Source organism: Musca autumnalis, unplaced genomic scaffold (assembly GCF_047663935.1).
Source record: "Musca autumnalis isolate F117 unplaced genomic scaffold, ASM4766393v1 scaffold_3, whole genome shotgun sequence".
NCBI classification, from domain to species: Eukaryota; Metazoa; Arthropoda; class Insecta; order Diptera; family Muscidae; genus Musca; species Musca autumnalis.
The window spans coordinates 220,360,853-220,432,941 of NW_027411866.1; positions in this window are offsets into that span (position 1 = coordinate 220,360,853).

A 72,089-nucleotide genomic window follows, 5' to 3' on the forward strand; every position below is an offset into this window, starting at 1 on the left:
CATCTATTCCTTGGCCTGCCAATTCTGCGTGCACCGCCATGTGGCATGTATTCATACGCCTTTTTAGTGGGTTCATCATCGCTCATTCTTTTGATATGGCCTAGCCAACGCAATCGCTGCATCTCGATACGTTTAACAATATTGATGTCGTTGTATAGCAGATACAGCTCGTGGTTCATGCGACGTCGATATTCACCGTCAACGCAGATTGGTCCGTAGATCTTTCGAAGAATTTTTCTCTCAAACACACCAAGCACTGCCATGTCTGCTTGCGCAAATACCCAGGCTTCGGAGCCATACATCAGCACGGGTAGTATCAGTGTTTTGTAGAGCGTTATTTTTGTTTGACGAGATGTGGCTTTGTTTTTAAACTGCTTACTTAATCCAAAGTAGCATCTGTTGGCCAATACAATTCTTCTTTTTATTTCACAACTGATGTCGTTTGTTGTGTTGACGGAGGTGCCGAGGTAGACGAAGTCTTTTACTACCTCAATATTATAGGAACCAACTTCCACAGTCGGTCCGAGCTCAATGGACGCATTGCGCGTCGACACCATCAACTTGGTCTTCTCACCGTTTACCGCCAGACCCACTTTAGCAGATTCTCCTTCGACTTTTATAAAGGTATCAGTTACTTCTTTTACTGATCGACCCATGATGTCTATATCATCAGCATAAGCAAGTAACATGTGACTATTGGTGTAGATTGTGCCACTTCTTTTGACGTTTGCCTCTCGTATAACCTTTTCTAGCAGGATGTTGAAGAGGTCACACGAAAGGCTGTCTCCTTGTCTGAAACCTCTTTTGGTACCAAACTCTTCGGAGAGGTTCTTTCCTATTTTAACTGAGGACCTCGTGTCAGTTAAAGTCATTTTACAAAGCCGGATGAGCTTTGCGGGAATACCAAATTCAGACATGGCTTGGAATACCTTTGAGCGCAGCGGACTGTCGAAGGCTGCTTTATAATCGACAAAAAGGTGGTAGGTGTCGATCTGCATCTCTTGGGTCTTCTCCAGGATTTGCCGCAGGGTAAATATCTGGTCAATGGTGGACTTGCCAGGTCTAAAGCCGCATTGGTATGGTCCAATAATCTCGTTGACCATTGGCTTTAGTCGTTCGCACAATATCCCTGACACGATCTTGTAGGCAATAGGGAGTAGACTTATGCCCCTATAGTTAGAGCATACAGTCTTATCTCCCTTCTTGTGGACGGGGCACAGGATACTCAGGTTCCAATAGTCGGGTACTCGTTCTTCCTGCCAGATGGTGCTAACTAGCTGATGAATACACCTTATCAGCGTGTCGCCTCCGGTTTTGAACAGCTCGGCTGGTAAGCCATCGGCCCCTGCTGCCTTATTATTCTTCAGCCGATTTATTGCTGTCTTTACCTCATCTTGGCTGGGCGGTATACATTCAATACCATCTTCTGGGATTGGGACTGTGGTATCTTCGTCGTCTTCGCTGCTATTGGATACCAACAGATTTGAAAAATGTTCTTTCCATATCCTGAGTACACTATCTGTATCAGTTACCAAATTACCTTGCTGGTCTCTACAGGAGGATGTGCCTGTACCAAAGCCATCAGTTTGATGCTTGACTCTTTGGTAGAATTTTCGGACTTCATTCTGGCTCCTGTACATCTCGATTTTTTCACACTCCCGCTTTTCCATCTCTCTCTTTTTCCTGCGGAAAAGACGTTTCTCCTCTCTCCTTTTCTCCCTGTATCTCTCTCGTGCGCTACGCGTTGCTACGGATTGTAAAATAGCCTTATATGCCGCATTTTTCTCTTCGGTGGCAGCACGACACTCCTCATCATACCATGGATTCCTTGGTGGAAGTCTCTGGTATCCAAGTATGGATTTTGCGGCTGTTTGCATGGAGTGGGCAATGCTTTGCCATTGCGCTGATATGTTATCGGGATGAGGAGGGCTTTGATTAAGCAATTGGGCTAGTTGAGTGGAATATGCTGTGGCTATCTGTTGTGATTGCAGCTTACCGATGTCTAACTTTCGTGTTGTGTCTGTTCGTACTTTGTTTGCTACGTTTAAGCGGGTGCGTACCTTTGCTGCAACAAGGTAGTGGTCCGAATCAATGTTTGCGCCTCGGAACGATCGTACATCCAACACGCTCGATGAATGTCTTCCATCTATCACAACATGATCAATTTGGTTTCTTGTTTTCTGATCTGGAGACAGCCAGGTGCCCTTATGAATATCGAGATGATTAAATCTGGTACTGCTAACTACCATGTTTTTTGCAGCTGCAAAGTCTATCAGTCTCATACCATTGTCAGATGTTTCACTGTGGAGACTGAATTTCCCGACTGTTGGGCCAAAGATATTCTCCTTTCCAATTTTGGCATTAAAATCGCCTAGAATGTTAAAGGCAGTTCCCCAGGTGACACCACGGGGAGGTCAGTGTCCACTTGGGATGAAAGAGGGACCAAGATAAATCCTGGGCTTTGCCATGTTAAAACCGGTCAGGACCGTTCCTTGGTATCTTCCATCCCCTACGTCACCCGACCAGATATTTACCCTGCGGCAAATCCTAGAGAAGACCCAAGAGATGCAGATCGACATATTTCACCTTTTTGTCGATTATAAAGCAGCATTCGACAGTCCCCTCCGATCAAAGGTATTCCACGCAATGTCTGAATTTGGTATCCCCGCAAAGCTCATCCGGCTTTGTAAAATGACTTTAACTGATACTAGGTCCTCAGTTAAAATTGGAAAGAACCTCTCCGAAGAATTTTGTACCAAAAGAGGTTTCAGACAAGGAGACAGCCTTTCGTGTGACCTATTCAACATTTTGCTGGAAAAGGTAATACGAGATGCAAATGTCAAACGAAATGGCACAATTTACGCCACATGTTACTTGCCTATGCTGATGACATAGACATCATGGGACGATCAGTAAAGGAAGTAACTGATACCTTTAGGAAGGTCGAAGCAGAATCTGCGAAAGTGGGTCTGGCGGTAAACGGCGAAAAGACCAAATTGATGGTGTCGACGCGCAAAGCGTCCATAGAGCTCGGACCAACTGTGGAAGTTGGTACCTACAATTTTGAGGTAGTTAAAGACTTCGTCTACCTCGGCACTGCCATAAACACAACAAACAACATCAGTTGTGAAATAAGAAGAAGAATTGTATTGGCCAACAGATGGTACTATGGTCTAAGTAAGCAATTTAGAAACAAAGCCACATCTCGTCAAACAAAAATAACACTATACAAAACGCTGATACTACCCGTGCTAATGCATGGCTCCGAAGCATGGGTACTTGCGCAAGCAGATAAGCTATACAAAGACATGAATATAGTTAAACGTATCGAGATGCAACGATTGCGTTGGCTAGGCCATATCATGAGAATGGGCGATGATGAACCCGCTAAAAAGGCGTATGAATACATGCCACATGGCGGTGCACGCAGAGTCGGCAGGCCTAAGCTTCGATGGAGCAAACAAGTGGATGAAGAAATGGAAAGGCGCGGTATTCCAAAAAGTCAAGCGAAAAACAGAGAGGAATGGAGATCTTTTCTTAGTTCGGTCTATGGAACAAATGTTCTGTAATGGGCCAACTAAGTAAGTAAGTAAGTAAGTTGTGTGATCACTAGGAACCAAATTGAATGTAATTCGCTTAAACATTGTAGATAATACCGAACATCTGGAGGTACTGTTATATGGGGACTATACCAAAATGTTGACCTATGTTGAAAATTTTTGGAGGGGAAATTTTGTGACGATTGGATCCCCAAACGTCAATTTACAGGTAGTGCGGGTAAAAATTGTAGTTAAAATCCGCCAAATACCAGAAATCGAGAGGAACCTTTATTTGGGGGCTATACCAAAACGTGTACTTATTCCGACAATTTTTGGAGGCGATGTTTTGTGACCACTAGGAACCCCAATCTACAGGTGGTTAGGTTAAAGTTTTCAAAATGCCGGAAATCGGGAGGTACCGATATAGGGGGGCTATACCAAAACATGGACCTATGTTAACAATTTTTGGTGGAGTAGTTTTGTGCCCACTGGGAACCCCAAAAAGTCAAAATACAGGTAGTTCGGTCAAAAAATGTAGCTAAAATCCCCAACATACCAAAAATTGGAAGGTACTGTTATATGGGGGCTATACCAAAAATGGACCTATGTTCATAGTTTTTGGTGCGGAGGTTTTGTAGCCACTGGGAACCCCAAACGTCAAATTACAGGTAGTCCGGGCAAATAATTTAGCTAAAATCCCCAAATACCGAAAATCGGGAGTGGTGTTATATAGGGGCCATTCCAAGCCATGACGGTTTTTGGTGGATATATTTTGTGACCACTAAGAACCTCAAATGCCAAATTACCGCTAGGTTGATAAAAATATTGTAGTTGAGATCCTCAAAATAACGAAAATCAGGAGGTGGTGGAGAAGTGTTGTGACTAAGAATTTTATACGTCAAATTCGGTTAAACATTGTAGCTAAAATTATCAATGTACTGAAAATCGGGAGGTGCCGTTATATGGGGGCTATACCAAAACGTGGACCTATGCTGACAAAAAATTCTAGCTAAAATCCTCAATATACCGAAAATCGGGAGGCTATAACAAAACGTCATCTTCGAACTTGACCTGCCTATGGAAAAAATCGGGTGCAAAAATATAGCGCTCAAGCTCAATTATTGTAGACGCTGGAGAGATTACAACAGACGGACATGGCTATATCGACTCAGAATTTTATGCTGATCAAGAATATAGTATACCCTCCATAGTATGGTGGAGGGTATAAAAAGAATAATTTAAGAAATCAACGATGGACCCCAAGCCAGCTTCAGAAAATTGGCTCTTATAATTGAAAACGATTTTGGAGTAAGTGTGTCACATGAAAAAGTCAGAAAAGTGCTACATAATAACAAGCAAAGCCTACATAAGGTCGGCCAATAAGCCCAGCTGATTATTATGTTTGATGTCAAAACATTATTGTGATTTAAAATACAAAGAAACAAAAATCACAATAATGTAAAATCTATTATGTTTGTTGTCAAATGTTGTTAACAGTACTCTGAATGGCCGACCTTCTGTAACGACAATTTTGACCCCGCGTGTAGATATTCATACGAAATGTTTTTACAATATTGTATATTTTTGCAATATTTGTTAATATAAACGAGTTATTTACCCCCTGTAAAACGTATCAATGATTAAAATGTAAAAGGGAGATAAAATAAAAGTGTATCCTGCCGAACCGTCTATAACAAACCACGGATATAACACCCAATTTTTTACCTACGTAATGGTACTTGCAATTAAATTGTAAACAGCAACATTTTATAAATATGGACTTTAGCTGAAATTAATACACAACAAGCATTTTTTATTTCCTCAAACCAAACATCCACAATTTTAAGAGTTTTTCTTCAGAAGTAACGTACTTAAAATTGATAAATATAAAAAACGGGTAAAATCAGGTATTGAAACCTAGCAATATCAATGCGATGACTTATCTATTCCACTTTAAATATGTTTATATTTGGTTTATATTTCCACTGTTTTAGACATATTAAAATAGGCCTTATAATTTAATTTCGTTTTCCTACGAAATTCTCACTTTGACTGCAATTTAAACCGCGATAAAGGCGCTATTTAAAAAAAGCTTCATTATTCCCAAATTTTCACGTGTTCTTTTTTCAACGCCAACTAAAAATTATTGTTATTAATAGTTGCAAAATCGACATTTTACCTCAAAAACAGGGACAAAAATTCAAAGTTTTATTCTCCGCTTTTAGTAGTCGTATTCCAAATGGAAAGTCCATCAATGGAGGAGGAAAATATCACCTTTATTATGATGCAAAATAGGTTGGCGCACATTCCACTTTCCCATTTTTTTATTCGAATTGTACAGACGAGTATCTTAGCTTTGGTTGGATGCGTTGCAACAATGAAGACATTTTGAGCTTTAAAATGTTCCAAATTGCGTTATCAAAATTGGTGAAATGAATGAAATGAAAAAGACACGCGGATATCCCAATTTCCAATTTATGGAATTTTATTTCCATGTCAGATATTTCTGCTGCTGTTGGACATATTCCAAGTAGAGAGCTTGATATAGAAAATAAACCATTTTATTTATTTAAATATTTATTACAAATTAAAATTATAATAAACTTATAGCTAAAAGAACTAGCGATTACGACTATCGGCTTTGAAACTAAACCATCTGAGCTTTAAATTAATACAAAATGTGTTAAATAAATACAAATGTGTGTATATGGTAAAATAACCTAGTTTTTGCAAAAGGCGCTAATTTTAACATTTTGAAGTTTTTATTTTAATGACATATACCTCTGCTTCTATTTGATGTATTAAAGACATGTAAAATGCTAACCTAGAACACCAGGAAAGCGTACAATCAGTACCAAGTAGATGTTGGCCGTAGTCAAATATAAATTTAAATATTATTTTTTTCTAAGTGAAGTTAAATGAATGCTCAAAAATGGAATCGTAGTGGTCTTGGTTGGATGCCTTCATCGATATTGCATCCTCTATTGACTGGTGTGGAGTTTTTTTTCCCTCCTTGTTTTCTCCCATCGGACGCCTCCCCAGGTGGTGGATAGGGGAACGCTCATCAGATATGACGGGTATCGCAAAAATAAAATATGCGGGGCGAACCAAAAAAAAAAAAAAGGAAAAAGGCAGCGTCTGATCGAGATTCGGCGGCAGCAAGCAGCGTCTGTACTCCAGTGGAGCGGCTGAAATATAGAAGGAAACTATAAACCCATCAGAAGGCAAGGGGAAACCACTGATGTATAATCCCTTGAAAATCGTACAAAACATGAACAATACAACGCAAAACAAACGGCCCTCAGTCTCCGGCAATCAGAGGGTGCTAAGAATCCCCGGAGGTAAAACTAAACAAAAACTTGTAATTGGAACTTGGAATGTGCGAAGTCTTTACGAAAGTGGAAAACTTCATAACACAGTAAGCGAGATGAACCGACTCCAAATTGATATCTTAGGTGTCAGCGAAACATGGTGGACGGAATGCGGTGATTTCAGATCAGAAAATATGACGGTCTATCATTCAGGAAACCAGGAGGGTGCTCACAGAAGAGGAGTATCTATTATTGTTAAAAATCATATAGCGGCCTGTGTCACGGGATTCGTTCCAAAGTCAGACAGGACAATGTTGTTAAAAATAAGCGGAAAACCGCTAAATTTTAATATCATACAAGTCTATGCTCCCACTGGAGATGCAAATTTGAATGAAGTCGAAGAATTTTATAATGATATTGCGCAGTTACTAAAGATGACAAAAAAACACGAAATAACAATAATACAAGGCGACTTTAATGCCAAGGTCGGAAACCAAGAAGTTGAAAATATTACGGGAAAATATGGCCTAGGCGAACGAAATGATAGAGGAGACAGACTAGTGCAATTTTGTCAGGAATATTGTATGAAAGTGACCAATACGTGTTTTCCCCTACATCCCAGACGGTTATACACCTGGAAATCCCCACAGGACAATGAAAACCAAATTGTGAGAAACCAAATAGACTACATAATAATAAATAAAAGATATTTCTCCAGTGTTACAAAATGTTCGACCTACCCAGGAGCAGATGTGCCATCGGATCACAACTTACTCGTGGCAAATATACGAATTAAGCTCGCATCAAATCGGACAAAACAGCCCCAAAATAAAATGAATATTGAAAAACTTAAAGACTCGGCAACTAAACATGAGCTGCAAAACAATATAAATGGACAACTACAACGGTTGAATGAAGAAAATATGCACGAATTGTGGAACAAGGTGAAAGATGTTATAAACACGACTGCAAAGAACACTCTGGGAAAGCGAACATCATCAAGAACAGAAGAATGGATTACCGACGAGATTCGAGAACTATGGAATGAGCGAAGCAAATACAGAAATAAAAACTATGAAAAATACTGGGAGATAAATAAGGAGATACGATCTGCGACCCGAACAGCCAAAAATGCGAATTTGAATGCCAAATGCCAGGAAATTGAATTTCTACAAAGTATACACGATGATTTTAACCTCCACAAGAAGCTAAAGGAAGCCGCCGGAGTATATGGAAAGAAAATAACCAATCCAGTTCTAATTAACAAAAACAATGAAGCTGTATTTGACTTGGAGGGAAGGAAGCATATATGGGAGGAATATATTACCAATCTTTTTACTGATAGCGAACGATCATCTTATGAGGATGATTCGGAAATTCCAAGAAGAGGGACGCCTATAACGCAGAGCGAAGTAGAACGCGCTATAAAATCATTGAAAGACAGAAAGGCTACAGGACCGGACGAAATCCCATCAGAATTACTGAAACTTATTGATTCCAGCAATATACACCTACTAGTCAACCTTTTTAATTACATATACAACACTGGAAACTATCCACAAGAATGGCTAAAATCAACCTTCATCGCAATACCCAAGAAAAATAATGCAAAACAATGCAGTGACTTCAGACTCATTAGCTTAATGAGTCATGCCTTGAAGATATTTCTAAAGATTATTCATAGTAGAATATACAAAATATGTGAAGCACACATGGGAAATACCCAATTTGGGTTTAAAGAAGGAATGGGTACAAGAGAAGCACTATACTGCATCCAAATTATAACACAAAAATGTAGGGATGCCCAGAAGGATGTATTCATGTGTTTTATTGACTACGAAAAAGCTTTCGATACCGTCAAACACGATAAATTAATGGAAATACTACATGATATAGGAATGCAAGACAATGAACTTATGTGCATAAAAAGTCTCTATTGGAATCAGTCGGCAAGAATTGAAGTAAGTGGAGAACCAACAAAAGAAATTGGCATCTCAAGGGGTGTTAGACAGGGCTGTCTTCTATCTCCCTTATTGTTTAATGTATATTTAGAGAAAATATTCCAAGAAACGCTAGAAGGAGAAAACGTCGGAATAAAAATTCATGGGAAAATAATTAATAACATAAGGTATGCGGACGATGCCACGTTACTGGCTGGAAGTATATCCGGTCTCCAGAAACTTGTGGAGAAACTTGCACGTGTAAGTGAGAAATATGGCCTTAAAATAAACATGAAGAAGACGAAATATATGGTCATAAGCAGAAAAAATCCCCATGCAGATGTGACCTTAAAAGTTCAAGGTACAGAAATTGAAAGAGTGCGATCTTTTAAATATCTAGGGATACTAATAAACGACCAATGGGATCCCTCGAAAGAGATTAAAAGTCGTATAGAGATGGCGCGAGATGCTTTTTGTAAATACAACAAACTTATGAAAAGCCATGACATAAACGTAACAACGAAAGTACGTTTTATAAAATGCTATATTTGGTCGGTGCTGCTATATGGAACAGAAGTTTGGACGCTCAAATCCTCTGATGAAAGAAAATTGGAAGCCTTCGAAATGTGGATTTACCGGCGAGTACTGAAAATACCATGGACTGCGAAAATTTCTAATGACGAAGTACTAAGAAGGATGAATGTAAGCCGGCAGTTAATAACAACAATAAAAAGTCGCAAAATAGCATATCTTGGACACGTATTAAGGAACAATAAATACAACATTTTACAAGCAATTTTAAAAGGAAAAATTGATGGAAGGCGTGCTAGAGGAAGAAAAGAAACATCTTGGCTCAAAAACATCATGGACTGGACAGGTTATACCGACGAAACTGATCTGCTGAATGCTGCAAGACACAGAGAGCTGACAACCACTATACTATAACATAAATATAATGCGATAAATATTAAAAAACAAAATGAATTGTACGATCACTTATATCCGGATAACGGATGAGTAAATAAAGAAGAAGAAGAAGATTGACTGGATGGATCAATTGTATGGTTGAAAGTAGAGTTGTTAGTTTGCGATTAGAAGATAGTTCCGTTAGAAAATCAGTCACTATATGTTAACCTTAGGGAACAGCAATTATATACATAGGTAAAGTTGGGAGTTAAGACCTCAGGTTATACAATGGTCTGTCATGACTTGGAATATGGAAGCCTTTAATGGTGACATGCCCTCTTTTACAAGCGAAACCAAGCAAAGCTTGTTAAGTACGCCTCAGGCTGCATTAAACGCAATGCCTGCTATCAAATCTTTGAATATCCTACATCTACAGGGAAATGACAAAATGGGTATCCTACACAAATGGGACTGTCTGGTACCTTCGGTAATTAGTGATTACGTATCACCGATACTCAACTTCAAGATATTGATACTCAAGATATTGATTCCAACTAGGATTGACTATCTATATAAATTGATCTGGAATGGAAGGGTACGCTGTGATCAGACAATTTTAATAGGAGGTCAATGTCAGACGCTCATATAAGCTGAATGGGTTATTCATAGTTATTACTTTAAAGGCCCGGGTGCTGATGCAGGCCAATTTATGTGGTTCTACGAGGCCGGTAGTGGAGTTTGCCGACAAGCAAATGACATTATTGCCTCTAAAATCTTGCTTTCTTCGGAAATGTGATTGCAGATAGGCTTTGTCACTTCACCAACAAACTAGACAACACACATATTTAACTTTTCGCGAATGGTACAACTAAACCAGATGCAGGAACTCACGTCGTATCTAGGCCTTTTTCTAGTTGTAAAGGATCATGTACCTATTATGTCAGTTTAGAATGTTAAACAAGTCTAGACACATACTCTTTTTCTTCAAGCATAGGCCCAGCAGTCATTGTCCTGAAATGGAAAGCAATCTGAGTACCTATAAGTTTAAACTTCCTCTTCCATTCTCTTCTAATTACAGGATCAACACGTTGGACGTTTGCCTCCTACTGAAGCGTCCTTAAAGCAAACGTCCTTAAACCTAACCTTAAGTAATTTTAGGATCCTGGTGCCATTGTAGTTTTAGTCCTTGTAACAACGATATGTTTATCGTGCACAACTCCATACTCCGTAACATAATGACCTAAAAGTTGTACAAAATCTTACTGTGAAAAATATAGTGCCTACCACAACCAACTCCTAAGCTTAGATCAATCAATCCCACGGCAGCGGGTTCTTTCGTACCGGATTTACCCGAAACCATAAAGTTTCGGTCAGCGGCTGCCAAGCCAGCATCAAACTTATGCTTCTACGTACGTTTTTATGCTGCTACCACAACAACAACAAACTTAGATCAAGATCGAACATTTCTTGAGGTACAATTAAATTAAGCACTATGGATATTTAATTCAGTAAAAGGCCACTATTCGGATCGTATTGAAATGTTAATATCGGGTAGTCCTTGTGACAATGACTTAAATAGTATAATGTGTTCTATAGGCGTATCCAACAATTTTAGAGGTATGGACTCTTAAATGCCCCAATTTTTAGCAGTTAAGTGCAGGTTTTTACTACAGGTAACGCAAATTTTTTTCTCCATAATTCACTCAAATATAATTTTGAGTTTCTTTTGTGTATATTTTGTTTGGTGCCACTATTGAATGCTCGGGCCAGGCAATATCAAATCTGCATCAGTGGCAAAAATTCTCTTCAGCGTAATGTAAGCGATATTTCCTCAGTATTTCAGCCAGTAGAAATTCTCAATAAGTGTTACCTTAAGACAGCCCGTCGGTACTTGATCGTAAAAATCCTTGTCCCTTTTTGCATGTTTGTGGGACTATATGTAATTACTTTATTGATTGCATCAGTCAGAGAAATAATTAGGTCCATTGCTAATGAAACCTACCCAACAAACGCGAGCTATAAACTTCCAATTTTCTTTTTTGTCACAGAAATGGTGTTTCTTTATTTAATTAGGGATCTGCTCATATAACATTAGGACCTGTTAGTGTTTCTTACAGACTGAGAGTTTTAAACTATCGGCACGGCACAACCATCTTGTTCTTGTTTACTTATTCCATATTGGCCTTTGACAACATATTAATTATGCAAAACCATCAAATTGCCACTTAACTTTTCAACATTGACGATGAGATAATCAAAGTATTTTTACGTTAGGAATATTAACCTTCCAAAAATCACTTTTGGGAGGTATTCAATTTTACTTTCAAATAAAATCAAACGGACATTTGTGCAAAATTCTCTTTTCGTGGTGACATGAGATAAATTTAAAAATAAAACCAACAAACTTGTCTAAAGTGTTGCGACAATATTCATTGATTGACCCTTTTGCTTTTCACTTTCCAGCATCCTGTCGTAAGAAGACCACACAATTTTTAGATTGAAGTTAAAACCTAATCAGGACAATGGCACATATCGTTCTCATTTCAAATTTGGGTTACCTCATTTACTTCACATTTAAGCTGATTAACCTTCAACATGGCTTCCAGACCAAAAACTCAGATGAAAAAACACTTCTGATTTGGAAGTCATTGTCTTAATTTGGATACATTATGTGGTGGCTCCCATAATATAACCATAACCCGAAGTAGAAGAAAAAAACAAAAAAACAATTATCATTTTGGTCTGGCAAGTATTTTGCGCTATCTTTGGTGTTTTATATTTGGTTGTTTTCTCGCTGTCATTTTGTCAGTAGCTGAGGTGGTGGCTTATGTTGTTCTCCTTTTTGGTGATTGCCGCTGCCGTAGATATGTCTTGTTAAGCTAATTGACTTTCATTTACTCTTCCTTTCGGTAAGTGTCCACCTAAAGGCATAGCCATATCCCAAATTTTAGTGGGCCCAAAATTCGTGTGTGTGTGTTTTTGCGTGGATGTAATTGTTATTGGCGGCTTCTGGCCCTTCTGTCTATCTCAACTGATTTACCAAAAAGAAGTGCCTTGTTGACTTTTGGTTAGATATTATTATGGCCTTTAGTACCTTGTTGAGTTCTCTTTTTCGGCAATTGCCTTGAAGACCACACGAATTAAGTATTATGTGTTTTTAAGTAGGTATATGTGGACGGACAGATACGATGCTCATGTAGAAAATCACTTGTTGCCTAAACCGCAACTGGCATGTGGTGTCTCAATTAATCATTGGTCTTAAGTAGGTGCGCATGATTAAAGGTTTTCTTTTTTCATTCGAACAAAATTCATTTGTAGGATGTAATTGAAGGAAGCTCCTGGATGAACCTACACATACATGGTTAATGTGGCATTTTTGTTAATATCACTTTATAAATTTTAAACTTCAAATTTAGATCTATGAGCGTGATGTTTGCTATTATGATTTATTCGTGAGAAAATATAATTTTATGCAATCTCATTATGGAATATTTTTTGTAAATGCCGCCATTGGTGGAAAATCAGAACAGAATTTTTATTTTATTAGAAATTACTGAATGACATGAAATATATGATTTATCTGAGGATCAAAAGGATTTATGTTTGACAGACATCACGTTTATTACCCGGGAACTTTCTCCTCATAAAGGACCATTAAAATTAAGAAGTAAGAGTAAAATTAGAGATTGTTATTTTCTCATATGTATAAGTATAGTTATAATTAAACATGCTCTTATTTCGCTTTTACTTATTAAATGTAAATTTCTTTTATGAGGAGAAAGTTCCTGAGTAATGGCCATAATGTCTATCACGCTTAAATTTTGTTTGGTCCTAGGAGAATATATGATATATGATTTTTGCAAAGAGTTTTGACTTTTTAAATGGTGTTGTGGCCTCCGCAAGTTAAGTACTTGTAGACATACTCTTCAACATTGTAGGAACTACCGTACCAAACAACCAATACACAGTGGATCCACCCATTGGCCAAAAATAAAAAAATGAATGTCAAAATTTTGATACAACATCTGGCAACTCTGACAGCTATGATATGGACCTTTTTAAAAATATATTAATTTTTGTTTCATTCGAACGCGTTCTTTTTAAGAATAGCTTCAAAAGTCGGAACATTTGATTAATATTTTTTGTTGTGAGTACAACCTATATTTTAAGTGCAAGTAAATATATTCAAAATATCGCGAAAGCAATAGGTATAGCAAAATATTATAGTGGGTTTTGAAGGAGGAGGTAATAGCTTAGTTTTCATTTAAAAATAGTGTTTTAGCGTGTTGTGGAATTCTAGTTAGCTGAATATTTTCTTAGTGTATTTTGTAATGCCAATTCGATCATATACTTAAATTTGACCTACGGTTTTAGTCATGATGCCCACCAGTGCCCACCTCGGGAATAATTTCCCAAAGTAGGTCATCGGTTTAAGATTATTCAGTATTAAAATCAGCTGCCATCTAGTGCCAAACTATAAATGGTGGGCCGCAGAATAAGGCTGCCCTAGAATATTGTTTCTATGGATATATTAGGGTATAACTCTGTTATCTGACCGCGTGTAGTAACATAATTGGCATCAATGGAAAGGTCAAGAATTCTTCTTCCATATATGACTTACGTGGGCAGTATGTGTCTTCGAGGAAAAACGCTATAAGGTCTATATTAAAAATTTTACCAATTTTCAGACAAAAATGTTGGTTTTTTTAATCCGCTAAATTGGTTGGATTTTATGTTGTTTTGGAGATTGTTTTGTTTCCCCAAGCCAATTTTTGCATTATAAGATAATCGGGACCTTTGTTCATGTCATTTTGTATTAACAGCATAAAACAATTCGTAAGGTATACCCCATCCAGAGGGGAAAGGGGGGAGAATGTTACGCTCGTGGTTTCTTAAAACACTCTTCGCAGCAGCACAAAGCTGTAACCGGCGCATTGGCTTGATTTTTACACTCTAAATATTTTTGGCCACTTTCTCCATACAAGTGGATCCACTGTGCAATAGAAGAATATTACGTCGTTTTCATATAATATTAGAACATCAATGGCGTTTTAATTGGGATGGCTGTTGCTATCTTGTTTTTTAAAATAGTCTGGCTTAATTACATTGTTGTTGTTACAATATTTTAAAACAACGAATTTATTAGTTCGCCAAGGGATAAAGCAGGGAAGACTATAGTTTCGATCCTCACCATAGGATCTCACCAGTTCCCTTGTTTCGTGTTTGTGGATATTCTCCACCGAAGTTATTATACCCTCCACCATGGTATGGAGGGTATACTATGGGGGATTAAATATGTTTTTATACCCTCAGCATTTATGCTAACGAGGGTATATACACTTTCATACGGGCAAAATGTGCCTCATCGAAATAATTGTTTTAGACCCCAAGTATGTTTGGACGAAATGTGTTTCAGACAATTTGGAGTTGATTTAGCCATGTCCGTCCATCTGTCTGGCTGGCTGGAGCGCACGATAACCGATTCGGTCCAAAATTTGGCTTTCGCAATATTTTGTCCAAACTTATTTTGAGTTCGAAAATGGGTTATGTCGGACCACTCCTTCCAGTACCTCCCCCACAAAAGTTCGGAAATGTTCGGAAAATGTGTGCGCACGATAACTCTTAAAGAAAGTAACCGATTTGGTCCATACTTTACACATCGTGAAACTTCTACCAGTCTGAGTTTCCAATATGGACTCAATCTTTCGGGTACCTCCCACACAAAAATTCGGAAAGGTTCAGTTTAGGACCTGTTCACGAATCGCTTTGATTTTTGTTGTAGCAATTTGTGTTCACTGCCCTCAATTTAACAGTATAAGTTTCATCAGGGGCAAATCCATACTTCCTGAGAAAATAGCCTGAAATATACAAAGAAGCCCTATGACACCGTGTGTAGCGGTTGGAGCGCAAGATAACTCTCGAACGGATCTGTCGATTCGGTCCACAATTTGGTCTTCGTAATATTTTGTGCAAGTTTAGTTTATGTTAGAAGATAAGCCATATCGGTCCACTACTTCAGGTACCTCCCCCACAAAAGTTCAAAAATGTTTTGGAAAAATTGTGCGCACCATAACTCTTAACGGGAGTGACCGATTTTGTCCATACTGTACACATCCTAATATATCTACTAGATATAGATCAGGTTCAAATATGGACTATATTTTTCCACTCCTTCGGGTATCTCCCACACAAAATTTTGGATAAATTCACTTTAAGTCCTGCTCTCGAATCACTTTGATTTTTGTTGAAACAAATTGTATTCGCTGCCTCAATTACGGGAGTAAAAGTTTTTTCAGGGGCAAGTCCATACTTCTTGAGAAAACAGCCCAAAATTGTAAAAACCCCTATGGCACCATATCGTCGGTGTCATGCTTAAGTGTTCCATACGCCATTTGCCTGTTTTATGATAATCGGTTTTTAATGTTTTGCGTCACAACTGTGTAGAGCTGACTAAAGTAAATATTTATATTTTTGACGTGAAATATTATTAACAGTGTATAGAACATATTTGCAAAAATTTAGAGGAATATGTATTGGAATATAAAAGTAATAGAGATTTTTTTAAAAAAAGAATTTTTGTCGATTTGTTCTATATCCGCACTTATGACACAAATGTGAAATATTGTAAATCACATGGAACAAAGTGACAAAAAATTTTTCCATCTTTGCCTCAATAAATTAAATACTTCTAAATCGAAAATTAAAATTCAGATTTTTGAAACGTGTTTTTAAGCTTGTAAGTTTTTAAAATGTTAATTTCATAACTGAAGAAAGTTTATGCTTTCCCGTCGAGGCGTGGATATTTCGGAAACTAGAGCAGATAGGAGAAAGCCGACTAGAAATTCAGAAAGATCATACCGAAAAACCCTAGAAACCACCTGTATCTCAAAAAGTCAAAAATGGCGTATGGAACACTTAAGCATGACACCGACGATATGTAGTGGCTGGAGGGCTCAATCCGAATACTGCGTTCGTCTACACTTTGGATATTGTAATATTTCTTCGAATATTAGATAAAATTCGAAGGTGGTGCTTATAGGTCCACTCCTTCTGGTACCCCCCACAAAAGTTCGAAAATATTCGCTATTTCTCATAGACGTAGCAACCGATTTGGTCCAAATATTGGTCTTTAAATATTATCGAAACTTAACTTATTTTCAACTTTGGGCCATCCTTGTGGTACCACCCACACAAATGTTCAACATTTTTGTGTGATTCGAGGGTCCTGTGGACATTTTTACCGAAGGTTTTCCTAGTGGCCCTGTTTAGATAATATCGCATGTTTTACGTAGGCTAGTGTGATAAAAAGCCCTATCTATCGATTTCCCCGCAAATTTTTGAGTTTTAATCCTATCCATACTTTTGTCGGTGCATACGCCTAAAATTTTGAAAACCCCCTACATTAGGGTGGGGCGATTTGTGTGGAAGCAAAAAAACCTTAATGAGCCCTTCGCGTTTCTGATTCCTGGGATTGAACTGAGCAAAAAATCCAAGTCCAGCTTATTCAAAAGACATTATTCACCCCTTTAAAAGGAAGAAGGATCAAAAGAAATCCGTTGTGGAAAAAATAAGATATGCCCGTTTAAATTTGAAAATGTAAGAAACCCAGATTTTCACTACTTTTACCGTTATAAAAAAATAAAACGAAGTGACCCAAACGAAATAAAGGCATTGTCGTTGTCCATGCATCCCAACACGATATAATTTTGCATCAGAACACTTGAATATTTTTCGGGTCAAATTTTGTAGCACAATGTCATTTATCGACATTTTCCGAAAAGTTTGCACATTCTTAAGGCCAAAACTGCCTGGAGGAGCGTTCCAATGCTATTGCGATGTATTACTGTCTTGGCTACAATGTTTGTCTTTGTGTTGTATTGAAAATCTCAATGGTTTGGCTGTTATATGCCAAAATATCCAAAAAACGTCAATAAAAAACTTAAAGTCAAAATCGGGAGGCTCGATTTTCACGGTAGATATATGGTCCAGTGGACTTTTTTGCTCAGTTCAATCCCAGGAATCAGAAACGCGAAGGGCTCATTAAGGTTTTCAAATCGCCCCGGCCTACCCTACATACATAAGTTTTTTTTGGGAAAAAAGTATTTCAATCCACACAGGCTGAGGGTATATCTCTGTCGACAAAGCCGACTGATACTTTTTTACACATCGAATCTTGATCAGAATAAAATTCTAAGACGATCTATATTCATGTCCGTCTGTCTGTTGTAATCACTCTTGCGTCAGCAATAATTGATATAGAACGCTGAATAAATGCACCCGATTTTCCGTCCATTTTGGCACTTAGAGTTTCAGGGGGTCAAAAAACTTCTGCACCAAATTTTACATTTGAAGTTTGCAAAAAACTTCTCCTCTAAAAATTGCCAATATAGCTCTATCTTTGTGTATAGCCGCTATATAAGGGTACCTCTCCATTTGATTTATTAAGGCTTTGAGGGAGGGGGGGGGGGGAAGTTGAGGAAGTTGCCCCTTTGTTTTTGGGTCAATTGCTGAGGGACGTTCGTGAACAAATAAAACAATTTAACCATTTCATGGAACCTTTTCCACAAAATTTTGCTCCAATTTAAACATTCGTTAATGGATGTTTCATTATGGAACTAATTCTTCCTATATACTATTTTGAGGTGCTTCTAAGATTATTCATTTTCCAAAAACAACATAAGAAAAGTTCGGTCTAAGAACTAAATTACCAACATATTCCTGGAACCCTCTAAATAATTACCATTTTTATACCCTCTACCATAATATGGAGGGTATAATTAAATTTGTCATTCCGTTAACACATCGAAATATTGATCAGAGACCCTATAAAGTATATATTCTTGATCAGGGTGAAATTCTAAGTCGATATAACCATGTCCGTCTGTCCCGTATGTTGAAATCAAGATACAGCTCGAAATGTTTAAGATAGAGCTTCGTAATTTGGTATAGAAGTTTCTATTACTCCTAGGATGTTTGGTATTGCAAATTGGCTATATTGGTACACGTTTTGATATAGCCCTCATAGAACTGTACCATCCCATTTTTGGTATTTCGAAGGTTTTAGCTTAATTATCGCACCGAAATGGATGAACGTTGGTACTTACTCTTCGGTATAGGTTCACGCCTTCTTATAGCCCCCATAGAACGGTACCTCCAGATTTCTAGTATTTTGAAGGTTGTTGCTTCGGTATTCCACCAAAATGGCTGAAAGTTGGTATATAGTATTCATTTGGAGTATTAAACATTCCATATAAAATTTGTCGGTATAGGTCCATGCCTTCATGTAGCCCCCACAGATTTCCAGTATTTTGAAGGTTGTGGCCTCGGTATTCCACCAAAATGGCTTGAAAGTTGGTATATAGTATTCATTTGGAGTATTAAACATTCCATATAAAATTTGTCGGTATAGGTCCATGCCTTCATGTAGCCCCCATAGGACGGTACCTTCCAATTTTCGGTATTTTGAAAGTTATGGCTTCAATATTGCTCCGAAGTGGCAGAAATTTGGTTTTTAGTCTTCCTGACGGGTACATAACTTTCCCCCGGAAATTTGTCGGTACAGGTCCACGCTTTAATATAGCCCCCCATAGAACGGTACCTCCCGATTTCCGGTATTTTGAAGGTTATGACCATAATAATCCATCGATATGACTAAAATTTGCTATTTAGTCTCTGTAGTGGGTGTTCAACTAAATTTGTCGGTATAGGTCCTCGGCTTCGGTATTTTGAAGTTTTGAAGTACATAACTTTCCCCCGGACATTTGTCGGTACAGGTCCACGCTTTAATATAGCCCCCCATAGAACGGTACCTCCCGATTTCCGGTATTTTGAAGGTTATGGCCATAATAATTCATCGATATGGCTAAAATTTGCTTTTTAGTCTCCGTAGGGGGTGTTCAACTAAATTTGTCGGTATAGGTCATCGGCTTCGGTATTTTCAAGTTTGTGGTCTCAATATTTCACCGAAATGGCTGAAATTTGGTATCTATTCTTCGTTAGTGGTATTAAACTTTCACCTGAAATTTGTCCGTACAGGTCGACGCATTTATATTGCCCCATAGAACGGTGTCTCCCGATTTTCGGTACTTTTATGGTTGTGTCCACAACAACCCACTGAAATGACTGATTTTTGGTATTTAGTCAACGTTAGAGGTAAAATACAGCCCCCGATTTTCGTAATTCTGAAGGTTGTGAAGTCAATATCCCACCGAAATAAATGAAATTTGTTATTTAGTCTTCCATGGGGTTATAAAATATTCCAGAAGAGAATTATGAGTATAAGTCCGCGTCTTTCTATATCTCCCGTAGAAGCGTACCTCTTGATTATTATCGTACCGAAATATCAGAAATTTCGAATTTCGTCTTCTTTGAACCTAAAAACTTTCCGCCGGAATTTGTAGGTGTAGATCGACGTGTTGATATAGCCCCCATGTTTTACCGAAATTTCTGAAATTCGGTATTTAGTCTTCTTCATAAACGAAGGCAAACTAATTGTTTAATTTTACTTCAGCACAACGCGTGGTATGCAGGTATAGTGCAGACACCCGCAAACGAAATACTCATTTTACACTGACTTTTTTATATTTTAATAACATCCAAATTTATGATATTGCCCAAAAAACGGGGTATCTAAACAAAACGGTTTTCGGTTATTATACTTTTCAAAACCCATTTAACCGGTCATAATCATTTCGACAATTTCGGTCGATGCAGTTCATAGTTCATATTTTTGACACTTCAGTCCGACTACTTTAGCCCAATATTGCTGAAGACTGCAAAGAAAAATTCTAATTAGTTTCTGAGATAGAGCCCCTATCAGTGCAAAAAACGCTCGTTTTAACCCGGTTTCGGTTTCGATTGTGCCATAAAATCCAAACTCATCACAAAATCTAACTAGGGTCCTTGTAGTCACAATTTGTAATTTCAGAAAATGTCTACTCGAATGTTGTTTGCATTTTCGATATTGCACTGTGTTATTAATGCCAAGTTTTTTCCTCTGAGAAAGAATAAGATGTACGGTTTGACCTACACATAGTTTTTCTTGTGGTTAAGATTGTCTTACAGCTCTTTTGAAATAAATAATAATGTAATAATCGTTATTGTTCCATCGCATATTTAATTCCCCAATGTGAACAGTGAGATCTATCATTTTTCCTACACTGTTGTTCTCATCATCGGAATCACTATCGGAATGTCTTACTTGATGTATGAAGTGTTTTAATGGTGCATTGTTGCGCAAACATTGCTTAAACGTCATTTTTTCGAATTGTCATAAACTCTCGTATTTATAGTCATAAATTTATTTTGTTATATAAATGTACGTTATATTTATATAACAAAACATATTGCTTACCTTTTTTGTACATAATAAAAATTGAAATTTTCAATTTATATTTGCTTTTTATTAGAACTTTACATTTAGATAAGATAATATCTGTGGTCATAAATGCCTCTATTTAAGTAGGAATTTAAAATCAGCGAAAGAACTTTTTTAATGAAGCAATCCGTAGCGGGCGACCCCAGGGACTAGCAAATAGTAAGAAACCAAAGAAAAGTCCAACAGGATTTCAACAACATAACCGGCTGAACGCTAATAGAACATGGCTAACAAACAACAGACACGGATTACCACGAGACGACATGCCCAATGTAATGTGGTTCATTCAATCTTTAATATCAGTGAAAATAAATTCACAAATTTATGTTGGTATTAATTTAAAATTCTCATACTCTCGCATAATCGTGGTCGCAAACATTTGTGCATTGTGCGGACAAGCAAACAACAACAGAAAAACTAGTTGCTTCTGCTACAGATTCCATTTACAAAACACTAAAAATGATCATGCTGCCAATCGACAGCAAAAAAGTAACAACATCATCACCGGCAGCAGCAGCATCAGCAGCAATAGGCATGCATACCGACGAAGCCAACAAAAAATCGCACAATCAAAAATCAAAATATCCACCAAGATCTAAGGATAATTTTATGAACTAGTCAAGCAGTCGTGCAGTGAACATGCTCTCTTGTAACATCTCATAGTAGTTGTCTGCACACTCAGCACACCATAATTTTGAGTGAAATATTGTGTCAAGCTGTAATGTCATGGAGCTTCTACGTTTAAAAGCACTTTTGACTAATCAAATAATAATTATCATTAAAAGAAGTTCAGCCAAATCCAAGAAATCCGCGGATATTCGAAGGTATTAGTATGCGTGCCACGAATTACGATACAGAAGAACTAGTTACAGGTTCATCCACATTCGTGTGGGAATATTTTTTGTTGGAGTGTTCTGTTGCTCTATTCAGTTAAGACATTAAGAAAACAATTTACTGGGGTTGTTCAGGAGTAGAATAACATTTTAGCGATTGCTATACCCTACGTTCATATTATATATGTACTTCAAAAATGAATGGGAAGTTGTAGGCAAAGCCCCAAAGGTATAGTTTCACTTCTGTAGTCTAACAATTCCAAAAAATTTTAACATTTTTTGATTAATTGCAATTTTATGGAACAATTTTGAATTTTTTTCTGAAGGTAGTCCTTGTGGTCCTGATAATCGTAATAATCCAAAAGCTGTAAATACCAAATAACAAGTTTGTTGCCTTATTAGGACGAAGATGGTATTGATTGTATCTGTCAATTGAAAAATATTGATACTCGTTAAAAAAAAAACAGGTACAAATAATATTTTTTACTGAGTGATTTTTTTAAAAAAATATTATGGTCATGACAGGCGGCATTTCACAAGGGATGGCGAACGGAGCAGGCTTCCAAAAATCCGGGATTCGGGATTTCCAAATTTCTTAACCCGGGGTTTCGGGGCAATTTCGCGACTGCGGGATTTGTCGTGACTTTCCACCATAGGACAATTTTAAAGTAAAAAATAAATAAATTTGTTATAGAAAACTAGCAGACCCTGGTCCGCGTTGCTGGCCCGTCGTAATGAGTTTAATGACAACTTTTAATGGACTTTATGCTTGACAATTCAAAAAAAGTATTTTCTACCTCACTTGTTCGGTCCATTGTCAAACAGAGGTGGATTTTAAATTTATCAAAATATTTTGTCAGTAACCTTTCTTGTCTCTTACGACTTTGTCGGATTTTTTCGCCCATGATGCTGTTTAGGATTTATTATCGTCCATGTCCCCTGTCCTTATCCTAAAACGATCTATTTATAAAATGTAAACAAAATTGTTAAGTCGAATTCTCCCGCTTATTGAGACATATATGTTTTTAGTTTCCGTGGCCGATGGAACTTCACCATATAAGGACATTTGTAAATACATCGTTTTTCTTAATAGGGTCTCCTCTTGCCACCATCGAAATTCATGCGTGCATGTACCCCGGCACATTCCACAAAATATCATAAAAATCGGTTCTTTAGTTTTTGAGATATATCACTCGTAAAAACTGGCCATTGCACAGTGGTGGGCACTTACATGGGAAGGTGTGACAAAAATACTACTAAGTGCTATATCGAACTGAAATTGTTATCAATGGGTCATAGTGGCCTAAAAACACTCTACGTAAAATATTGGGGTCCTCGGTCCAAAATTTCGCGTGTTTCCCATGAAACGAATCATCTTGAATTTAAGTATTTTACTGTTACCAAGACATTGTTCAATCAAATTTGCTGTAATCCGGTACCAGGAGTTATTATTGTATTGTAAGCATCCCCACGAAAAAATTTTAGTATTGGTCCATGATTTGGTTTACTCCCCAATGATTTATATATCGATTTATTTGGGCAGATGTCAACCAAATATTCTAAGCGACTATATTCGTATAATGATCTCAGACTTCATAACATTATCTTATAAAGAAATGTCGTATCGGTCCACTTTTGACCACAGCCTCCATATAGGCTTACCATCTTTTTTTGTACTTTATAAGATTTTTTATACTTGTAATAATGCATTTTTTTACTCAATGCGAGGAAAAATCTCCACTTTTTAGCGTGGTCCAACATTAGGGTGTCCCAAAAATAAAATAAATTATTTGTTAAAGTGATTACCCCCAAATCTTTTTTTCGCGAGTTTTCATTACAGGTCTAAGTTACCATGACCATAGAAATTGCTAATAGCACAAAAAACGTTATATTGAAACCAAATTTTAGAAAGGATAATAAAATTACTTAAAAGTATTCCAAAAAATATAAATTCAGCAACCATAAAAGGGTGTTAAAATTTTGGTCATAAGCCGAAACCGCAAATTTCCGCAAAAAGTCTATACCGTTTTGAAATCAACAGGCGCTAGGCTACAATTTGGCACTAGTGGCCATTTGTTCGAATTTGTTGAAAGTGACTAAAAGTTTAAGGAAATCCATACATCTATATTAATTAATTTCATTTTTACCAATATTATAACCAAAATATTTGGCAACCCTTGCGATTTAGAGGAATTTTCATAACTAGAAAAATGAAGCTTAGGCAATTATCTAAATGAGTCATCTTAAGTTAAGGCGTTAAAAATAGTCCTTTGTTTCATAAATTCGCTTAGAATATAAGTATTTTTATTTCATTTTTAAATACATATTTTTCTTCAAAATTAGTCATGTTCATGAGGCGTTTTCTCCTTAAGAACCGCGAAAAATGGAAAAATTAGTTGAGTTTCGAAAAATTTGGTATGTTTTGAAGCTATTTGCATTTTTAAATTTTTGAAACGACGACATGAATTTTTTGATTTTTGTCGTTGGGCGCATCCACTGTGCATTGTCGGGACTTCGGGCCCCAAGTAAGAAATGTTGATCGAGACTATTGCCTCTGAAATTAATTTGCAAGCTGAAGCATTCATAAGTTTAGCAAATATACCGGTTGTAAAACAATAGGCCCCGAAATTCTTATACAAATATGTAGCACATTGCGACGCAAGACATTCCTGAACATTTTATGAAAATTTCATTAAATTAGGTTCAGTAGTTTTGGAAAAATAATGTATCGGAAAGAGTGAACGAGGTCATCAGTTTCATGGACATTTCCTGAAAATGTCACGAAAATCGTTTCAGTAGTTTTGTAGATGTAACATATTTTAAAAAGTGAGCGTGGTCAAGTCTTTGGGTCCCAAATAAGAAGGTAAGGTCGGAGACACAAATGTTCTATCTCGGCCCACATTTTGATATAACCCCCATAGAACGGCACCACCCGATTTTCGCTATTTTGAAGAGTTTAGCTTCGTTATCACACCGAAATGGCAGAAATATGGTGCTTAGTCTTCTTTGGGGTTTAAAAATTTCTCCCAGAATTTTGTCGGTATAGGACCACACCTTCATGTAGCCCCCATAGAACGGTACCTTCCGATTTTCGGTATTTTGAAGGTTGTGGCCTCAGTATTCCTCCGAAATGGTTGAAATTTGGTATTTAGTCTTCGTTGGGGAGTATACAACCTTCCTCCAGAAATTTTTCGATATAGGTCCACGCCTTCGTATAGCCCCCGTAGAAGGCCTCAATTTTCACCCGAAATGGCTGAAATTTGGTATTAAGTCTTCATTTGGGATATAAAACGTTCAATATGAAATTTGTCGTTATAGGTCCTCACCTTCATATACCCCCATAGAACAACACCACCCGATTTTCGGTAGTTTGAAGGTTGTGGCCTCAATATTCCTCCAAAAGTTTGGGGGTTTACAATTTTTCGCCCAGAAATTTTTCGCCATAGGTGCACGCCTTCGTATAGCCCCCATAGGACGGTACCTCCCGATTTTCGGTATTTTGAAGGTTGTGGCCTCAATATTCCTCCGAAATGGCTGAAATTTGGTGTTTGGGCTTCTTTAAGGGTATATAACTTTCCCCCTTCATATAGCCCCCATAGTACAGTACCTCAATACTCCTCCGAAATGGCTGCAATTTGGTATTTAATCTTCATTTGGGGTATAAAACTTTCCATATGAAATTTGTCGTTATAGGTCCACGCCATCATATAGCCCCCATAGAGAAATACCTCCCGATTTTCGATATTTTGAAGGTTGTAGACTCAATACTCCTCCGAAATGGCTGAAATTTTATATTTTGCCTTCGTTAGGTGTATACAACTTTCCCCCTAGAATTTTGTCGGTAAAGGTCCACGCCTTCATATAGCCCCTATAGGACGGTACCTCCCGATTTTCGGTATTTTGAAGGTTGTGGCCTTAATATTCCTCCGAAATGACTGAAATTTGGTATTTAGTCTTCGTTGGGGGTTTACAACTTTCCCCCAGAAATTTTTCGGCATAGGTGTACGCCTTCGTATAGCCAATATAGAACGGTACCTCCCGATTGTCGGTAGTTTGAAGGCTGTGGCATCAATACCCCTCCGAAATGGCTGCAATTTGGTATTTAATCTTCATTTGGGGTATAAGATTTTCCATATGAAATTTGTCGTTTTAGGTCCACGCCATCATATAGCCCCCATAAAACAATGCATCCCGATTTTCGGTATTTTGAAGGTTGTGGCCTCAATATTCCTCCGAAATGGCTGAAATTTGGTACTTAGTCTTCGTTTGGCGTATAAAAATTTCCCCCAGAATTTTGTCGGTTGGTCCACGCCTTCATATAGCCCCCTTAGAACGGTACCTCCCAATTTACGGTATTTTGAAGGTTGTGGCCTCAATATACCTCCGATATGGCTGAAATTTGGTATTTAGTCTTCGTTGGAGGAAATACGTCCTTCCCCCAGAAATTTTTCGATAAAGGTCCACGCCTTCGTATAGCCCCCATAGAATTTTGTCTTCTATGGTTTTCCAAAAATTACAATCCAATTATGCTGCTTTCGTATCGAAATAAAATGCATTATTTGTTGTATATAAACTTATATAAGATTATACTAGATTACTATTAATGAGTCGTTGTATATACATAAATGCATTTTTTAAACTATGGTTTGTTATAGTATGTATATACATATGTGTTAAAAGAATTTCAATAAACAACCAAAAAAAACAGAACTTTGTCTTCGTTGCGGGTATACAACTTTCCACCTGAAATTTATAGGTATAGGTCCACGCATTTGTATAGCCCCCATAGAATAATACCTCCCGAATTTCGTGAGGTTGCAAGTTGTGGCCTCAATATTCCTCCGAAATGGCTGAGATTTAGTATTTAGGCTTCCATCGGGTTAAAAAAATATTCCAGAAGTTAATTATCAGTATAGGTCTACGTCTTCCTATATCCGCAATAGAAGCGTACATTATCTTACCGAAATATCAACAATTTGGTATTTAGCCTTCTTTGAGTCTAAAAACTTTCCGTCAGAAATTTGTTGGTATAGATCGACGTTTTGATATAGCCCCCATAGAACGGTACCTCACGAATTTCAGTATTTTGAAGGTTAGCCACATTGTTTTACCGAAATTGGTGAAATTTTGTATTTAGTATTCTTCATTAAAAAGTAAGATAATAGTTCCATTTTACTTTATTACAATTCGTGGTGGAGGGTATAACAAGTTTGGCCCGGCCGAGCTTAACGCCATTCTTACTTGTTAACATTAAAACGGCATTAATCAAAATTTGTAACAAACACACATATAAAATGATTTTTTAATCTATGTACCAAAAATTATTGATGCACCATTTGAAAAAGTTTTCGACATTTTTAAAATGGACAACTCGGCTGTAATGTTATATAGCCGGTTTTTTATAACAAATGAGGACTTTCAGATATGGACCGATCGAATAAGGACAACAGCAACAATTTTTCCCCAAATATTATTTATTTATTATTTTCGGAAAGTATGAACTTACCGTCATAAATACAAGGTTGAACTTCTGTGACCTTTAATATAATAGGGATTTAAATATAATAGTGATATTTCCTCTCCATGGAAAACTTGAAAAACTGAACTGCAACTTATGTTGGCTGCACAAAAATATTTTCCAAATTAGATCTAGTTCGCCTGGAAACTGAAGGTACCATTACACGGGACCATACTCAAATATATACTATGTATTTTATAACAACAGTTATTCTGAAATAATGTATTTACATGTCAGTTCATGCCTTTGTCTATGTATATCTTTGCATAAATAAATGTAGGATGACAAACAGTCTGCTTAAACAATTATAGAATTTCTTCAAGAATGTATTAACTACTAGTGCGGCGTTACAAGCTTTAAGATCAAACAAACACACGAGATAGCACATCTGCAGTACGACTTTAAAGCAAAACATAATTAAGTCATTATATCACAGTCGTATACAATACTACAATGACAACAGACCAGACTACAGAACAAAAAAACCTAAACTTGATACTCAAAAAGTGCAATCATATGTTAAAGGTATCATTGACTTCTGAACGGCTACGAAGACCAGCTATGGAGGCGAAATGTGAGGTTGTCATAAACTCTGTTTATTAAAAAACCATCTCCTACATCTCCCCTTCCAAGCATCATTCTGAAAATGATAATCATTGCAATTTATGGGATCTCTCAAGATTTTCGGCATTTAACTTCAATTTTCTTGCTGTTGTTTGATTGGAATAAACAACAACATTTCTATTAGGGTTACAATTTTGCTACAATGATATCAAGTCTGTATTATAAAAATAATAATGAGGCTATTGTCGAAAATTTTGGTAGTTAATATAAAACGAATTTTATGATTTAATAATAATAATTGCAAGTTATGAAATTTGGGAAAAATAAATAAACTGATTAAGTTTTTATTCTGAGTTCATATTTTTTTTTTAATTTCTTATTGTTATGTTAATGTCTTTTTTTATTCTGAAAGAAAGTGTGCTTATATACACCCTTTCTCAATGAAAGGGTGTTTCCATAGACCCTTTCTCAATGAAGGGGTGCTTCCATAGATCCTTTCTCAAAAGAAAGGGTGCTTCCATAGACCCTTTTTGAAAGAAAGGGTGCTTCTATAGACCCTTTCTGAAAGAAAGGGTGCTTCTATAGACCCTTTCTGAAAGAAAGGGTGCTTCTATAGACCTTTTCTAAAAGAAAGGGTGCTTCTATAGACCTTTTCTAAAAGAAAGGGTGCTTCTATAGACCCTTTCTGAAAGAAAGGGTGCTTCTATAGACCCTTTCTGAAAGAAAGAGTGCTTCTATAGACCCTTTCTGAAAGAAAGGGTGTTTCTATAGACCCTTTCTGAAAGAAAGGGTGCTTCTATAGACCCTTTCTGAAAGAAAGGGTGCTTCTATAGACCCTTTCTGAAAGAAAGGGTGCTCCTATAGACTTTTTCTGAAAGAAAGGGTGTTTCTATAGACCCTTTCTGAAAGAAAGGGTGCCTCTATAGACTCTTTCTGAAAGAAAGGGTGCCTCTATAGACTCTTTCTGAAAGAAAGGGTGCTTCTAAAGACCCTTTCTGAAAGAAAGGGTGCTTCTATAGACCCTTTCTGAAAGAAAGTGTGCTTCTATAGACCCTTTCTGAAAGAAAGGGTGCTTCTATAGACCCTTTCTGAACGAAAGGGTGCTTCTATAAACTCTTTCTGAAAGAAAGGGTGCTTCTATAGACCCTTTCTGAAAGAAAGGGTGCTTCTATAGACTCTTTCTGAAAGAAAGGGTGCTTCTATAGACCCTTTCTGAAAGAAAGTGTGCTTCTATATACCCTTTCTGAAAGAAAGTGTGCTTCTATAAACCCTTTCTGAAAGAAAGTGTGCTTCTATAGACCCTTTCTGAAAGAAAGGGTGCTTCTATAGACACTTTCTGAAAGAAAGGGTGCTTCTATAGACCCTTTCTGAAAGAAAGGGTGCTTCTATAGACTCTTTCTGAAAGAAAGGGTGCTTCTATAGACCCTTTCTGAAAGAAAGGGTGCTTCTATAGACCCTTTCTGATAGAAAGGGTGCTTCTATAGACCCTTTCGGAAAGAAAGGGTGCTTCTATAGACTCTTTCTGAAAGAAAGAGTGCTTCTATAGATCCTTTCTCAAAGAATGGGTGCTTCTTTAGACCCTTTCTGAAAGAAAGGGTGCTTCTATAGACCCTTTCTGAAAGAAAGAGTGCTTCTATAGACTCTTTCTGAAAGAAAGGGTGCTTCTATAGACCCTTTCTGAAAGAAAGGGTGCTTCTATAGACCCTTTCTGAAAGAAAGGGTGCTTCTATAGACCCTTTCTGAAAGAAAGGGTGCTTCTATAGACCCTTTCTGAAAGAAAGGGTGCTTCTATAGACCCTTTCTGAAAGAAAGGGTGCTTCTATAGACCCTTTCTGAAAGAAAGGATGCTTCTATAGACCCTTTCTGATAGAAAGGGTGCTTCTATAGACCCTTTCTGAAAGAAAGGGTGCTTCTATAACCCTTTCTGAAAGAAAGGGTGCTTCTATAGACTCTTTCTGAAAGAAAGGGTGCTTCTATAGACCCTTTCTAAAAGAAAGGGTGCTTCTATAGACCCTTTCTGAAAGAAAGGGTGCTTCTATTGACTCTTTCTGAAAGAAAGGGTGCTTCTATAGACTCTTTCTGAAAGAAAGGGTGCTTCTATAGACCCTTTCTGAAAGAAAGGGTGCTTCTATAGACCCTTTCTGATAGAAAGGGTGCTTCTATAGACCCTTTCTGAAAGAAAGGGTGCTTCTATAGACCCTTTCTGAAAGAAAGGGTGCTTCTTTAGACTCTTTCTGAAAGAAAGGGTGCTTCTATAGACCCTTTCTGAAAGAAAGGGTGCTTCTATAGACCCTTTCTGAAAGAAAGGGTGCTTCTATAGACTCTTTCTGAAAGAAAGGGTGCTTCTATAGACCCTTTCTGAAAGAAAGGGTGCTTCTATAGACCCTTTCTGAAAGAAAGGGTGCTTCTATAGACTCTTTCTGAAAGAAAGGGTGCTTCTATAGACCCTTTCTGAAAGAAAGGGTGCTTCTATAGACCCTTTCTGAAAGAAAGGGTGCTTCTATAGACTCTTTGTGAAAGAAAGGATGCCTCTATAGACTCTTTCTGAAAGAAAGGGTGCCTCTATAGACTCTTTCTGAAAGAAAGGGTGCTTCTATAGACCCTTTCTGAAAGAAAGGGGGCTTCTATAGACCCTTTCTGAAAGAAAGGGTGTTTCTATAGACTCTTTCTGAAAGAAAGGGTGCTTCTATAGACCCTTTCTGAAAAAAGATCGCTTTTATAGACCCTTTCTGAAAAAAGATCGCTTTTATAGACCCTTTCTCAAAGAAAGGATGCTTCTATAGAACCTTTCTGGATGAAAGCGTGCTTCTGTAGACCATTTCTGCAAGAAAGGGTGTTTCTACAGACCTTTTGTGCTTCTATAGACCCTTTCTGAATGAAAGAGCTTTTCTATAGACCCTTTCTCAATGAAAGGGTGCTTCCATCTGCGCTTGGAAAAATCAAAGAAAGGGAGCTTCTATAGACCCTTTATCAAAGAAAGGGTGCTTCTATAGACCCTTTATCAAAGAAAGGGTGCTTCTATAGACCCTTTATCCAAAAAGGGTGCTTCTATAGACCCTTTATCAAAGAAAGGGTGCTTCTATAGACCCTTTATCCAAAAAGGGTGCTTCTATAGACCCTTTATCAAAGAAAGGGTGCTTCTATAGACCCTTTATTAAAGAAAGGGTGCTTCTATAGACCCTTTATTAAAGAAAGGGTGCTTCTATAGACCCTTTATCAAAGAAAGGGTGCTTTTATAGACCCTTTATTAAAGAAAGGGTGCTTCTATAGACCCTTTATCAAAGAAAGGGTGCTTCTATAGACCCTTTATCAAAGAAAGGGTGCTTCTATAGACCCTTTATCAAAGAAAGGGTGCTTCTATAGACCCTTTATCAAAGAAAGGGTGCTTCTATAGACCCTTTATCAAAGAAAGGGTGCTTCTATAGACCCTTTGTCAAAGAAAGGGTGCTTCTATAGACCCTTTGTCAAAGAAAGGGTGCTTCTATAGACCTTTTCTGAATGAAAGGATGCTTCTGTATACCCTTTATCAAAGAAAGGGTGCTTCTGTAGACCCTTTGCGAAAGAAAGGGTGCTTCTATAGACCCTTTATCAAAAAAGGGTGTTTCTATAGACCCTTTATCAAAGAAAGGGTGTTTCTATAGACCCTTTATCAAAGAAAGGGTGCTTCTATAGACCCTTTATCAAAGAAAGGGTGCTTCTATAGACCCTTTATCAAAAAAGGGTGTTTCTATAGACCCTTTATCAAAGAAAGGGTGCTTCTATAGACCCTTTATCAAAGAAAGGGTGCTTCTATAGACCTTTTATCAAAGAAAGGTTGCTTCTATAGACCCTTTATCAAAGAAAGGGTGCTTCTATAGACCCTTTATCAAAGAAAGGGTGCTTCTATAGACCCTTTATCAAAGAAAGGGTGCTTCTATAGATCCTTTATCAAAGAAAGGGTGCTTCTATAGACCCTTTATCAAAGAAAGGGTGCTTCTATAGACCCTTTATCAAAGAAAGGGTGCTTCTATAGACCCTTTATCAAAGAAAGGGTGCTTCTATAGATCCTTTATCAAAGAAAGGGTGCTTCTATAGACCCTTTATCAATGAAAGGGTGCTTTTATAGACCCTTTATCAAAGAAAGGGTGCTTTTATAGACCCTTTATCAAAGAAAGGGTGCTTTTATAGACCCTTTATCAAAGAAAGGTTGCTTCTATAGACCCTTTATCAAAGAAAGGGTGCTTCTATAGACCTTTTCTGAATGAAGGGATGCTTCTGTATACCCTTTATCAAAGAAAGGGTGCTTCTATAGACCCTTTCTCAAAGAATGGGTGCTTCTTTAGACCCTTTCTCAAAGAATGGGTCCTTCTATAGACCCTTTCTCAAAGAAAGGGTGCTTCTTTAGACCCTTTCTCAATGAAAGGATGCTTCTATAGAAACTTTCTGGATGAAAGCGTGCTTCTGTAGACCATTTCTGCAAGAAAGGGTGTTTCTATAGACCTTTTGTGCTTCTATAGACCCTTTCTGAATGAAAGAGCTTTTCTATAGACCCTTTCTCAATGAAAGGGTGCTTCCATCTGCGCTTGGAAAAATCAAAGAAAGGGAGCTTCTATAGACCCTTTATCAAAGAAAGGGTGCTTCTATAGACCCGTTATCAAAGAAAGGGGGCTTCTATAGACCCTTTATCAAAAAAGGGTGTTTCTATAGACCCTTTATCAAAGAAAGGGTGCTTCTATAGACCCTTTATCAAAGAAAGGGTGCTTTTATAGACCCTTTATCAAAGAAAATGTGCTTCTATAGACCCTTTATCAAAGAAAGGGTGCTTCTATAGACCCTTTATCAAAGAAAGGGTGCTTCTATAGACCTTTTCTGAATGAAAGGATGCTTCTGTATACCCTTTATCAAAGAAAGGGTGCTTCTGTAGACCCTTTGCGAAAGAAAGGGTGCTTCTGTAGACCCTTTGCGAAAGAAAGGGTGCTTTTGTAGACCCTTTGCGAAAGAAAGGGTGCTTCTGTAGACCCTTTGCGAAAGAAAGGGTGCTTTTGTAGACCCTTTGCGAAAGAAAGGGTGCTTCTGTAGACCCTTTGCGAAAGAAAGGGTGCTTTTGTAGACCCTTTGCGAAAGAAAGGGTGCTTCTATAGAAATTTGAAAAACAAAATCTGGATTTTCTTTCTAGCAAGGAAACTATATTTCTGCAGAAGATAATCTGTAAATTGGAACAAAAAGAAGTTAGAAATCTGCGCTTGGAAAAGTCTGTGGTCAATTTATTTATGTAAGTACTTAAATTTCAATTTATTTTATCTAAGATCCCATTAATTATTGTCATACAATACCTTAGCCGGAGAAAAGGCTAACGTCTAAGACGTTTTACATTTATTAATTGCTAAAATAACAATAACGGCACTTAGAGACACAATTTCCTCCCTGTCTTCTTCTTAGCATAGCGACAAACAATAATAAAAATATTGAATATTTACAACAAACATTGTCGTTGATTAAATGCCAACTCTTGCAAAGGTCCGCTGTAAAACAACAAACAAACATTGTCCTTATCTCAACTAGTCGCATCTCTTGTCTACAAAGGACAAGAACTCCGTTAAACTAACAAAACGACAAAAGTATGCGACACTTTATAATGCAAGAAAAACAACATACAAACAGCCTCTCGACAAACGACTGGACGGCCGGCCAAGCAAACGCTAGTCTAGCCTAGCCTAGATGTGGACAAGTGCAACTGAAAGTGCTTCTAGGCTGGTAAATATGTTTGTAATCATGAAAGCAAAAAATGCCGCCAAACACTACTAAATTTAATATATACTCATCTTGAGTATGTCCAACCATAAAAAATGTCCTTTTTGCCTCTCGGCACACACATCCTCTTCCTCTTTAATCGTTGACTATTGTTGTGTTTTAGCACAGTGTTGGGTTTAATGACAGTGTCTCGCTGTTTGCTAAACATCTCCTTCCATAAACTCTGAAATTTATGACAATTTTTGAGTTTTGTGATTTTCATTTACTTAACGGGGCACGGGCAGTACGGCATGCGCTTATTTCTTTTCAACCACATTTGATGATAGTTAAACAAGGGTTAAGATAGTACATTGATTGTCGGAAGTACACAAGAAGTAGTAAAAGGGATAGATGCTGGTCAACAGCAGAGGGTGGTTTGGTGGTGGTGATCTTTAAAACCGGAAGAATGCTGTAACTACAATTACTATTACTTTTTACATGTATGCAGTATGTGTGTAATGATCTTTGTGTGCCGCTTTTATCGGCATCATTTGTTAAGCATTTTATTGATTTGTAAATTCAATTAGTCGTACAGGAGATAAGGTTAAAGGATACCTGCCACATTAAGGAACAAGTGAAATTTTCTTTTTTTTGCACGGAAGTAATAGCTTGTATACCATTTTAATAGTCATGCAATAAATGCCAAGTAATTACCCTTTGAATGGAAGTAAAACAGTTGGGTGGTCTTCTTCTTTTATTTCGACTCGTAGTAATGAAAGTGAAAATGTTATAGTCATTCTTATGGTAGCTGTTCTTATTGTATCTGTATTTTGTAGTTTCTCAAAGGAAAATGTGGTCAAGAATTTATTATAGAAAATGAACAATTTTTGAAAGAGTGTAAGTCATCATAGTCGACATAAATATATCTTCAATTTGTAGCAGTTAATGTCTTAAGCTATGGTCACTATCCCGGAAAGTGTGGGCTTCCCCAAAAAATGTGTCTTGTCCACCATATTGTCTCCTTCATAGAAAAGTTTCAGAAAAAAATCTAAAGGGTATACTGAAACATTCCTTTAAAAACGCCTAAACATTCGTCGTGGAGGTACTAGAAGGAGGTGGCCGATATAGTCCATTTTCGAAACTGATCAAAGTTTGGAAGAAATATTTTGATGTGAGTTTGGCGGTCTAAGTTTCGTTCTGAAGAAGATAATTTTCTAAAATCATTGCACGTTTCAGTAAGACGCTTCTAATACAAATTCGTTCGATCTAATACCAAACTGTTTTTATACCCTACACCATTATGTGGGGAGGGTATTATAAGTTGGATTTGTTAAAAAAATGTGTAATGCATCGAAATAATGGTCGTAGACCCATTTTTATATATACCAAAATGAATGTCTCAGGGAGCTGAGTCGATCCCTCCGTCCGTCCGTCTGTCCACCTAAACCGTGTAATCACGCTACAGGACGCAATTTTGATCGGCTTGTCACCTAATTTTGAGTGCGGATGAGGGTCCCGCAGGGGAAGAAGCCTATTGATTTTGGTGATGGTCGAATAATATTTAGGGCAAACAACTTATTTGGAGTAAAAGTCAACTTTTTTTCAAAGCGAATATCTGAGCTTCTATAAGGGGGTATACCGAAAGTAGAAAATGTAAAGTAGGTTGTCGTAGGTGGCCAAATAACGGAGATATCGTAATAGTCGGTAACATAAGCCATATGAGTTCGAAGATAAGCCATATCGCTCCCCTCCTTCATGTACCATCCCCACAAAAGTTCAAAAATGTTTGGAAAATTTCTGCGCACGATAACTCTTGAAGGGAGTGGCCGATTGGTCCATACTTTACACATCCTAATATATCTACCAGATATAGATCATGTTTGAATATGGATTATATTTTTCCACTCCTTCGGGTACCTCCAACACAAAATTTCAGATAAGTTCACTTTAAGACCTGCTCTCGAATCACTTTGATTTTTTTTGAAGAAACTAGCATTCACTTCGTCCGTTACGACGGTAGAAGTTTTTCAGGGACAAGTATATACTTCTTGAGAAAACAGCCCGAAAGGCGTAAAAACCCTTATGGCACCATATGTAGTGATTTGAGAGCACTCTAACTGTCGAACTGATCAACCGATTTGGTCTAAAATTTGGGCTTTGTCATATTTTGTCCAAACTTAGTTTCTGTATAAAGATGGGCAATACCGGTCCAAAACTTACTGTAGTTCCGCAAATATTTAAAAAATGTCACTAAAATGGTATGCACAATATTCATTGAACGAGGCAACAAATTTGGTCCAAACTTTGGATTTTCTTATATTTTTCCAAATTTAGTTTAACTTCTAAAATGGTCCATATCGGTCCTCTCCTTAGGGTACCTCCCTCACAAAAGTTCAACATTTGTGTCTAAGTGCAGTTTAGGTTCTGCTCGAAGATCCTTTGGAAATGTATACCGATGCTGTTCGTTGTGGTCCTGTATACAGCGATATTATGTTTTCCTGACATATTGGTCCAAAAGTTATACGATGTCCCACTAAAATTACTAGTGGGCGCAATATCTATCGAAAACATATGACTCCCAAATAAGATCCACTTCAGTAATGGACTGTGTCGGTCCATTCCTTTAGGTACCACCTCCGCAGCACTTTTCAAATTTGTTTCTAATCCACCTTTTTGTTGGCAAATTCAAATGTCCAAAAAGGGGCACATAATTCTGAAAAGAACCTAAGTACATTCGATATGTCCGTAGATGAAAGTTCCAATTCACATAGGCTGAGGGCATATCTCTGTCGGCAAAGCCGAATGATAATTTGTTACTTGTTGCGCTTGAATTGTACTGACGAGTATCTCAGCTTTGTTTGGATGTGTATCAACAATGGAGACATTGTGAGCTTAAAAATGTTCCCGATTGCGTTACCAAAATTGGTGAAATGCTTGTGATTTTGAAAAAGACGCTGGGATATCCCGATTTCCAATTTATGGAATTATTTTTCCATGTCAGATGTTTCGGCTTCTGTTGGATATATTCTAAGGAGGGAGCTTAATAATCAAACTAATCCATATGAACTTTAAATAAATACAAAATATGGAATTTATGTTAAAATATCAGAGTTATTGCAAAAAGCGCTAAGCTAACACAATTTTAATATTTTGTTTTACTTTCAGGACAAATACCTCTGCTTCTATTTGGTGTATTACAGACATTTAAAATGCTTATCAAGAAGACCAGCAAAGCTTTCAATCAGTACCAAGAATATGTCGACAGTAGTCATATATATAATTAAATATTATTAAATATTATTTTGGTCCGACTATAACGTTTGGTCATTGATTAGTATTTGATTCATTTTTGTTTGCAATCAAAAAAACATTTTTGACAACTACAGGAAGTTGGTAGTAATTGGAAAGAATTTGAATTCGAATTGTTCTAGAAACATCCCAATAATTTGTATACAAATCGATAACAAAATTTGATTCCCAACACTAGATATTACAATATTCCTAAAGCTGGGTACACATTGTTTTGAATGACAGCTTTGCCCAAATAATCGGCTATTTGCTAGTATGGCCGTTCATTTTTGTCATTCATCATGCAGCCACAAAATATTTTGTGGTTGTTGGACGGTTGTCTAGTTAAGAAACAATGTTTATTCATAAATATACTAAAAACTTGAAAATAGTTTTTCTCTTAGCCTAAATTAATATATTCTTCTACATAAATTTAATTATAATAATCTTTTTTTTATTTTTTTATTTTTAATTTTTTAGCAAATATTTTTGTCATAATCATGTATTGTCAACCAAATCTGAAAAGTGTACAACTGCAACTGTATTAATAAAAATTAGTTACTAGCTTTAAATACAGAGAAGAAAGCAAGTTAAATAAAACACTGTAAAAATAAAAATATTTGTTGATAACCGTATTTATACAACTATAAAACTGGTGAAAATGTTTTTTAAAAAATAAAAAAGTATCAGTCGGCTTTACCGACAGAGATATACCCTCAGCCTGTGTGGATTGAAATACTTTTTATCCCAAAAAAAAAAAAAAAAAAACGTATGTAATATTACAATACCCTAGCGTGGACGAATGCAGTATTCGGTTCGAGCTCTCCAGCCCATAGGAATTTTTTTTGTTTTCTCTCTATTTGTGATTAAACCACAATTTTCACGATTCTTCTGTCAAAGTAAAAGTAGAAAAACGGAAATTTTGTGCGAATTGTCATTCGACTTCCTCGTACTTGATTGATTTAAATTTTTACATTCCGGATCAATAGAAATCAATAGTCGTGAAAATCCACCTACAAAAACGCGAGATACAAAAATTCCAAAGTAGGAAAATCACCTAAAATTGGTTTTGAAAATATCGCGCATTTTATCGCGTATTCTGCGGGCCGTTTCTACTTCAATGAAAGAACTAGTGCAGCATTTTCGTTTTTGCAGAAACAGAGATTTAAAAACTAAACTGATAATGCAGCTGCATTCATTTTATCCCAAAAATTAGTGTGTGATGCTACATCCACGGTTCTTGATTGATCGCCTTGAAATAGATATATATCGATGTAGATTTTCATGTTGACACTGAAACCGGATGCGTAACAAAATTGTATGCACTCTGCGCAAATTAGCGATGTTTTATAGGTTTTTTAATGCTAAGATGCAGCCGATGCTACGTCTTAGCGTCCAAATTATATTTCGAAAAATATATACAAATTAAAAGATATGGTCTTGCTGTACATGAAAATCACATGCGGACAAAATGATTTTGATAATTACGCGATTTACACGTATTTTCAAATGCATATAAATAAAAATGGGTTATTTGACCTCTATTCCCATTTAGAAGCTTTGACATATATCCTCATTAACCCAATTAGCTTCCCTAATGGGAAAGCTTTAATATGAATGTCAATAAAGCAAAATCCGTCTATTTTATTGGGAGATTCAAGCAAAATGAAGGAAGTATTCCTGTAAATTTTTACAATATTTTCTACTACATAATGCATGTGAAAAAAATATTTTTTCGAACAAAAAATTATTTTTTGACCAAAATATGTGCTTATTTTGGCTGTAACATCCAAACTATAACACCAATCTCTATGATATCAGTCTCATTTGATACGCCGTGAAGTTTGGATCCACAACAATTTTTTATGTAATTATATGACCACTAAATGGGCTTTAATTTTGAAAAAGTAGACTTATATTCAATAATTTAGCAATTTTATGTACATTCCGCGAATTCTGTGTAACATTTTGCAGGTATTATAAAATCTACTAGCTGAAGTCACTTCGAGAGAACTTTTTTGTAACAATTGTGCTCATTAAAATAATTAGCGTTTTTATAATATTTTCTTTCTTAAAAAGCGAAATAAAAGCGCCATAACTTTTGTCCGCAACAACCAAAAATTGGCGCGCGACCAGATTCGTACTGGGAATCTTTTTCTTAACCTACATATCAAAAATCGTTGATGTAGCGCGAAGAAAAAATATACTTTTTTTCTGAAATGGAATATGAAATAATTCCTGATATACTTCTTGAGAAAACAGCCCGAAAGGCGTAAAAACCCTTATGGCACCATATGTAGTGATTTGAGAGCACTCTAACTGTCGAACTGATCAACCGATTTGGTCTAAAATTTGGGCTTTGTCATATTTTGTCCAAACTTAGTTTCTGTATAAAGATGGGCAATACCGGTCCAAAACTTACTGTAGTTCCGCAAATATTTAAAAAATGTCACCTTGAACGAGGCAACAAATTTGGTCCAAACTTTGGATCTTCTTATATTTTTTCCAAATTTAGTTTAACTTCTAAAATGGTCCATATCGGTCCTGTCCTTAGGGTGCCTCCCTCACAAAAGTTCAACATTTCTGTCTAAGTGCAGTTTAGGGCCTGTTCGAAGACCCTTCGGAAATGTATACCGATGCTGTTCGTTGTGGTCATGTTTACAGCGATATTATGTTTTCCTGACATATTGGTCCAAAAGTTATACGATGACCCACTAAAATTACTAGTGGGCGCGATATCTATCGAAAATATATGACTCACAAATAAGATCCACCTCAGTAATGGACTGTGTCGGTCCAGTACCACCTCCGCAACACTTTTCAAATTTGTTTCTAATACACCTTTTTGTCGGCAAATTCAAATGATCAAAAAGGGCCACATAATTCTGAAAAGACCCTAAGTAAATTCGATATGTCCGTAGATGAAAGTTCCAATTCACATAAGCTGAGGGCATATCTCTGTCGGCAAAGCCGATAATTTTTTACTTGTTTCGCTTGAATTGTACTGACGAGTATCTCAGCTTTGTTTGGATGTGTATCAACAATGGAGACATTCTGAGCTTAAAAACGGTACCTTCCGATTGTCGTAATTCTGAAGATTGTGACGTCAATATCCCATCGAAATGACTGACATTTGTTATTAAGTCTTCCATGGGGTTATAAACTATTCCAGAAGATAATTATCAGTATAGGTCTACGTCTTCCTATATCCGCCATACAAGCGTACCTCTTGATTTTCTGTATTTTGGTGGTTCCTATTATCTTACCGAAATACCAGAAATTTGGTATTTAACCTTTTTTGAGTCTAAAAACTTTCCGGCAAAAATTTGTCGGTATAGATCGATGTTTTGATATAGCCCCCATAGAACGGAACCTCCCAAATTTGTCGGTATAGATTGACGTTTTGATATAGCCCCCATAGAACGGAACCTCCCGAATTTCAGTATTTTGAAGGTTAGCCACATAGTTTACCGAAATTGCTGCAATTTGGTATTTAGTCTTCTTCATAAACAAAAGGAAACTAATTATTCCATTTTACTTCATTATTATACTTCGTGATGGAGGTATAACAAGTTCGGCCCTGCCGTTCTTACTTGTTAAACTAATGGTTAGTTGTTTCCCTTTAGGTACAACATTTCCGAGCAACTAGGTGAAAATGGACTGCAAAAGCTGTGTTTTAAATTTTTCTTCGTTATAGAAAAAAATTCGTTATAGCGAAGTTTGACTGTAGTAAGAATATTTTCGCAACAAAGATCAGGAAACTTTTAATAAGAAAGCTCAATTCTGAGAAAATTCTTTATTTTCGTAAAAAAGTTATTTACAAAAACTTCTATGAAGCTATGAAATTTGAATTTTCAAAAGTTAATGTTAAAATTTTTCGAAAAAAATTCTGGTCATATAATATCTATTTACACCTACTTCATCCATCATATTTCATGCTCCACCAAAATTACTGGGATGTCTGGCCAATCACAATTCAATACCTTATGTTCCTTACAACCATCCATCAGTACTTAAAGTACATATTGAGACTCCAAAAACCTTAGTAGGGTTTTGTCCTGTCAGATCCAAATCGGATTTTTTGGTCTCATCTAAACCGGGCTAAATCTACACTTTTTGCATTTATCAGGTCTTTATCTCAGAAACGAATAGGAATTTGGCCTTGCTGTCTTTAGCAATATTGTAGCCCTAAACTAGTAGAACTTATCTTTTGAAAAGAGCACATAAGACAAATTCAATCTAGGGCATCAGAATCGATAAAATATAGAAAATGTTATATAGTTGGTGAAATACTGGTGAGTATCAGGTAAACTATTGGAAGTTGAACCAAATAAGCCTTTGCAAATATCATCCAAATAAAGTTCTCGGCAATTCTTCAGAACATTCTGAAACTCTAAAATGCTTACTTCATGTTGTTTCAGCGGTATTTAGCCTCACATCTTTTGCAACACGTATTTCAAACACATTTCACACCAACAGTTTATTCTCGCATTTCGGATTTCATCACATTATTGACATATTTATTAAATTGTCGTTGCAAAATTTACTGAAAACAACGTGATAGAAGCATTTTACAACAATAGCATATTCTGAAGAGTTGTGTATTACATTCCAGCGAATATTCTTCCAAAAGAAAACATTAAGAAAAAAATTAACTGTTTTGGAGATATGTTGTGAAATGTACACAAATTACGGAAATGTTCGATATTTTATAAAATTTGAGGCAATAAATTTAGTTTTTCGAGCTCATTGTTTCTACAAATATATTTTATTCTTGCCCACATCTACAAATTTGATTCAGAGGTGTGATGAAAATTCACATAGGTTTTAGAGATATAGCTTTGCTTTAAAAAGTCAAGATTTAACCATGTTTAGATGGGACCATAAAATCCAAAAAAATCTGACCCAACAAAAAAATCTCAGCTCAAATTGTTTGCACAAGATTACCTTGAAAATGTTGCAGAGTGTTATTCTGGTGAGATTTTCTGTTTACGACATAGAAAACACCTGAAGCATTCACCATTATTTGCATTTTTATTATTATTGAGAAGTTAATTGTCCAATCTTATCTAAATTGCCATCATAAACCAACATCAATAGTTGAAAATTCGAAAATTCTTTGAACACAATAATAATAGATAGAAATGTCAAAGAAATGATCTACATACATATCTAATGGAAACATCATGACATGCATATTGTAAATAAATCAATTTTAAATAGACATTATTATCCCTTTATTATGGTCGGGTGGGTATCTATTCTGTGAAATCAAGAACGAGTTGTAAATATTCGATCAAAATATTGATAGGTCGTCTTTTCTATAGAATTATGTTAAGGATTGAAATAACAAACATGGTATTGTAAAAAAGTAAAATTGTTTACAGCCTTGGTGACAGTCTGAATGCGACATAGATATTTTGGAATCTAAATAAAGTTGACAATAAACCGCCTATTTCTCCTATAGACAATGTCTGAGACAATATTTTACGTTTTTATTATGGATGTCGTCATCACATCAAATCAAAAAATGAAGAAATATAACAAAAGAGGCTTGAACAAATAACGCCCTATTAAGGCTACCGATTTGAAAGAGATGTTGACAGATCATTGTTGGGGTGGGGAAGAAACAAATCCTTTCGCATTTGACTTTTGCGTTTTAGTTTTTTTTTTTGTGAGATGCTCCCTCCCTGCCTTACAAGAAAATTTATTACAAAATGCGTAGCACCATTTATTTATTTTTCTAGTTCTTTTTTTTGTTGGAATTTACATTACATTGCAGGAATCAATCGATCGATCGTTCGTTTGTGCGTCTCCTAAATTGAAAAAAGGGGGCAGGAATACCTGTTGTGTTATTCATGGCAAAATTCAAAGAATTTCTGGCCTTTTGTTTGTGAGGGAGTTACGACGACACAGAGAATACAAGTACTTCGTTCAACTCGGGTTCGCATTGTGTGTGCGCCCATAAAAGGATTCTAACGTTTTTTTCTGTTTGTTATCATTGTCATCGCTAGTTTGTTTCAGTTTCAATCCTTACAAAATATTTCACAATACTGAAGTACTCATAAATGTTACAACAGAAATATCCTTCATGTGTTTCTATTGAACTCTAAAGGATTCTTCTTGATCTTGTTGAGTCTTTGTATTTTAAAGCAGAAAAGGGGGGAGGATCTATTGAACACAAAAGGCTTAAATGCCTAACAGACACTTGAGTTTACAATGCGCAGCCCAGCACTTGTCTTTTTCAATGATTTACATTTTTCGTTTTAGTTATGTTCTGTTCTACTATTCAATGGGGAATTCATCCCACTCCATGTATCCCATTGTGGCTTTGTATTTCGATCAATAACATATCTTCACATCGTGTTTTTTGTTGTTTCTTTCTTCATAAACATATTCATAAAAATATTGTTTTTCCATTGTTTCATTTTTGCCGTTAATGTTGTATAACAAATTAGTTTTCCTCTCTTTTTCAAGTGTCGATTCTACACACATGATCCTTTTCAAGGGTTAATTAAGGAATTTCGTTTAGTGGTGCGCATACTGAGTGTCTCTATTTTGTTAATTCATTATGAAAACCGTACAGGACATAGATATTAGTTTTCCCCTGCCGCTTAATATCCTCTACTCCTTTTTTTCAACATGGCAACGAAAAATGATCTCAAAAATATGTTAACATTTTTGTTATTAATGGCCAGCAGATGAAAAATATTAAAATTGTAGATATTAAAACTAGAAATGACATTAGTCACGAGTGTGCCTAGCGTACTTTTGTCGTGCGTTTTAGAGGAGACAAGATAAGAAATATATTTTAGGAAATATGAATTGACATTTTCAAAGTACTGATAAAATTTAATATGGACTGTAAAGGAACGTGGAACAAATGCTGTGTTACTTTCGTGGAGTATTTTTAACCAAAAAAGTCAAAAGGGTGTAGTCGAATGGGCAATTACAGTTATTACCAATCGGAAGTGAAACAGGATCACTTTTTTATGCATTAAAGTATAATATGACATCTAGTTAAATTCTGTCAATATTTCAGTAGTTCAAATTATTTAGGAGTTTAAACGAAAACTATTCTACAATAATTTAAAATGCTGTCGCTACCTATTTTTTTTTCGATAACATAAAGGAAAAATTGTTATCTTAGTAAAAAATAGTTGCTTCTTGCAGGTTCTGGAACAGACCAATGGTGTATAAGGTGTAAGTGACAATCATACATTGAACTTGTTTTATTAACTGAATTGTCAGAATATATTAGGATCTACCCCGAATATTCCAAAATTTAATAATAAATAGATTTCCAATCTGTTCTATTCAGTGCCGCATAATAAATATATGAAGTGTAGAATGTATCACATTATATATGGAGTAATTTCTATGCCAATTAAAATTAAATTTTTAATCTTTTCATTTATTTCCTGTAAATTTTTCTGAACGATTTTGGAAATACACTAGTATTCAAATGTTGTCATTGACATTTCGTTCTCCCATAAAACCATATTGTTATTGTAAAATTGTTAGTTGTTGTAATTCATTCAAACACCTTACTTCTTACACCATGATGATAAGATGAAATTATTTGTATAAATTTTGGACTGGACATGATTCAATACTGAGTCAAAATCTCCCATAATCACTTCACTTTTGGGGATATTGTTAAAATGAGAAATGTTCCAAATCAAATTTCACTACGAGTCTCTGAATAAAAGGAGTCTGTAACCAGAGCACATAACATCTTTAGAAGCCCTTGTTTTGATACATATATTGTTTAAGGCTATATTTTGCGATTTTTATCCAGATTGTCGTTATCATAGAACACCGAAAATATTTCATTGATGTTTTTTCGTCACGACTTCGGTCAGAAGATATTGTGCGCTCCTGTTAAACAGTTTTCTAAATATTTGTGGGAAATTACACATTCGAAAAATATAGGAAACCCAGATCGGACTTTGTAAAATTGCGAAGTTTTAGTATTTCAAAATAAAATTACGTAATCGGGATAAGCCACAGATTTCTGTCTGCCTGCCTGGATCTCACGATAACTCTTGAACGGATTAACAAATTAAGTACTAGTAATATTTTGTCCATAATTATATCGAGTTTGAAGAATGGCTATATCAGTTCACTCCTTCTGTTACGTTCTCTACAAAAGTTAACTTCCGCCCGCCTTGCTCGCTGAAGGTCGTGGGTTTGAATTCCCGGCCAAGCAACATCAAACAATTTTCAACGTTGGTAATGTTGGGGCCATTTCCCGAGTTTCAGCCATGTAAAACTTTTCTACAAGTGGACTCGGCGATAAACCGTAGATCCCACATCATTGAGCTAATATGAATGGGGTTGCACTCATTGATATGAGAGAAGTCTCCCTTGTCCCATCTGGGATGTTTGTTGAACAATTATATTATACATCGCCTGCTCCGCCGGAAAAGGTCGTAAGTCCCTTTTCATACATTTTTCAGCAGGAAGAAAAAACATTAAAGATTTCATGGTGGTAAAGGCAGTATTCCTCGTTTATTTATTCCGCTTCAACACATATAATTTGTTTGATCAAAATCCGCTGCGTTTGGGAGTTAATTGGATGTCTTTGCACTTACGACCTTTTCCTTGTACAGTTTTGTATTTCTGCAGGGACTTACGACCTTTTCCTACAATTTACGGATTTTTTAAAATAAAATATTTATACTTTACAAAACAATGTGGAAAGGGTATTATAAGTTTGTTTTGTCCACTATTCATGTAACATCGCGAAGTATGCGTCGTAGACCCCCCTTGCCTTTGTTTCATAACTTGATAGGTAAAGTGATCTAGCTATGTGTGTCAATCTGCCCATTAATAATTGTAATAAAACTCCATGCCTCAATTATGGACCGATCGTCATGAAATTTTGTGGAGAGGTCGGTTTTCTACCAGGAGTGACCCCATTAGCTGTTGGTTATGATCGTAAGGTGTGAAATGGACCAAACCAAAATTTTTACCCGATTTTGTATCGGTCATGTAGATAGCAATAATATTCCGATCGGCGTGAAATTTTTAGAATGATTTGAGTTTAAGGCAAAGAAGAAGCTTGCAATTTAACATGATGATCAAATAATAATTAGCGGGTTTAAAGGACCAAAACTTTTGGGTGAAATCTTTTATATAAAAGACAAATTGTGTATGTTTGTTTGTTTCGCATAAACTTAAAAACGGCTGAGCCGATTTCTTTGAAAATTTCGGAGAATATACAGGGAACAACAGAGGTGAAAATAGGCTTTATATTTTTTTTTTTTGAATTTCGGAGGGGCACCTCCACAGGCCCAATTTTTTAAAAACGCTTTTTTGCAAAAGTTATGAACGTATCGGCTAGAAAATTAATTTACGAGGCAACGGTGTTTGAATCTCCAACCATAAGTAATTATTCCGAGCCTAAAGACCCGACCACGTCCACTTTTTTAAATATGTTTTATCTCCGTAACTTCCAAACCGACTTCCATGTAATTTTCAGATGATGCACAGGGAGGTATGGCCCTTGGTGGAATTAGGCTATATATTTTGTTGAATTTCAGAGGAGTTGTTTACACCTGGGCCATTTTTTTAAATGTGCTATATATGTAAAACTTATGTACGTGTCCGATCCTGCTACAGTATGCTGCAAATCAATGGAAATACCAGATGTAATGCATAATAAACAATCTTGTACAGAATTTTCACTGCTACAACATATTCTTTAGTCCCATTTCGATAGTACTTGCGGTTTCCAAGCAAAATTGCGAAAACCTAAAATAAACCTAAAAATGTGAACTTTGATCTCGATTTATTAAAAAATCAATCCAGCGATTTTTTCTTGTTTTTGGATTTTTGTCATCTATAAATAAGCTGTTTCAGAATCCGCAAAAACTTCCCTGCTGTAAGCGGTTTTCATGTAAAGTTAGTTCAGGTGAACTGGGCATAACATTGTAATATAAGGAAGCGATACAGTCAATCCATTTTCCTAATTTGAACTTCTATATCTCAATAACAATAAAAACTACGAACATATCGTAAATCTTGTAGAGAATTTTCAAAGCTACAACATTTTCTTTAGTCCCATTTCGTTAGGACTTGCGGTTCTCAAGCAAAATCGCGATTTATTTAAAAAGAGCTCCACCGATTTTTTTGTTTTTTTTTTTCTGTAAGCAAGGTGTAATCACCTTACATTTTAATTTGCTTCAAGATCACCGTGTCCTTTTTTATCTTCCCAAGTATTTCTGTCCCAACTTTTGTTTTTGTCTAAAAACCTACATGGAATCTTCAGCATGAAATCTCTTCCTGCGTTTAGGAAGTTCATCATCAGAGCTTTCAAAATCACTGTGAAGACCATAGGAAACTAGACTTACGTGGACTTACGACCTTTTCCGACAAGGGCAAAACATAGAAAAACGCGACATACAACCATTTTCTTGGTATCATACGACGTGTTTTGACTTGAACTATCATTCTGTAACAAAAACGCGTGGACTGACGACCTTTTCCGACGGAGCAGACGATATATCATATATATTATCGAAAGATGTACGTCCCACGATGATCTTTTCTTTCAACTGATGTCAATTATCTTCATGTACGTCGTCAGATAACAGAGTTATAACCTAATATATACATAGATCTCCGTTGGCATTAAAATTGTTCTAGGCGATTTTGCTTAATCAAAGCAATCTTCTTTCCGATTACACTTCAGTAAAGTATTGCCCACTCCATGCAAACAGCCGCAAAATCCATACGTGGATGAAGAGAATAATGCGACATATAGGGCTAATCATAATCAGTAGCAACGAGTAGTGAACGAGAGAAGTATCGGGAGAAATATAGAGAGTTTTTCCTCGAGAAGTCAGAATGGATTCCAAAAATTCTACGAAAGAACGAAACAACAAACTGGGCTTAATAGAGGCACATCCTCCTGTAGAAACCAGAACAGCTACAGATAGTGTACACGGGATATGGAAAGAGCATTTTTCTAAACTGTTGGTATCCACTATTAGCGAAGACGGCGAAGATACCACAATTTCAATACCGCCCGCCCAAGATACGGTAAAGACAGCAATAAACCGACTGAAGAATAATAAGGCAGCAGGAGCCGATGTATTACCAGTTGAGCTGTTCTAAACCGAAGGTGTATGCATCAGTAGTTAGCACCATCTAGATGGAAGAAGGCGTACCCCTCAGTATCCTGTGTCCCGTCCACAATTTTATTTATGTATATAGCATATGGATTTCTTAAAAACATATAGAGTTAGAAAGGTGATTTAAATTACGCCATGGTATGCATTGTAGATAGAATTCAGTTGTTATGTTTTGTGGGTTGAAAAGAGGACTGCAACGACCCAGGAAGTTTCATTGCGATAACCAAGCCAGTATTAAAGGCGGTTTTCTAGATTTCAGCCTTCATTATTATGCTACCTATGGATCTAGATTGAGAGAGATACTGGTATTTTCGGTGATTTTGTTATACTCCTGGAGAAGAGCATATTTTCTTCTTAAGCTTGAATGTTGAATATTGGATGACATTGATTTTAGTGTCCCCGTTATAAGTCTCATGGTGGAGTTAATCTGTCAATTCGTTAGCTGTCAATTCGTTTTACATGATGACTGTTGATCCAAACATGTGCTCCGTATTCGGCTGTTGAGTACACCAGAGACAAGGCAGATGTTCGAAGGCAATTGTCCGATTTACCCCTAATTCCTTCCTGGATTAAAGTTGTGGGGGAGAACAGACCTATTAAGGCGAACTGTTAGTTTTTTGTCTGCATCGATATGCGTGAGGTGGAAGCAATACACTTCGGTTTTTGATCGACTTGGTTTTAGTCTCCATCAACGGCAATAGGATGGTATTATTGATAGACCATTCTCAAAAACCTTTTCGGAAGTATGGAACTTGGCGTCTTGAAGTGCGAACGCCGTACCGTTAGCGTAGATTAGCTTGCGGGAAGCAGTCGCAGGAAGGTCGTGGATGTACAGGTTGAAGAGTGTAGGAGCTAGTACTGAGCCCTTGTTGAGTTTTTCGTTCTGTGGTGATTGTTGTTTAGATGAACAGTGAAGAGGCGTTCGCTTAGAAGAGTTGATATAATATTGCAAAATCTGCTGCACGGAATAATCTTATTTAATTTTAGCAGGAGTCCTTTTTTCCATACTATGTTGTTTTTTGCCACCACCATTGACCAGATATCGGAGATCGACGTTTCCATATTTTTGTGGATTATAGAGAAGCTTTCGACAACCCCCTATGTTCAAAGGTATTCCGCATGTCTGAATTTTGTAAGATGACTCTAACTGATATCTGGCTCTCAGTTTAAATAAAAAAGAACCTCTCCGAACAATTCAGTACTAAAAGAGGCGGTACACGCAAAACTAGAAGGCCAAGACTTCGGTTGAGTAAACAAGTGGAAGACGATATCGAAAAGCGCGATATTCCAAATTGGATAAATAAAGCAACAAATATACAAGAATGGAAATCTTTCCTTAGTTCGGCTTATGGGCCAACTAACTAAGTAAGCTCTATCGATAACAACAGTGATGTCAACTTTTATTAAATTTTTCATTTTTATTTTGCTTTTTTAGAGTTCCAGATCGCACTACAGATTTTCTTTGTGGCCTATATTAAACTTGCTTGGTATTTTCTTTTTCTTATTAAAGAAATATGAAGATACCTCTTACAAAAGCTCCCAATATGTGTTGCCGAGGTCGACGAAGTCTTTTGTTTAATGCCAAAAATTAAAATTTGGTTTAATAGTGCTCCCATGATGGCTAATGTTACCCTGCACGGACAATAAATACTCTTCTTTAAAATTCACACTTTAACAGAGAAGAAATAAGAAGTAGGATAATAATTTTTAGTTACATTTAAGAAACAGTTTACTCGTTCACAAAATAAACTTTAATTTGAAGTTAATACCGCAACAGTATAATAAACTAACCATTTCAACTTGGCTTGACCCTTAAACCATTGTTGCTAATAAGACTACAGTTTAACTGTCTTCTGCATTCAACATAACTGTCCGTTTAACAAGGAAACAAGGTAAAATTGCACTTCTATGGTTGTGGCTTATGATGCCCAACAATGTACGTAGTACGTACGAATATATGACTGCAAGTGTCGGATACATTTTTAACAATGAAATATCATAATTGTCCTCAGGTCATAATATTTGGTTTGCAGTTTATCATCGTGTGGATTGACTTCAATGGTTTTGTGTATTGTTCCATTGAATGAAACTTAAGGAGTCTTAGGAAGATGCCACTTTAGTCAATGTTTGGGAAATAGTGGAATATTGGTGTCCATGTTGGAAGTACAAGTACGGTACGGATTTATTCATTCATTCATACAACAGATTAATTCATATACGTATGTACATACGTGGGTATTAGGTGAGATGAGGAATTGTTGCAAAAATTATTATATATGAGAATTGAAATCATATTGTGAATAAATAAGAATCGTTGACGCGTGGCCTCGCCCAACCATTGTAGAATTTTGAGTTGGAAAATTTTCTGAACACTAGGGACACTAATATCAAGCTGAAGCTAATACTGTGAGCAAATATAGCAAGATAATAGCAATTCCAGAAAAAAATGGTGCCATTCGAAACTCGGGGATTGCTCTAGATCGAAGAACTTTCTTGGGACGCCAACTGCTTTCCAAAATAAGAATTTTTCATAAATTTTTTAGCATCCTGCTTTCAAAAAACTTATTTTACTTAGTCATAAGACCGAGAATATGAAAATAAAATTTTAATTTTTTCCTGTTCCACCCCAATACCCACAAATCACAACACTTTGATTTCCCATATATGTACGTTTGTGGGGGATATCCATTGTGTATGTCGCCGTTTACAGAGAATAGACTTAACATTAAATCCTCCAAAGATTGATGTTAACGGGAAACGTATGCATTACACTTATAACCACAGCGGTGGGACATCATTCTGCTCCATGGTGCTTCCTGACGGGTGGATGTTGTTGGATTTCTGAATTGAACATTGATCGTTGGTTGCTGTTGTTGTGTGGTTATTTCTTTGTAAGTCGCACCAAAGCTTTGCTGAATGGACAATGCTTTTTTTTTTGTTTTCCAACTCGATATTGAAGAATTCATTGTCTTGTATCGATCGGTGGTATTTTTTTTCTCTTCTCTTCATTGATGGGATGCTGTGCGTAGTATTTATGTCTGTCAGCATATTTAACATATGACGAGTATTTAGATTTGGTGTTGCTATAACGATATATGTTGTGTTTGTGGAAGTTCCTTATTCCCCCTATTGTTGATGTCGTCACCATCGTTTACCGGCAATAAAATGGATAGTGGACATACATACATACTTCTACAAGACTCATAGTGGTAACGATGGGATAATGTAATGTAGGGATGCCTGTAAATTGTAAACTGTTGATATTTAGCGATGATCTCTTTTGTTTGCTGGCAACTTACTTTGGACCCAAGATAACTAGAGGGAATATAGTTAGTTTGTCAATGCATATGTAACATAAGAAAAATAAACATAAGGTATTTCCTGAACCTAAATAATCAGAACAATATATGTGAACGCTTTTAAAACAGTTTTGAAATATTAGCTATTTAAAAGTTAATTAATTTTAAACACGTTTTGAAGGAAATAGTGTATTGCTCTGCTAGTTGTTACAATGAGGTGACGTAGGCGATGAAAGATACCAAGCAACGGTCCTGCCGTCTTTAACATGGTAAGTCCCAAGACTTATCTTGGTCCCTGTCTCATCGTAAGATGACACTAACCTCCCCGTGATGTCACATGGGGGCTGCCTTTAACACCCGTTAAAGGTAGTGAGCTAACATTTGCCGCGCGTTTACCATAAATAAGATAAAAACTTGGGCTGGGCGCCGGGCTAGTAATGCACCCATAATAGCCTAATACGAAAAAAAAACAAAGGACAAGAAAAACAAACCACCGCAAACATTTTAAGGACCATGATCTGCGAATCTACACTTGGAGTGTTCGTACTCTCTACAGAGAAGGTGCAGTTCACGCACTGGTAGATGTACTTGAAAAGTACAAGGCCGATATAACCACCATACAGGAAATACAATGGATTGGGGAAGACGTCACAATAACACCTAAAGGTCACGCACTGTTTTATAGATGCCATAACACAAAGCATGAGTTTGATTGCGAATTTGTAGTCAACATTAGCTTTATATGCGCTTATGCTCCAACCGGAGAGAATTACGAAAAGATCAAAGATTTATTCTGCAAGCGCTTAGAAGAAACATATGACAGTTGACCTGCCCATGACATTAAACTTATTCTAGGCGATTTTAATGCCAAAAATGGAAAGATGAATGTCTTTGGCCCAACATTCGGGAATTCTGTCTCCACAGTGAAACATCTGACAATAGAATGAGGTTGATAGTCTTCGCTGTGGCAAAAACATGGTAGTTAGCAGTAAAAGATTTAAGCATCTCGATATTCATAAGGTCACCTGGTTGTCTCCAGATCAAAGAACAAGAAATAGAATTGATCACGTTGTGATAGATGGAAGGAGCGTGTTGGATGTGCGATCTTTCCGAGGAACAGACATAGACTCGGACCACCACCTTGTTGCAGCAATGGTAGGTACCAGATTAAACGTAGCAAATAAAGTACGAAAAGACGCATCACGGAAGTTGGACATCGGTTAGCTGCATTCACAACAGATAGCCAGAACATATTCCACTCAGCTGGCCCAATTGCTTAACCAAAGCGCTCCTTGTCCCGATAACATATCAGCACAATGGCAAAATATTGCCCATGCAAACAACAGCAAAATCCATACTTGGATACCTGAGGTTATTAGGTAACTGATACAGATAGTGTGAACGGGATATAGAGAGACCGTCTTAGCAAACATTTGGTATTCAATACTCGCGAAGACCACGAATATATGTACCACAGATCCAATCCCAGGGGATGGCATTGAATTTGTACCGCCCGGCCAAGAAGAGGTAAAGACAGCAATAAACCGGCTGAAGTATAATAAGGCCGCAGGAGCCAATGGCCTGTGTGCCGAGCTGTTTAAAACCGGAGGCGACACGCTGAGCTTGTTAGCCCCAGCTGGCAGCAAAAACGTGTACCTGGCGATTGGAACCTGAGCATCTTGTCCCGTCCACAAGAAAGGAGATAAAACTGTATGCTCTAACTCCAGGGGCGTAAATCTTTTCACTATTGCCTACAAGATAGTGCGAACGACTAAAGCCCATGGTCATCGAAATAAGTGTGCCATACCAATGCGGCTTTAGAACTTTCAAGATTACCCTGCGGCAAATCCTGGAAAAGACCCAAGATATGAAGATCGACACCTACCACCTTTTTGTCCATTATAAAACAGCCTTCGACAATCCCCTACGCTTAAAGCTATTCCAAGCTATGTCCGAATTTGGTATCCCCGTACACTCGGTCCTTAGTTAAATTAGGAATGAACCTCCCCGAACAGTTTAATACAAAAATGGGTTTCAGACAAGGATAAAGCTTTTCGTATGACTTATTCGACATACTGATGCAAAAGGTTTTGCGATATATAGATGTTGAAAGAAATGACACCATTTACACCAAAAGCCACATCTTACTTGCTTATGCTAATGATATAGATATCATGGGACGATCAGTAAGGGAAGTGACTGATACCTTTATGAAAGTTGAAGGATAATCTGCTAAAGTGGGTCAGGCGGTAAACGGCGACAAGACCCAGTTGATGGTGTTGACGCGCAATGCGTCATTAGAACTCTGATCAACTGTGGAAGTTGTTTCCTATAATGTTGAGGTAGTTAAAGAGTTCGTCTACCTCAACACCGCTATAAACACAATAAGCAACATCAGATTGAAATACGAAGAAGTGTATTGACCAACATATGCTACTTTGGCTTAAGTAAGCATTTTAAGAATGAAAGGATTACCAAGGAAAAGTTTGGAGTTTCAATTAACTGACATAATTTCGCATATGCATTTATCTAATGAAGTGCGATATATATACTAGTTACCAAGCTTTGCCTTCATCTGCCACAAAAACATCCTAATACGCCTGAAGATCGGCTTAACCACCCGTGAAACGTGGCGTAATGGTTGGATGCGTGGGACTTCCGTAGACTCCTAATTTTTCAATGTATATCTAAGGTCTAATAGTTCAACTCGAAAGAGAATTAATATATTTTTTTGAAGAGGACGTTTTGTGATTTAGTTTAAGGTTTTGCTGCAAAATTTTTATTTTTTATTTAAGTTTGTGATTATTATTATACCCTATACCATAATGTGGAAAAGGGTATTATAAGTTTGTTTTGGTAAAAATTCATGTAAGACCGCGAAATATTCGTCGGAGACCCCCAATGTGGTATACCAATCTTCATAACTCGACAAGATAAAGCGATTTTGAGATGTGTGTCCATCCGTCCGTCTGTCCATTATAAATTGTAAACACGCTCCAGGCCGCAATTATGGAGCGATCGTCACGAAATTTTGTATGGAGGTCGGGTTCAGATCAGAATAGATTCCTATTCTTAATGGTGATAATCGTGAAATATTTAGCGGGTGAAATGGACCAAAAACATAATATTTATCCAATTTTCTAGCGGCTCTGTAGGTCTCAATAATAGTTTGATCAACGCGTAATTTTAAATAAGGTAAGAGTATATCACAAAGGAGAAGATTGAAATTTGAGATGGCGATCGGATAATATTTAGAGGGTTAAATGGACCAAAACTTTTGTGTGAAAATTGTGAAAATTTTTAATATATCTTAATTACTGGAAGTGACATTCGGGACAAGTGAGACATACTTGAAAGTGGAACGATTGACCTTTCAATTGATGCCAATTATATTGGTGTGCATGATCAGATAACAGAGTTACAGCCTAATATATTCCGTTATTTGTTTGTAGTGTAATAATAAACCCGCTAGAAGTCGCAATTACACATCAATAGTCACGAAATTTTGCACCGGGTAAGAGTATAGGTCGAAAAAGATGTCTACAATTTTGAATGATGATCTGATATCCTTTAGCGGGTGAAATGGACCATTACTTTTGTATGAAAAATATAATTTTTTTTTTTTTTTGGTCGATATTTTAATTCCTTGAGGACATATATATTTCGCAAAGTAGCCTACATATGGGAAAAAACTACTGACCTTTCCTCTAATGTATATTGCAATAAAGTGTTTGCTAGATAACGGGCCTACAGCCTAATATATAATGGGTTCTGTGTAGAGAATCACATTTTTATCCAATGCTACATATTGTCTCTCCAAAAGTTTATGTAACACCACGAAATATTCGTCCTAGACCCTATTTGGTATGCCAAAATTCATATCTCCGTCCATTAAAAATTGTAAACAAGCTTAAGGCCGCAAATATGGATCGATTGTAACGAATTTTTTAAGGAGGTTGGGTTCGGGCTAGAATAGAAATGATTAGTTTTTGGTAATGATCGTGAAATGTTCAGGGAATGAAATGGACCAAAAACTAAATTTTAACCAATTTTGTAGCGGCTCTGTAGGTCAAAAAAATAACCCGCAAAATTTTAAACAAAGTTTGAGTTTATGATGAAGAAGAAGCGTACAAACCAACGTGAAGATCAGATAGTACTTAGCCGGTTAAATGGACTGAAACTTTTGTGTGAAATTGGTAAAAATTTCAATAACGTAGCGGTTCAACAACGGAAGTAGTAGTAGTACATAAGTGGGTTTCATTACATTTTAGTTTCCTTTCCTGCCACAAAAGGATAGTGATATAGGGTATCCCATGGTCGGCTCCGTCCGACTATAGACTTTTCTTACTTGTTTTTCTGATTGATTAAGTCTGGAGTATTGTTTGTTTTTATTTATACAAAAATTTGTGTTGTGAAGTCCAGTTTTTTATAATTAAGAATAATACCACGACTATGTAAGAGAAACTAATTGATTTTTAATAAAGACTCCTGATGAAGTTGGAATCAAACCAACGAAACGTAGAGTAAAAATTAAATAAATTAGTTTTATTTATCTCATACACATCTGACCGAAACAGCCCGGTATACAAATATACACATCAAAGCGAGAATTAATTAAATATCACTATAAATGACCTTCGCCTTAATAAGGCAAAAAAAAAAAAAAAAACACTTTTCGTCAAACAAAATGAACACTTTTTAAAACACTCATACTACCCGTGCTAATGTATGGTTCCGAAGCCTGGATACTTGCGCAAGCGGACAAGGCAGTGGATGGAGTGTTTGAGAGAAAAATTCTTCGAAAGACCTACGGACCAATATTAGCTGACGGTGCATATCGACGTCGTGCGAACCCCGAGCTGTATCGGCTATACGTGTGCGACGACATCAGTATAGTTAAATGTATCGAGATACAACGATTGCTTTGGCTAGACCATGTTATAAGAATGGACGATGATGAAACCGCTAAAAGGCGTACAAATACATGCTGGAAGGCTGGGAGGTGTCACACGTTGGAACTGTACTGCCAAGGCTTCGAAATCAGAAAACTCGATATCCCAGATTGGGAAAATAAAGCAAGAAACAGAGAGGAATGGAGATTTTTTCTTACATCGGCATATGGAACAAATGCTCTGTAAAGGGCCAGATATGTACATATGTTCTTACAATGGACACCTTTCTCGCTGAAGAAATGGGTTCAATTGCCAGGCTGGACAACAGCAAAAATTGTCAACGGTTGAAAAAATCCATCAAGATAATATTGCCTTACACTTATTCAGTATATTTCAGCTATATAAAAATGCTCTTCAAGTGGAGTCGTTAGACTCGATAAAAGGACTTCATCCGCTAAAGCTAAATTTATGGGATATTCGAAGAAAATAGTTATTTTTTTGTCCTTGAAAAATTTTTGGATTTTTGAATTTCCCAAAGAATAAGTTTGAGTGGCAATCGCTTATAAAACCAACTATACCCAAGCAGAATGTAGTGCACTTTTACAAAGCAATATACTTGTAATGCAATGTATGCAAGTAAGTGTAAATTGTATGTTAAGTTTATTTTAATTTTATCTTGATACAATGTCGATCAAGTTTTGTTGTTATTTTTTCTCTCCTTCTTCTTCATCTTAACTTGATCCAACAAGTATTTCTTGATGTTTTATTGTTGTTGCTGTAAATTGAATACCGGAAAAAGCATTAATTTTGTATGTTTTTGATTTCCGGCTGATTACTTTTGCAAAGAGTCAATTGTTATTAGTATTCCGGCTTACATTTAAGTTTACAACCATATCGGACCCCATGCTTACTTATGCACACATACATATGTGGTAGGTTGGTTTGGTAGGCTTTAAACGATATCGGTGGTGAAATTTATGACTAGCGCTGTTAAATGTGATTTGTTTTCAAAAAGGAAATTGTACAATTTATAACGAGAAAAATATTGACGTATTTTTCGCCTAAAGTATTAAGAGAAAGTGATGCACAAAATTATGGAGAGTACCTAATGGATGGATATGAAATGGGAAGAGGTTTGTTTCCTAAGTCTTTTGTTTTTTAGAGTAGGGTATATGATTTAAAATGATATTATAAAATTAAGGGAACAAATTATGAGTCCTAAAAGGCTTTTTGTACTGACATGTAAGACAACACCAAGCTTATGTTAAGTTATGATAAGTCTTAGGTGACATTAATAAATCAGATCTGATGTACAGAGCCGTTAAAAATTCAAAGAAACAATTAACCAAAATAAACAAATTTTTGTAAAACATACAAACTTTCTAGGATCGGTTCTCCAAGGTAAAAATGATATTAGTATTGGCATTTTTTCTGATCAGGTCCGTAAATACCAAACTGTTGTAATTTTCTTGAATTTTAAACATTTGGTTATTTACGGACCTGAGCAGAGGAGAATGTTCACAATATGCAACTTTTGTGAACTTTAGATTAAAGAACTATTTCTAGAAAGCTCGAACATTCTAGAGTGTTGTTTACTGAGATCTTAGGAATATTTTTAATTAACTGTTTCCGGGCACTTCGAACGGTTTGGCACATATGGATTGGCTCGGAGAAAAGAGAAAACTTATTTTTTAAGTGGTTTTACTATTTAGACCTTTAAGAACTTTCCTAGAAAGTTCAGATGTTTTAAAAAGCTTATTAAGATCTTAGGTACACTTTTGTTATTGTTTGCATTTTATAAAAAGTTATTTGTATGCTTGAAGTATGAACGGTGACATCTGTAAATCAAACCCGGAGAAGAATAAACCATGAGTAAATATGTGCCTCACAAAATGAAGGCTTTTGACATCAATGTCTCAAACTTAAGGGGGCCCATAACCACGAATGTGCAAATGAAGGGGAAAAACGACGGTATATACACTTTGATACGATTTTAGACCCTAAATTGTTTGGACGAAATTCGTTTCTGCCACTTCGGAGTCGATTTAGCCATGTCGGTCCGTCTGTCTGTCTGGCTAGCTGGTGCGCACGATAACTCTCAAACGGATTAGCCGATTTGAACCAAATTTTGGGTATTGTAATATTTTGTTCAAACATACACTAGCGATCATCTGAATAGGTTTGAATTTTTTTCTTTTTATATGTTAAGGTATCTTCTGATGTGTTCGTTTTACAGATCCATACTATTTAGTTTTTGAGAGTCCTATACTATGCCAACATTCCCAAGAAAAAACTTGACGGTGTTGCCATATTTTCGGAAAATATCCCAATTATAATAAAAAATGTACGAAAAAGTGTCAAATTTCTGCGATCATCAGAATAGGTTTGAATCAAATAAAATTGAAAAATTGTACTACCCATGCTAATATTGTGCAGTTTTTATACCCTACACCACTATGTGGTAAGGGGTATTATGTGTTAGTGCATTTGTATGTAACATACAAAAGGAAGCGAGATAGACCCATAGTTCCTTCTAGGGATATACATAGAATCACTTTCTGAGTCGATTTATGCATGTCCGTCCGTCCGTCCGTCCGTCCGTTCGCAACATACAGGTCGCATTTGTTGACCGATTTCGCTGAAAATTGGGGAATACCATTTTTTTAGCCGTCGGAAGATCAAGTTCGAAGATGGGGTATATCGGTCCACGTTTTGGTATAGCCCCCATATAACGGTACCCCCCGATTTACGGTATTTTGACGTTTTCAGCTACATTTTCAGACCGATTTGGCTATAATTTGACATTTGGGGTTCTTAAGTGTCAATAAACATATATAACAAAACTTGTGGACATAGGTCCACGTTTTGGTATAGCCCCCATATAACGGTACCCCCCGATTTGCGGTATTTTGACGTTTTTAGCTACATTTTCAGACCGATTTAGCTATAACTTGACATTTAGGGTTCTTAAGTATCAATAAACTTATATAACAAAAGTTGTGGACATAGGTCCACGTTTTGGTATAGCCCCCATATAATGGTACCCCCCAATTTACGGTATTTTGACGTTTTTAGCTACATTTTCAGACCGATGTAGCTATAATTTAACATTTAGGGTTCTTAAGTGTCAATAAACTTATATAACAAAAGTTGTAGACATAGGTCCACGTTTTGGTATAGCCCCCATATAACGGTACCCTCCGATTTGCGGTATTTTGACGTTTTTAGCTACATTTCCAGACCGATGTGGCTATAATTTGACATTAAGGGTTCTTAAATGTCAATAAACTTATATAACAAAAGTTGTGGACATAGGTCCACGTTTCGGTATAGCCCCCATATAACGGTACCCCCCGATTTACTGTATTTTGACAGTTTTAGCTACATTTTCAGACCGATTTAGCTATATTTTGACACTTAGGGTTCTTAAGTGTCAATAAACTTATATAACCAAACTTGTGGACATAGGTCCACGTTTTGGTATAGCCCCCATATAACGGTTCATTTAAGTTCATATTTTCGTATAGCCCAGATACCTCCGAACTAGCTGTTAATGACATTTGAAGTTCCCACGTTATGTACCGATTTTCGATATTTTGAAGATTCTAGCTAAATTTTTTAACCGAATTTGGAGTTATTTGACATTAAAGGCTCCCATCAAAAACTGTCAACATAGGTCCATGTTTTATTATAACTTCTATATAACAGTACCTCCCAATTTCTAGCCCACCAAAAATTGTCAACATACATAGTTAGATATAGGCACCATAAAAAAGGGCCTCCCGAATGAAGCATAAATGTACATAAACATTATCTGACATTTTAACGTACCCACTGAAAGTTGGGGACAGGAATGAAAAGTAATTATTCCATTTTAGTTCAGAATATTGTATGGTGGAGGGTATGAAAAGTTCGGCCCGGCCGAACTTAATGCTTTTTTACTTGTTTTGGTTTAGTTTAGTAAAATAGAACATTCTGATAAATCCTACAACAAATTTGACCCGCTTTATTTGGAATGTGGGTTCAATTCTCAACATGGAAAAGTTACCAAGAACTTTCAGATTAAATCAAAAAATATTCAAACAATACGTTTTATAAACTTGCTTTAAATGACATTTTGATTTCGTTAGATTATCTTCTGAGCTTCGAAAATTCTCTGAAAGCAAATACCAAGTGTAGGATCGATAAATTAGAAAGGTCATTGAAAATAGTTGATATTTTAGCTCAAGTTTCATTTTATAACTAACCTTGCAGTACAAATTTATGTGTTATCATGCTCACAAATCCACCATAGTTGACCACATGTTTCATAAATGTTCGAAAATTGGTCTGGAAGAATATTTCTTCGACGACAATAAAGTAGAAAATTGTAATTCAAATTTAACTCAAAGGGGCATGATATCGCCGGCTTTTATAGTATGGATCTGCAATACGAACACATTAGAAGATACCTTAACATATAAAAAGAAAAAAAATGCAAACCTATTCAGATGATCGCTAGTGTAGTTTAAGTTCGAAAACGGACCATAACGGTCCACTAATTCGGGTACCTCACCCACAAAAGTTCAAATTTTTTCTGTAAAATGGTATGAACGATAACTCTTGAAGGGATCGAGTTCGAATATGGACTATATCGGTCCACTGTTTCCGGTACCTCCCTCACAAAATTCGGATAAAGTGAAGTTAAAGAGCACCTCTCGGATCGTTTTGAAATAATTTCAGCAGATTGTCCTTGCGGCTCGCTTTTCGACGGTACAATTTTTTCGGGCGCAAGTCCATACTTCCTAAGATAGTGGCCTAAAAGTTCCACGATACCTTGGCGGCACGAACTAAAATGGCAGGGAGATTCTGATTCGTGCAAACATTACACATCGTATCATTTCATCCAGTCATGTATCATGTCGGAATATGGACTATAGTGTTCCCGTCCTTCGGGTTCCTCCCACACGAAATTTGGGAAAAGTGCACTTTAATAACTCGTCTATGATCGTTTTGATCTTTTTTTGCATAACGTTCTTAGGAAAAAGGCTTCCGGCACCAGATAAACTGGGTAGTACCTAAGGTAACCATAGAAGGGAGAAACCGTTATTGTAACGTTGTACATCGTATTATTTCCTACAGCCTCCAATTACGTCCGATTTTTGAACACATAGGCCCACCCTATCGGGTACCTCCCACACAAAGTTTGGAAAGAGAGCAGCTTAAGGATCGTGTGGTCGTTTTTAAATTTTAGGTAACATGTTCTTCAGGAGCAAATCCACACTTATTGAGAAATTGGTCCAAAAACTGAAAATGACCTACAGATGTCACAAGTATGGCGTTTGATTCTTTTCTCTAGGTCCGAGTTTGAGGGTATATCTCCGTCGGCACAGGTTACTGATACATTTTTACTTGTTTTTTGTTTTCTGTCACACTGTGGTGTCAGCGGTCAATTTTCCATGACTCAAAAAATGACTTACATTCAAATCGGTGGTAGGATCAAAGTAGCATTTGTGGTCCAATATTATTCTGCCCCAGTAGACTCAAGCTTACTGGATTTTTTGCGTGTTGACACCATAAACTTGGTATTATCGCATACTGCCAGATCCAATTTGTCAGACTATTTCACCATTTTATCAAATGTACCTTTGCTCTTATTGGACCTTCGAAGGCGAATAGGTGCAATGTGTCGTTTTTATACCCTACATTACATTGTGGTACGGGGTATTATGTCCTTTTGCATTTGTTTGTCACATTCAAAAAGAATCGTGATAGAGCCATAGTTCCTTTTAGGGATACACAGTAGTGTTATGAATTTTTGACATTTTTTCTCAAAGATGTTTTCCTGTAGTGAGAATGAAGGCACTTTGCCTATTATTGCCAAAAATACCATTCATTTCATTTTATTATAAAAAAGGTTCCGGACCAAACTCCTTAAAAATTTTTTTTTGAACAAATTCTGTGAAGTGAATTTTCTTTTCTCAAAAAAAATATTTCCTTTTGCACTAATGAATTTTTTTGTTCTGGCAGAAGACTACGTGGGGGACTACGTTTTTGATGGAAACTATATCTTCAGATAAAAATATCCAAGAAAATATTGTCATTTTCCTCAAAAATCGTCTTCGAACTTTCTTGAGTTTTCGGGTTCAAGTGACTTGACCGCGGAAAAATTGAGCATTTTTATGAAATTAAAAAATGTGACTCATTTTGGTCTAGCAAAAATTTTGCCAAATTATACTGACATCGTGGTGGTGTAGGGTATCATCTCCCCGAGAAGGCTGACGGTGGATTTTCAAGTTCCAACAACTTCAATGGTATGATATTCATTCAAGAGGTTTCACTTTATCCAGAAAAACGACGGTTTCGTTTGGTTTGTCCGCTGGTAGAACCATCATATGATATGGCATTTTGTGTTCCTAACTGTCAAAAGCTTATTTACCAAAAAAATGTGAACATACAGTTGCGAAAACAATAATAGCACCACAATGAACAACTGTGGAATAGTGTTTCATGTAGATGTGGGCTAAATATTTATGTTTGGAGGAAAATAGTTTTTTCTCAGTTAGATATCCTCAAAAACGAATTTTTAATAATGGTGCTTTTATTTTTTTCGCCAAATTTTAGGAGTTTTTGGGAACATTGATTTAAGTTTTAAAAAAGTTTCGAATTAAACAATGATTTTTGTTATTTTTCAATTCTTTAGAGTCGTTTAGTTATAAATACACATGAAACGGCCAGCAAATCCGAATGTTTGCAAAATATTTTTGTGGGAGGTTGTGCTATGATTTTTTTCGCAGCTGTACGTATTGATATCTTACCGCCCGATTTGAGGTATTTGAAGTTTTTAGTTGAATTTTCAGATCGGATTGGCTGTAATTTGGCATTTGAAGTTAGAAGTGGCCAAAAAATGTCTAATTCAAAATTATGGACATACGTAGGAAATAAGTAGGTACATGGTTAGCTACATTTTTGGAGCGAATTAGCTATTAGGTTCCTGCACTAGGGTGATTTCGATATTTGAGTCCTACAGGGTTTGCAGGAGTTCAACAGCATCTTTGCAATGCATCTTTGCAATGCATCTTTGCAATGCATCTTTGCAATGCGCCTGAGGGATTCGGAGGCAGATCCTTTCTAATCAAAATTTTTGTACTCAGCTCTACTTCATAGGCATTTTTCACCAGTTTGATCGGTGGGAAACTTTATGACAAATCCGTCGTTTTTCGGTAAGAAATTTAGAATTCTGCAATTTCCGATTCGAAGATCGACGTCCTGCTTTTAGACTAACTTCAGTATCCTGTACAGCTGCATAGAATACTGTAGTTACCATCCCACACGGTATCCAAAGCATTTTAAACTTTATAATAAGTTCGTCATTTTTCGAATTCTGCAATTCTCTATTCGAATACAGACATTGTGTTTTTCGGCTAACTTCAGTGTCTAGTTCCATAGAAGGAGGAGTTGCCAACCCTAAAGTTACCATCCCACACGGGACCGCAGCAGCAAATGCGGCCGCCAAATTACCGCCTAAATCGAGCCAACGCCATTAATTGCCACCATAGGGAAATCAACCGTTTCCTTATTTTCGAAGCTAATGACTTTGTCTCCTTTGTACAGGGCTGACTGGCCAAACAGTTCTTTGTCTTATCCAATTCTGAATGGAGTTTAGTGTCCTCAGTGGTACATTACTCACTATTTTACATCGTCTATAAGAAACATATTGATGAACCGGCTGTGACAGTGTCGACTACTTCGCGGCGGTCTGAATTTCCTAGGGAGAGCTCATCCTCTTCGGTATCGCTGGTCGTGGTACCGGGTTGGTCGACTGGAGATTTGTCGCCTTTGAAAAGTGCTCAGAGCATTTTAGTGAATTGTTTGCCTTTTTTGAAAAATATGATGGTTTCAGCACCTGGTTAACTGTGTGTTCACCTACAGACTTTCTTTGGAGGTGAGGGGGTAACTATGCCCATGGCACCTCCTCAACTATTCCAGGTTCCGGTTGTACTATACCATTCAAAAAGGTCTTGCCACTAGAACAGGAGGTTCTCACATTGAATACGAAACATCTTATGGGTAATGTAAACTTCTGTACCAACTTATTTGGATCTATCTTAAATGATGCGAGCGCTATCCTGATTTCAACATACAGACTTCTTTATATTTTATAGAGTTACCAACGAATATTTCGATATGTTACAAATGGAATGACAAAGTTAGTACTTTATGGATGAGAGTATCCATTGTCTACCACCTCCAAAAGAATACATGTTAAACCAACGTTATATTCTGTTACGGCGAACAGACAATCGGAAATGATTAAATAGACAATAATATATCTACCATCCTATATAGAAAAACGAAAACGGAGAACTTTTCCTGAAACGTGCTCAAATTACGATCTTGTGGTCGGAGGATCATACTTCCTCCGATTCTCCACCCAAAGCCAGATAGATCATTTCTGTATCAAAAAGAAACGATTTAAATTGATGCAAGACGTGAGAGTGCTACGGAGCGCAGACATCGCATCCGATCATTATCTTTTGATCGCCCAGCTCAAACTCACACTTTAAAAATAGAGAAGAAACCATGATTTAGTTAAGCCAAAACACCACTTCTATAACCGACTCAAATTAGAATTGGATGGAGTTAAAGAGCGTTTCATAAACAGCACTAACCCTAATATAACCCCCCACCAATACATCTCCCTACAAAGTCAGACGTGAACGAAGAATGGAACAAAATTAAAATCTCGTTCAAAGAGGGAGCAAAAGCCATCGTTGGCATTGCAAAAAAGGAAAACAAGGATTGGCTATCTCCTGAATTTTGAACCTTGGTAGAAGAACGACGCAAAGCAAGGGAAGTTACGATGCAAGAACATAATCCTGTACGAAAAGCTGAACTCCAAGCAATGCTCTCTCAGATTATCAAGGATGTAAAAAGAAGAGCAAGACATGACAAACGAAGCTTCATCAATACAATAAATACAACGCCGAAACAGCAGCCCAGCGTGGTGACCTCAAAACTATTTTCGATGGCATAAGAAAACTTTCAGGAAAGAAGGCAAATGCGGGAACACCCATCAAAGATAAACACGGAAATATTCTAACTAGCGACGAGGAGCAACTTAATAGGTGGAAAGAACATTTTGAAGAAGTTTTAAATCACACGAGTCAATCAGATCAGTCATCTCATTCACACCAAAGCTCAAATTACACTATTCCAATCCCTGTGGGTACCGTAAACATAAATCCCCTTACACTGATAGAAGTTTCGACTACAATTACTCAACTGAAAATCGGAAAAGCAGCAGGCATATACGATTTACCAGCTGAATTTTATAAAACTAATCCTTCGACGGTAGCTGAAATATTTTTACCTCTGGATTCCGACCAAACCTATCCTGCGTAGACCATATCAACAGCTTAAGATTAATAATCGAACAATGCAATGAATTCAATTCAACTTTGTACCTTATATTTGTCGATTTCGAATAGGCCTTTGACGCAATTAACCGAGTCGTAATATGGAGAGCACTACAGAGAAAAGGTGTGCCAACAAAAATAACTAATCTTATGAAAGCACAATACACGGACGCAACAATGAGAGTGTCTCACCTCGGTATAACTAGCGATCCCTTTATAACCCACAGCGGGGTAAAACAAAGATGTTTACTTTCACCACTACTTTTCATCTGTACCTTGGACGAAATACTAGCATACACCAACAATCAAAACAGATGCATCCAGTGGAGAATTAACCAACAACTCGAGGATCTAGAATACGCAGACGACATTGTTGGAAGCATCATAACTAGCGACGTAGGCACAATAAACGACGTATCATCTCGCGTGGCTAAAGCGAGAGTAGCTTATTTCAACTTAAAGAATATATGGAAGACCAGTGCTATAACACCAAAAACAAAGATACACATATACAATGACTGCATTAAATCCGTATTACTTTACGGGTCAGAAACATGGACTGTAAACGAAGAAATAAAACGCAAACTACAAACCTCAACAAATAGATGCCTGCGACACATCCTCAGAATATGGTGGCCTAGAACCATATCGAATGAAAACCAATAAGAAATAGCGGAACAAGAAGACATCAATCTGCAGATCAAAAGAAGAAAATACTGCTGGCTGCGGCATGCTCCGAGAAGTCCATACCAGGTTCTTTCACAGTAGACATCAGTGACTTCTATTAAAAATAAACAGTAAATCTTCTGGTAGGTCTTCCCTAAGAATATGTGGGTATGAAACCATCATTCCTAAATATGTGTTAAAATACTACTAACCTACTACATGGATCCAGTCTTTGGAAGGAGATCGCTACATGTGTAACCTATAGTTCTTCATTTAAGACAATGAATTTGACATGATTTGTTTTGAATTGTGAATATTGTGACCTTAAGTAATCGCAAGCCAGGGGTAACCCTCGATAGAGGTAACAGTAGAAATACATTTGGTTGCTGCAGCTGTAATACAATGGTCTTTAACCACCTGATGAATGCCAACCTAATCAAAATAACTTCAAATATTATCCGATAACTTTTATATGTTGAACAAAGAAATTGCCTTACATAAAAACAAGTTTGGAATCCTTCGTTGCACTCCATGTGGGGCAATTTCTGTAACACTTAATGGCTTTATTAAGAAAAACATCCAAATTTTTGAAAACATTATCGAAGTAAATCGAACAGAGCACGTGTTTCTCCCTTGTAAAAAGACTTATCTATCTAAGGAAAAAGTAGCCATCATTAATTTTCAACTTAAAACTAACCCCCAAAACGACTTGTGTTAACTTTAAAACCAGCGTTAATGGTGGCACGCGTTTCAGGGGCACTCTCTTTCACTCAACTTGACCTGTCTGAGTTTAGTTTTAAATGCTACCAGCTCCCCTTTTGCGTTGAAGTGAATCAAATGAAACGGTATCCTTAATGCGACGATGAAGGAGAAAAAAAGGAAACATCAGTCCTTATTAATGAATTCAAATACTTAAAACTGGCAATTCGAACAAAAATAAGGGTCCCAATAAGTAATGCTTGAGGATACATGAGGGTTGTTGTTACCTTAAGCCACCATCAGGAAGGACTACCTTTACGTCTGGTGCGTTTAAGCGCGTGTGTTTGGGTATATTGGATATTATGTAAAACTAAGCCATGGCAATAGCTTTGTTGTTTTGTTTTGTTTTTCTTCTTCTGCTTATAAGCAAATAAAAAACAACAATAATAAAATATCCAACAACAAAAGCATGTCAACATTACTACCATCAACATCTTCAGGAAACACCGGGCCTTTTTTGTTTTGGTGTGTGGTTGTTTTCTCTTATTTTGGCTAAGAAAGTCGAAGAGACTTTGTTGCTGTTTGATAATGATGATGGTGATGATGTTCAGGATGTTAATGATGAGGATATTTACAGCAGCTGGTCGATGAATTGTGACTTTGTTGGGTAGTCAGCAATTTTAAACCAGTTTTTTGGGGCAGGGGAACTGTTTCCATAAAAACCTTACATAGGGTAATTGAAGAAAAAAATCATCAAGAAAGGGGTTCGCATGTTTATCTACATTTGGAAGAAATATTACGGTGTTGGGTTGGGTTCGGATATTGTTGTATCAACCTAAACTTGTTTAAAAGAAATTTGCTGCAGATATGCCGTTGTCGGTGATTTCTAGCTCATTATTACGATAAGGTGTACTGAGGGCACAACATTTGCATTGTATTGTCGGTAATTCTATAGCTACAGGACTCTGCATCTTTTATTTTGTCTCTTCGTTCGACTAGTGCATCACACTGTGTGCGAGTATTTTAATCCTACTATACTCTGCGGATATATTCTCGAAATTAAAATCCTATTTCAATCTGAGGCATAAATTTTGATCTCTTAACAGACCTTCCCAATTTCCTATACCACAGCCTGTTGTTGTTTTCTTATAATATTTCATTCTTAAAGTGAAATCCTTAAACAAAACAAAGTCGTTTGATATAATAAAAAAATAATATAACCTCAGGTTCTGTTATTTAAGATTTCGTCTACACTACGATTTTACAGGGTTGTCTTATGTACGCATCTGTGTTAGTATTAGTGCAAGTGCGTGTAAGAAGGGGCGCGCGCGAGCCCATATCTTGAATTGAATTGCATTTGTTGCAGCTGCACGTCACTTCTGCTGCCGCTGCTTCCTAATGTTGTGATAACACACACTCACACATTCGATGATGCCAAAAATTGTTGGCACCCTCCTTCATCTTCTTCATCATTGGAAAAAGGTTCCTTCTTCAAACTAAAAGTACAAATGCTTGCTTGCACCTTGTCTTTGAATTGTTGTTTACAAAATGTCTTTGCTTTCTGATGATGATAATGATGCTGTTGATCATCATCATTGTCATTTAGCCTGGCTCGTTCTCTTATTCGCTAGATGTTTCCAATTGATAGTTCTTAGCGAGAAATCGTAATGAAAAATCTTGTCCTGGTAAGCAAGAAAAATTTGTTTACCGTAAGAATAATCCAGCAGGGAATTGAGGGTTAACATGCAATTTAGTCTGAAATTCGGTGAATTGCAATCTAAGAAGCAACGGTCTACATTGATCTTAGTATGACAAATTCTAGGACGCTTTTGGTTTGAAAATTGGATACTAATATCTAAGCTATGCCTTACATGGGAGCTGTCTCTAACACCCATTAGGAAGGATTGTTATGTCAATAATGGCATATAAATAGAAACACGTATTAAGAAACATAATCAAGTTTCGTACACATGTATGTTCGTCGAAAGTGCTTGGGCGAATATAACGGGTTAATGTTTATTAATCGTTTTAGATGGGTACGTTAGATTCACATATTGCATAACATGGGAGGTGATAGATATCCAGAAATGGTCCGTATTGGACATAGCATGACAAATTTCATCTCAAGTGAGCACATACCTTCATGTGATGTGACATAATGACAGTTAGCTAATACACATATGTGGAGAAACATTGATACCATTGAAGGATAAAAACTTCGGATTGGTGAATGAGATGGATTGAACCGAAAGCGAACATCGGTTGCGTGATCCGCTAATCCGAGTCTCCATGGAATCGTTGTTTTTTTTTTTTTTTGACGTATGAACTTGCCGACAAAACAAGTAAAAAAGTATCAGTCGGCTTTACCGACAGAGATATACCCTCAGCCTGTGTGGATTGAAAATTTTTAAAAATTTTGGGCGTATAAACCGACAAAAGTATGAATAGGATTAAAGCTCAAAAATGTACGGGGATATCGATAGATAGGTCTTTTTATCACACTAGCCTACGAAAAACATAATATCGCTGTAAACAGGGCTACTAGGAAAACCTTTGGTAAAATGTCCAAAGGATCCTCGAACCACACAAAAATGTTGGATTGGACAGATAGGGCCAACATTTGAACACAAACTAAGTTTCGGCAATAGTTAGAGATGCTACGTCTGTGAGAAATCGCGCGTACCATTTTAGCGAATATTTTCGAACTCTTGTGGGGGAGGTACCGGAAGGAGTCTATCTATAAGCAGTACCATATGAATTTCATCTAATATTCGAAGAAATATTACAATATCCAAAGTGTGGACGAACTCAGTATTCGGTTCGAGCTCTCCGGCCACTATATATGGTGCCATGGGGGTTTTCTTTTGCAACTTTCGGGCTGATTTATTAAGAAGTGTGGACTTGCCCCTGAAAAAACTTTATCTGCCGTAATTGAGGCAGCGAAGGCAATTTGCTTCAACAAAAATCAAAGTGATTCGAGAGCAGTTCTTAAAGTGAATTCATCCAAAATTTTGTGTGGGAGGTACCCGAAGGAGGGGACAAATATAGTCCATATTCGAACCTGATCTATATCTGTTAGATATATTAGGATGTGTAAAGTATGGACCAAATCGGTCACCCCCATCAAGAGTTATCGTGGGCACAATTTTTCCAAACATTTTTGAACTTTTGTGGGGGAGGTACTTGAAGGAGTGAACCGATATGGCTTATCTTCGAAATTAAACTAAGTTTGCACAAAATATTACAAAGGCCACATTTTGGACCAAGTCAGCAGATCCGTTCGAGAGTTATCTTACGCTCCAACCATTACACACGGTGTGATAGGGGTTTTTTGTACCTTTCAGGCTATTTCTCAGGAAGTATGGACTTGCCCTTATGAAACTTATACCGTCGTATGAGGGGCGGTGAATACCGGTTGCTATAACAAAAATCAAAGCGATTGGAGAGCAGGTCCTAAACTGACCTTATCCGAAATTTTGTGTGGGAGGTACCCGAAAGAATGGACCGATGGAGTCCATATTGGAACCTCATCTAAATCTGGTAGAAATTTCATGATTTGCAAAGTATGGACCAAATCGGTTTTTGAACTTTTGTGGGGGAGGTACCGGAAGGGATTGGCCAATATAACCCATCTTCGAACTTAAACTAAGTTTGGACAAAATATTACGAGAGTTATCGTGCGCTCCAGCTAGCCAGACAGACAGAAAGACAGACGGACATTGCTCAATCGACTCCAAATTTTCTGAAACACATTTCGTCCAAACATACTTGGGGTCTAAAACCATGATGAGGCACATTTTACCCGTATGAATAAATGCTGAGGGTATAAATATGGACATTTTTGGGGTATTGTGGACTTTCGAATAAATGCTTACGTTTTGCTAATAAATTTGATTTTTCCTAGTAGTTCCCTGAGGGTATGGAACGGCATAGTCCATTTTGAAAGTGGGCCATACTTAGGAAATCATTCCATTCGATAGTTATGGTGTCCACATGCCATTAAAAATGGTTAACTTAGGATTTTATAAAGCTTTTGAAACAATATGTCTGGAAGCGTGGACTAGCACAAGAGAATAATAATATCATTGCAAACACTACCACAAGGAGTAGATTCTGCAACAAAATGATCATCGGACAGCCCTAAAACTGCTTTAAAGTAAAGTCTTTGAACTCTTGTGAGGGATGTACCCGAATATCTTGCCCGATATAGATCTTCTTGGAAGTTGATGAAGTTTCGGCTAAATTGAATACTACAGTCGTAAGTTAGTTGGTGCCGACATAGTTTTTAGGCCACCCTCAAGATGTATGGCCTTGCATAAAAAAAAATTACCGTGGTGGGAGATACCCTTAGGAGTAAACCGATATATACCATATTCGAACAAGGTTTTGATTAAAACGTTTCCTATGTTCGTGAAGATCATTAAAGCGAACATTTTTGATATTTTGTGGCGAAGGTACCCAAGAAGATGATTGATAAACCTCTGTTTCCCACTTGGTCTTGGTTAGGTTATATTATGTGCAGCTGCCGATGGTGTATGAGGGGTGAGAAGAAGGGAGAGGTATAAGAAAGATATAGGAGAGGAGCTGTTATCCTGAGAGTTAGGGTAGAAAATTAGGTTAATTAAACTTCCTGTGTCTGGGATGACTTGCCCTATAGCAACTTAAGGCTTCGGCAATAATTTAACAATGGCTGTGGGGTCTATGGATGAAAAATAAAAGAGATATACTAGCTCGTGCACACCAAACAACCGGTGTCTTTTCAACCTCTTCCATAGACTGCAATACTCAATGTTGTTGTATTCAATGACTAGGAATGACTCCCACATCCATTCTGATCTACGATTGACATAGTGAAAGAAGGGAAGCAGGTCTACGCCCTAAGACTGCCGACCATATTGCTTCTGTACTTACGGTTTTCTCTGCGTTGAGCTTACCGACACAGTCTTCCACCCAAAGGTCCGAGGACTGGGAGTCTCATTCAACCAGTTCATCAACTATCGCATTTCCCT